This window comes from Cannabis sativa, chromosome 2 (genome assembly GCF_029168945.1).
Source record: "Cannabis sativa cultivar Pink pepper isolate KNU-18-1 chromosome 2, ASM2916894v1, whole genome shotgun sequence".
Lineage (NCBI taxonomy): Eukaryota > Viridiplantae > Streptophyta > Magnoliopsida > Rosales > Cannabaceae > Cannabis > Cannabis sativa.
In genome coordinates, this window is record NC_083602.1 from 14,271,299 (window position 1) to 14,343,387 (window position 72,089).

A 72,089-nucleotide genomic window follows, 5' to 3' on the forward strand; every position below is an offset into this window, starting at 1 on the left:
TATATGTTTCACGATATAGATAAGCTATGAAAATTTAACCATCGTTCTAATCCCAATAATCAAAGATCATCTATAGATGATTTACATCGAGTAAGGACAAATTTACCGTTTCACCACTCAATGTATTTTATCCTTAAAACACTTAGCTTCCCATAAATGATATTTCAATAAACTAATATAATCGCTGAAATAAGAGCTCTTCCATTTATCTCTATTAAGCAAGGCTCGAAGGAAATCATCATTTCACTTCTATGTCCAAATAGAAGCTATAGATTATATATTTATGTTTAGCACTCCCACTCAATTGTACTATCATGTTCCCAAGTTGTACGTGTGACCCGAACCAAATGGTAGGCTTTGACTAACAACTTTAAGAACACAAATAACACTCTTGAGATCAAACCTAACCATGTCAGGATTAAGATCTTTTGATCTAAGATCAACCAGTGATATTGACTTAGAAGGATACAACGGTAATATTATAATATCTTTACTAATATCAATATCGGTCTCAGTCCAATGTATACTCCATACATCCGATACTAGCATACTTTACCAATGTTTTGGAAAGAACATAACACTTATCTAAGGTGTAAGTAAGCTTTATCGCTGACTATCACATCAATGTAAATCCAGTGCACTGATGAATCATTGGACATTATCTTTTGAAGCATATAATCACAATTACCTTCCACTGTGTTGACATAACTGTAATTGTGAATAACTATATGTTCTAGACTCAACAGAAATTGTAAACATTAAATCATAAATATTAAAACTACATGTAAACATAAATAATTTCTAATCTTCTATTGATAACAAATCAGATTATATTGAAATGTGTTTTATTTAGGGCATAAAATCCCAACAAACTCCCACTTGCACTAACATAAAACAAGTAGTGCATTTCAATTAATCTATTGTCTTGATATCCAGATAAAGTGTAACACCCTAACTACCTTAGGCGTATTACGTGATTTTTAAACGTATTGTGCAGCTCGTTGCTAATCAACGAGGTTTATGGAAAAACGTGATTAATTAAAATTTTGCTTTTTAATTAAACTTATAAAACAGTATTACAAAAGACTCGGGATCCCGATTATAAAAATATTTACAAAAAGTTTAACTGTTCAACTGTTACATAAAATTAAAAGTCGTCTAACGACCAGTTACAAAATTCAGCCCTGCTGTCCCGAGGATCGTACGCTCCAGGCCTAACCGCCCCGACATGTACAATCTCATAAGCTCGCTCACGGTCCATCAGCTATAGCCTTGCCTTTACCTACACATGAACATAAACTGTGAGTCGACAGACTCAGTAAGAAAAGCATAATAATATCATACATAATTCTAACTGCCGTGTCCAACACGATACTGAGTCCCGCTACTGCCATGTCCAACATGGTACTGAGCCACTACTGCCATGTCCAACATGGTACTGAGTTTTGAACGTTCATAGGGACGGTACTATTGACAAGTATCCTCCTGATCGGTCAAACCGGTCATACTCCGGCTGCTGGTCATACTCCAGCCTGTACCGACGGGATAGGTCAATAGCACTGAACCACCAACCAAATGTCAGCCTGATCGGTCGAACCGGTCATACTCCGCTTGGTCATACTCCAGCCTGTACCGACGTGACAGGGTTGGATGGTTCGAAGCCTATATACATAACTAATGTAATCTAGCAGGCTTCCTACATGCACGCTAAACATGTAATCTACATATGCATACTGTTATACTAATCTTACCTGGATTCCGATTTCAGGTGTGCCGGTCAACCTGACTGGAACTGAAGCTGAGCGGCGGATTACTGGCTCCTAAACCATAAAAATCACAACGCTATAAGTGACACGCTAAATCACTTCCCGGGGACTAAAACTAGGAACTAAAAGTTTCCCTATCGATAAAAAGCATGGCAATACCCCTAAAAACATAAAAACGAGGAAAACTAGGGTTCTGAAAAATTCCCCAACCGGCAGACCGGTTGCCCAACCGGAATTCCGGTTCTGGGAATTACTGAACCCTCATCCGGAATTCCGGATGCACAACCGGAATTCCGGTTCCTCGCAGGCAGCAAACCAAATTTTTCATAACTCGACCAATTCAACCCCAAATGGTTCCAAACTTTCCAGACCTGTTCTATACCTTCCCTAGAACATTTCTAAGGCCTCAAACTAACCCAGAAACCACAGAATCAAAAATCACCATTAAAGCTCAAGCTTTGAGTTCTAAACTCAAACTTGAGCAATTCCCACAAACATGCATTCAAACCTAGTTAATTCTACTCAAATATGCATGAAATCACCTCTGAAAACTATTAGAAACTACAGCAACAACACAATAACAGAATCACTATATTTTCCTCCAAAAACCACATTTTTGCATAGAAAATTCAAAGCTTTAAACAATCTATCCAATATGCTTTCAAAATCACTTAAACAACCCTAATCTAACATGCTTAAACTCAGAACAACAACCAGATTTCAGCAGCAACAACAACAACTATTCAAGCATGCATTTCATCAATTTTCATAAAAATCTCAAGAAAACTAATTAGAAAAAGCTAGACAAGAATTACCTTGATTAGAGACACACTAACTAGCTGAAATTTACTTGAAATTGAAGAGGAAAAATCACCCTTGAAGCTGCCTCAAATGGCCGAAAAGAGAGAGAGAGAGTTGAGAGAGTTTTCTTTGAGAAAATGTAATTTTTCTAAGTTTGGGAAAAATGAAATAAAAGCTATAAAATCCCATTTTATTCAGCCAACAATTAAACACTTAAACATTTAAATTTTCAAATAAAAAGTCATTAAAAGACAAAACACTAATGGGGCAAAAAGACCATTTTGCCCCTCCACCATAAAATCATGAAAATCATACTAAAGGGGTATTTTTGGGACATTCTAAATTCCCGGCCATTCCCGACATTCCCAATGTCTAAAACCCGTCCCCAAATTACTAACATACTAAGTTGTGATTTCTACTGAGCCAAACGCCGAGTTCCAAAATACCGGACACCGGAAATGCAAAATATAAAAACTACTGATGACATAATCATGCATTTCTGAATTCCATAAATAACAGTAATAAATTATTTAAATAGCTATAAATAATTTCATAATTAAACATAAACAACTGATAATTTCCAAATTAACTAAGCGGGCTTTACATCAAGTGTAGTGTACTTGACTAAACCCAAATTACAGGAACTGTAAGTCTGTGGTACGCAACTGCTTTCTCCACCATTACTTCCTTTGTGTTCATAAAGTATTATGCATCATCATTTTTACTATATGTATTACTCCTCTAGGGATACTGAATTCTTTACTGCTTATTAAGTGTATTTGAATATACAGAAGACATATCTTTAATTCTATCCAAAAGTAATAGAGATAACACAATTAAGAACTTTCTTCAGTTTGAATAACTTTCCAGTGCTTTTTGAAAGCAACAAAGTTGTTTAACTTCACTGGTGGAACTAAATTATTATAGATTTTACATCCTTCTAGAATAATTCCTCCACCCCAGAGTAACCACCATCTCGAATAGGTTATGAGTTGGTGTAGATAAAAGGATTCTAATATACACCCCTATCATCTAACATATAGGTCACTTTCATAATTCTTTCTTGATTGTCTCCTAATATTCCTTATTTGATTACATTTTAGATGACTCTCACTCAACAGTGGGAGTCTGGTTAAACTCGTACATAGGAGTATATTTAACCTCTCACTATTGGTTCTTAGGGGCCTCTTGTTGTGACTTATTATCTTAGTCTGAAATAATAAGTTTCTTCTAGACTAAGTCATTAACATAGCAATCAAGTTTTAACATTAATGTAAAATACTTGCTTAAAATTAAGTAATCATTAAAGATACCATAAAATTTTTCATAAGGACTAGGGATTTTCCCTAAGTCATTCGAATAGACATTGCAAAATATTCTATCTTATCCTCATAATTCTAATAAGTTATTTCTACCCATATGAACGGTTAGATTTACTTTCTTAGTTTTATTTAAAGTTCCATAGTATGCTATCAATAGTGTCATCCAAATAAAGATGGGCTAGAATTTTAAAATTCTCCCACTCAGATAAGGTACCGTGATACTATGTCCAAGAATTTTATTGGTATCATTTTCTATTACTACAATAACATGTTAATTGGAACAATTACATGATCATGAATTAGTGCTATTGGTTTGCTAGTTCGTTTATTATATTATATCTATGTCTAATCAAAATATGTGTGCCATAGAGATACTGTGGTGTATTAAGTATAGTCTAAAGTTCAAAGTTAAAGTATTTGAACTACATATATCAATCACTTTTTTCACCCCTAAGTGTTATCGAGATACTGTGAAGCTATGAATATAATCTAGAGTTCAATAGATATAAAAGATCGTTGAACTGCATATATTACTTCTTAACTTTTTCCACCCCTATCAGATCAAAAAATATTTTATTAAACAAAATCTTAATAATTGCTTAAGAAATGACAATTATTCATAAACATTGAATTTAAATTCAAGTGTTTATGTGGTATTATCTCTTTGCAGAGAATAATATACCATGGATTTATATCAATAATAAAACATAAACACATACAAAACATGATAAACATATAAATATAATTAGTATTAACATACAAGTTAAAGTAAATACGAAGCTCAATTTCATAAAAGCAATTCATTATGAAAATTTCTTAAAGAGAAAATTTTATTAATAATCTCAAAAATGTCATAATGAATTGTCTGCATAAATATGAAATAGGGAATAAAATCCTAAACTAATAATTGAATTGTCTAAACTGTTTATAAACTAAAACAATTAATTCAAAAATAAAGAAGATCCGAGCTTCATCTTCACTTGTACAATCTCCACCAATCTGTCCAACTGTTCGACTCAACTCGTTAGGATAACAATCTAAGTTTAAGCAGTTGGAGCTGAAAATAAAAGAAAATAAACATGGTTAGTAGATCCAGAATTAATAACCCAAGGGGATAATAATTCTCTAAAACACATGGAATTATAACAAAGATAGAAATACCTTATTTCATTGCCAAAAACTTAAACATTGGGGTTTCCAGTGGCCCTTTTTGTTGCAATAGAAGCACTTTCCTTTTTGCTTTGCCTTTGAATCAGCAGCCTTTATATTCTTATTAGTTGTGTTAACAGCTTTAAGAGGCTTCTTACTATTCTTCCACTTCTTCTTTTTGCTGAGTTTCGAAGTAGAGGCAATGTTTGCCTCAGCCTTAGTCGTACCATTAGCAGTGTCAGAACTAGGAGCTTTGTTTCCTCCATCTGTGGACCTCCAATAAAATTTTCAAATGTCTAAAGGTTGTTGATTAACTCGTGGAAGTCAAAAGTCAACTTGTTCATGACATAGTTTGAGGTGAAGGGCAGAAAAGTTGGAGTCAAACTATTTAAGATTAAATTTACTTGAGTTTCCTGATCTATAATAGATCCATGATTCTCAGCTTCCTAGAAGTAGCTTGCCATCTGGAGTAGGTGATCACGCAAGTTCTGATGAGGTTTCATCTGTGCATTGATAAAATTCTTGGTCGCCTCAAACTGAGCTTAATCTGACGCCATCTGGAACAATTCTATCAACTGGTTCATGATATCTATAGCTGTGAGAGTATTGGCAAATCTTGTTTTTAAGGTGTCGACCATGCTAGACAGCATAAAGTACCTAGCTTTGTTGTTAACATTCTGCCAACGCTCAAACTTTTCTTTAACTGCCTTGGTCGCATTCTCACCTGGCTGCTCATGAGCCTCTTCAGTCTACACAAATAGGGCATTTTCACCTATGAGAGCAATATTAATGTTCTCTTTCCATTTGACAAAGTTAGCTCCAAAGAGCTTGTTGCCAGTCAACAATGACACCATGGGGTTGTTCATAGTCATATTGGGTACTACAAATATCAATAAATAGTAATCAAATAAGGTTTAATACAAAATCATACACATTCAGAAATTATTAAGCACAGAAATTATTAAGCACTTAGCAAGTAGGAATGACAAGTGAAAATACAAAAACAAACAATCCTAAATAATTTCTAAGGTTTCTAATAAACTGATACAGTGCTTCGTATTGGGCGAGAGTCAAAGATATCATTCGTTGAATAAAGCAGTCAACTCAACTAAAATGGACACCATTCTAGTAACATTTTATTCGATCGAAAAGAGAATCCGACGTTGCTTCGTTTTAGTCGAGAGTCAAGGTCATTCTTATTTCATGAGCTTTTATCATTGTTTCATACCTTGTAAGTCCTACTCTTAGCAGCCACTATTCGGATGGACATTACTAAGAATAAAATACTTACAATAATACTTATCTTTCGAGATTCTACAGCGTTAAATTGCTAATGAACGTCCATATATTGGGGATGAATCTCACTAAAATAAGAACTATGTAGAACCAACAATGGAGATCGAATATCCTTATAATAAAGCTCATTATTTAAGTGTATTTTCATGTAATATTTATTTTAATCTATTTATTTTAATTATATATTTATTCAATTAAAATTACTAATTTAGAAAACTCTAAATATAAATTTTAATTTAATATTTATAGAATTATACTTAGATAAATCTAAAAATAAATAAAATTATTTTCCATCTTAGTAATAATTCCAATAAACATTATGAAAATTACTTAATTTAAGTTGGTCCAAAATTAATTAAAATTAATTTTCAACTTAAATTTAATTTTCTATAAATATATAAGGCAAAATTTGAAATTTAATGTATTGAAAAATAAACACATTTTCGAATTTTATGTATAAAATAAAATAAAATTAATCCTAAAAAATTAATCTAATTTATGTTGGTCCAAAATAAATATAATTTTCCTATTTAATTAAACTTATAAGAAAAATATCAAATATTTAAGTATCTTGAATAATATCAACTTAAATATTAATTTTTTATTTAATTAAATATAACTAGAAAAATACCATAAGTATACAGAAAATAACTATCTAGATGTTTCATTGACTAATTACTTATTTTCTAATTAAAATATAATATATTTTAGTTTATTTATTTTAATAAATCATTAATGAAAAATTTACTTGATTTAAGTTGATCTAAAATTAATTTTCAACTTTTAATCTATTTTTCAAAAAGAATTTCAAAATTATCTGCATTAAACAATGCATTTCGAAATTTAGTGGGAAAATGATTGATAAAGAAAAATAAAATATATTTTGAAAATTATTCTAATTTAAGTGGTTCTGAAATTAAAATTTCTAGCTTAAATATAATATTTTATCTAATTAAATATCCTAAAAATAACTAATATTTAAGTGTCTAAAATAAAATCAACTTAAATATTTGATTTTCTATTTAATTAAATATATATTAAATATAAGAAACAAATAATTAAAAGTATCTAGAGTAGAATCAACTTAATTATTAATTCTAATTTAATATTTAAGAAAAAAAATTTAATTTAAGTAGATCTAAAATTAATTAAAATAATTAATTTTTAACTTAAATATATTTTTCTTATTAATTAAATATTTAATAAAAATATAATTAGTTACTAAAAATAACTATCTAGAATATATTTCATTAAACTAAGGGCTCGTTTAGTTGATGGTAATGGGTCAAAAATGAATAAAATGGAATACTAATGGGCCTAATTCTTTTGTTTGGTTGGAAATAACAATTTTGGAAAAAAATTCCATTGTAATTGCTTTTTCATTTTTTATTTGGTGGAATTATAATTCATTCTTTCTCAGTTGGCAAATCCACTAATTTTCTCTCTTCCACTTTAGCCATGGGCCAAGCCCAATAAACCCTAACCCTAGAAAATTGAAGATTCACATGCCTTTGTCGACCACCATTGTGATGGTCTTCCACACTGCAATTGTCAGCCATCCTTTGCTTCTTCTTTGCAGATAACACTAAGGTAAATTTCTCTCAAACTAACTGATTTGAGTTTTCATGAATGGTACATTATATACAAGTTTGATTTTGTTTGTGTATTGAGTTCGATTTTATTTTATACGCGTGTAAAATAGATTATTTGAATATTATTTTTTATATTGTAAATTCTTTTGAATTATAGGATATCTTAAATAATTATAACGTATATGACTATGAGAAAAAATTAGACTAAAAAATTATTCGGAATGCCGAAATAAGTAAAGTGTGCATCAGTACATCCCTTTTAAGAGGGTCTATTGTAAAATCACTCACTCTTTTATCAAAGAGAAAAAAAAGATTGCCTAATCTAAATAAAAGTTTAGAAAATACATAGAAAGAGATTTGAAGTTCGAATCTCTCTTTTTTAAATGTCAAAAGAAAAAAATGGATAAAAGAAACGATGAGAGTAGAGATAGAATTGATAAAAGATACTCAAACATTATAAAATAGTCGTATGCTTGGGAAAAAGTCAATTTAATAAAATAATTATATATGTAATGTTTTTTTTTTTCTTTGCTAACAATTATATATGCAATGTTTTTTTGAAAATAATTATATATGCAATGTTAGTATAGGCCTACTACCCTTTTTCCGTAGATAGTTAGGTTGCCAAAAATCATTAATTTTGTGTGGAAAAAAGAAAAAGTTGCAGCCTCTTAAATGAGGTGTGTTGTTGTTAACTTTTGTCTAAAAAAAATTTGTGTGTGTTTTTGTCATATTATTTATGTGAATAATTTGTGATGTTTATATTACAATAAGTAGTTAATAAATCTTAATTTTATTATAGAATTTTGGTAAACTAGTGTATTTCATTTTTTATAGTTTATAGAGATATGAGTTTTTTTTTTTTTTTTTTATGAAGATATGAGTTTTTAATTAATACATTGATAGATATATTAATACTTTAGGTATATATTATATACTTAGTTTTGTTTGTGTGGATGTAATTTAATAAATAAAATTATTTTTTATTAAAAAATATCTAATTTAAGTGTTATTTATAAAAAAAAATATAATAATATTCAAAATTTATTGTTAATTATAATTTTAATCTAATTACCGTAATAGTTTTCATCATTTTTGAAATAATCTGTTTTTTAATTTTTTTTAGATAATAATAATAGAAGAGTAATTTGCAGTGTAAATATCTAAGTTTAACTCTTGATGGTAAATATATACCTAAATTTAATTTTTAACGGTAATAATACTTAAGTTATAATAGAATTTTTGTAAATATTTAGCTGGTAGTTTTTATGGGGAATTCTACATAGATTTTGGTTACGATTTAGGTTGCTCTGTTGGTTGATATATGAGTTGTGTAAATTAAGCTTTGCCAAAAAATAGGTAGATTCTCCACTCGGAAAGTAAAAAAAAAAATATAGATTCTCCTCATGAAAAATAAAGTGACATGATCCAATTTGATACAAATTTAGTGTCAATATCCCCTATAATAATATTGTTTATAAAAGTATCACTTCACCTTTAACAACTAAGTTCATATCTAATGGTTACACTAATTTAGTGTGGAATCTACACTAATTTAGTGTAAAATTTTTTATTTTTTGGTACAACAACTTCAATAATTTTCACATCAAATATCATATTAAATACTCTACCAAATATATATATATATTTTACTCGAATGATCTCATATTTTATATTTTTTACATTAAAACCAAAAATAGCTAGTTAACAAAATAATTAGTAAGAATTATATCATGGCTACTAATAAAAATTTAAAATCTTAAAATAATTTAATAAAATAAATATTTATTAAATTAATTAAACCCTAAATATTTTTTAAAAAAATTCTTATTGAAGTTTTATAGCTGATCCTAATATATACAACCATTTTTAAGACCATCCAAAAATGATTATACAAAAAAGAGATTACCAATAATATCAAACATATCAAGAATACCATGATTCTCAAAATATTTAAAGTCCATATAGTCAAGATTTACAAGTGATCAATTTAACTATTAAATTATTATTTTATTTAATGTTTTTTTTGGAAGGATTTTATTTAGTGTTATTATGTTTAGTTTTATAATTTAGTGTTATGTTATTTTTATTTTATTAGTATTAGTATTTTTTATTTATTTTGTATTTGCAAACATGTTAGTATTTTAAATTAATTATTATTTTTGTGATAAATTCAAACTTGAGGTCTAAAATGTAAGATTAAATTTTAAAATAAAATTAAATAAGAGTTAGAATGCAACAAAAAAAAAATTGTACACCAAATTGGTGTAGATTCAAAATCCAACACTATTAATAATGTAGAATTTGGTGCATAATTTGGTATGTCATTAGAGTAAAATGGTGTAAAGATTTCACACCAATTTAGTAAAATGGTGTACCATTGAAGATACTCTGACACTTTCTCTAAAATGAAAATAAAGAGTTTTAAAATATTTAAAGAACCATACTAGAAATATATTACAATAGATGTTTTAAATTTTTTCTTTATTTTAAAATTTCTTTAAAATTTACTATTTATGTTTAACATTTACAAAATAATATTTATTGTTCTAAACATATTTTATTAATTATTTTAGATTTTAATAATTATTTTTATATGGAGATATGTGTATATATTAATATTATATATTTAAAATAAATAAAATATATTAAAATTTTCAAAAAAATAAGATTTTGGTGATATATTTTAATGAAGCTGATATATGATGTAATGTAAAAGTGTGCTATAAAATAGAGAAAGTAGATTTTTAATAATGTATTTTAAATAATAGAGTAGAGAAATTGTTGGGTTGGGAGCAGGGGCAGACCCAGAACTAAATAGTTGGGGGGGGGGGGGGCAATATCGAATAGCGTAATGTATAATAAATTTAAATTTCGATAACTAAAGTACATTTTAAGGATGTGTGTCAATTGTAGAAAATATTATTATTTTTAAATTTTATAAATATTTTTTACAATATTTTAAAAAATAATTAAATAATTAAATTTAAAATAAAATACGAGTGGTATTTTAAAATTTGACGAGGTTCAATTTAATATTACCAAAATTAATAAGGATATGTAATTTCTTAAGGAAAAAAAACTCATATTGATTTTAAGAATAATATAATTAGTTAATTTTACTATTATTAAATAAATAATTTACTAAATGTATTTTTAAATTAAAATAAGTTAAATTAATTATAGTAAAATAATAATAATAATACAATTATTATTTTATTATATATAATTGTAGGACCTACATTAATGTCCATAATAAAAATATATATATTATCAAAAATTATGCATTTATATCATTTTATATATTTTAATATGATTATATATACAGTAGAACCTCTATCCAAGAATACACTTGGGACCAAGTAAATTATATTCTAATTAAGAGGTTATAACTAAATAGAGTTACACTGGAAAAAAAAAATTAAAAAACTAAAAAATATCAATGTTACAATAATAACAATAAATAATTATTAATACTATATCATAATAGAAATACTTTAGAGTAAATATAATATTCATACATGTATTATAATTTAAAATAAAATTATTAATTTTACATAAATAAATTTATAAAATACATGTATATATTTTATTAAGATATAATTATTCTTATATAGATGTATACTTTGGTAATACGGGACTTAGAAAATATATAACTAATTACAATTTAGAGGTTATTCTTATTTATAACTGGCCCAAATTGGGACTTGATTTTTTTATAACAAATTAGAGGTTATTCTTGAATAGAGTATTCTTAAATAGAGGTTCTACTGTATTTATGCTTAGGGCCCTCAGTACTCTTATATGGCTAAATAGTGTTGAAGCAATCACTAATAGTATTTTAAAAAAAAGTTTTTTTTTTTTTTTTTTTTGCGGCTAAGCCCTCTCAACTATTATTCCACTGACACTTATCCTTCTTGGCTAAATAAGTGTACACTCTTATACATATGGCATGTTTATATTGATATACCTAATATTATTATTATTTAAAAAATATAAAAATCATAATTTTATTTAATTTTAAAATAAAATTTGAAATAATATAAGGTGTACTAATATAAACGTGATATATGTACAAGAGTATACACATAAATAGTCTATGGTGACAGTTAACTGTAAAAAAAAAATATATAATACTTTAAATTTGTTAAAGGTCCAATTGTTTAAAAAAATTTACGGCTAAAATTTAAGCTTAAAAAATTAAACACAAATAAAACGATAATTAAGAGAATTTAACTGCTAAAAACTCTTAAGAAAACAATTACTAAATTTCAAAATAAAACCTAATCACTGATTTTTTCTTAATTTACATTGAGGATAAGATAAGGGACCTTCCCCTAGAATGCCTTTTATCCCTCATATTTCTTATGTTTTACTTTTATTATTTAAATAAAGTTTCTGGACAATAAAAAAAAAAAAAATTGCTTAGAGCATCGAATAAAAATGTAAATAAGTGATGAAATATAACCCATTTAGTAAAAAAAAAGAAAAAACTCAAATATTATTTTATGAATATAGTTAGCTATAACGTTAAATTTTGAACTATTTCTATTTTTTATTATTATTTTTTTGAAAAAAGTAATCAAACTTTATTTAACTTTCAAACTCAGCCACCAAACATGGTAGCAAATCAGTTGGGACATCCCCATACTGAAAGTACGATCAGGGTAAGAAACAGCAGCTCTAGCTATCGTGTGAGCTACTAAATTTGCTGACCGTTTTACAAAAGAAATAGTAACACCCCTTAAATTCACAAGCAAGTTTTGACACTCTTTAATTACATCACCAAATAAAGAGATCATATGAGTTGGATTACGAATAGCTTGTACCACCACCAAACAGTCTGTCTCAAGAACCACCTGTTACCATCGTTTGTTCTTAATCCAGCTAAGAGCCTCACGAACTCCAATTGCCTCCGCTAGCTCCGGCCGTACAGTACCATGACAAAGCCGAGAGACTCCCTCAACCATAAAACCATGTTCATTTCGAGCCACGATTCCATAGCCATATGCATGACTACCCTCAAAGATTGAAGCATCCACATTAACCTTGATTTCATTTGCATTAGGTGCGCACCATCGGTCTAACCCATCCCCGACCACTAAGCCTGTCCGTGATGTCTCCAAATATGGAGCTTGAGCCGAATTCCCTTGTTCAAGATAGCAAGTGGAGAAAGCAACAATAAAAGAGGCATTCGAGGTTTTATTCTTCCATACTTTGTCATTCCTTGCACTCCAAATGGCCCAACAAATTATGCAGAAGAGTTTTCGGGTTTCAGCATTGATAGTATTTATACAATAAAACTCATGCTAAAGTTATTATATATACTAAGTATTAGTATTATGCAAACCTAATTATTAATTTAAATAATAATAATAATAATAAATTAAATCTAATACAATACAATTATACTTTTAAAATATATATAATTTAATCTAATTTAAAACTTATTTATAAAATTATGTCTATGAAATAATAAAATAAGTAAATAAATTTAGATATTTTGAACAATATAACTAATAAATTTGTTATAAAGTATGATCAATTAATTAAATTAACGTCTAATTATTTAATTTTGTTGATACTTTTAAATAATTATTTATGTTATATTTTAATAAATAAATTAAATTTAGATACTTAAAACTATTTTTTTAAAAAAATAATAATTAACTAATTAATTTAACGGTGTTAGTTTTAACTGTTAACTTTAACGAAAAAAAATTGTTAAACCAACAATTTTTGTTAGATAGCCATGTTAATATACACATAATTACATAAAACACAAATTTTTATAAAAATTTTATATTTTTACGTTCAAAGTTTTTTTTTTACATTTTTACGGTATTTTATAAAAATACAAGAAAATAACAAGAAAATTACATGAAAGTAACAAGAAAATAATAACAAAATAACATAAAAAAATAATAAACAAATAAAAAATCAACAACAAAATAACAAGAGAACAATATAAAAATACACTAAAAAATAGCATTTTACTATTTTATGTAAGTAAAATCTAAAAAGATATAAAAATATTTAAAACTCCGTACAAACTGTATTTTTGTATTTTTTTGTATTTATTTTTTTTTTTTTTGTGTTTTTTTGTTTAAATTATCCCTTTAACATAAGAGATATATTAGAGATATTTTAGTATCAACAATAAGTATTTAAGTTTTGTAATTGTATATTAAAGTATTAAAAATTAAAATAAATATATTACAAAATTATTTTTTATGTCAAATATAATATAAATGTTATATTTTTTATTTTGTTAAATAAAGATATAAAAGAACAAATTTTTTTTTTTTGGCAATATAAAAGAAGAATTGTTGGTATGTTCAAAAAAAAAAAAGAAGAAGAATTGTTGGTTGCTAAAAAAAATGAGATAAAAAAAAATAATTGTTTGTATTTTTATTTTATTTTTTAAAAAAGAAAAAAAAAAAAACCATTTTCCCGTAAAATGTTGTTGTTGTTGTTTTTATTATTTATATTATAGTTTTAAATTCTCTTGGAATATAACAACCTGCGCTGTTTTCTTGAGAGAGTCATCCTTCAACCAAACCACATCAATGAATGAATGAATGAATGAATGAAGAATAGCTTCGAGATTGATTCTGTCTGCCCACTGAATCCCAAGTACCGCTAAATCCCAAGTCTTCAAATGCACCATTTTTTCACAGTTTGATAGTTAGTGAGTTCATACTTACCTCTCCACAACTAAAATGGCTTCCTCTCATATTCTCTGCCACAACAACGTTTTTAATCTTTCTCCCAATCCTTTTAGGAACAGGGGTCTCTCTTCCTTAAACTCAAATGGGTTTTGTTTTTTTGGTTCGAAATCTAGAATTTCGAGGCCTTCATCTCTCAAAATTGTGGTTTCTGAAAGAAGACAAGTTGAGGTTTGTTTTGGAATCTCCCATTCCTTCTCACCCTTTTGACTTCAAAATTTTCAGTCTTTATCTTGTAAAGATTATTCTTTTTGATCATTTATTACCTTTTGTGTATAAATTTGTATCCTTTTTTTAATTATTAGTTTGGTGGTTGTAGATAGTTTATGATGCTGATGAAAGGATAAACAAATTGGCTGATGTAGTGGACAAGGAAGCGCCTCTTTCTAGGCTCACTCTTTTCTCACCTTGCAAGGTTTGTCATTGTTTTTAGTAAATGGGTTTCTTGATTTATGCTAATATCAGCAGTTTTTTGATGTCTCATCATGAATGCAGATTAATGTTTTCTTGAGAATAACTAGCAAAAGGGAAGATGGGTATCATGATTTGGCATCCCTCTTTCACGTAAGTTTTACTTAAATTTGTTTAAGTTGTTGGAAAATATATGAAACATATGTGATTATTTGGTTGAAATTTTAGGTGATAAGTCTTGGAGATGTGCTTAAGTTCTCTTTGTCTCCTTCAACAAAGAAAGATTCTTTGTCAACGAATGCCTCTGGGGTACCACTTGATGATAGAAATTTGGTAAGGGATGAATGTTCCTTTGCTGCTTTTTATTTGTTGCATGATGATGTTTTTAATCACTCATAAGAGGACTTTTTTTCTTTTGTACAGATTATCAAGGCCCTTAATCTTTACCGAAAGAAAACTGGTACAAACAAATACTTTTGGGTAAGAGACCCCTAAAACAGTTTTATGTCTTGTGTTTTGTTTTTAAAGAAAGCTGCCATTGATTGATGATACCTTGTGTCATTTAACATGTTGGCAGATTCATCTTGACAAGAAAGTGCCCACTGGAGCAGGGCTAGGTGGTGGGAGCAGCAATGCTGCAACAGCCCTATGGGCAGCAAATCAGTTCAATGGTTGTCTTGTTACTGAAAAGGAATTGCAAGAATGGTCAAGTGAGATTGGTTCAGATGTTCCTTTCTTTTTCTCCCAAGGGGCAGCCTATTGTACAGGTCGAGGTGAGGTAGGTCTTTATCTTACTGTATGTTGTTCAAACAAAGATATTATAATTCTTTTACAACTCAATATTCATTTGAAAATCTATTAATCCTTTTTCTGCACCTGTGCTTTCATAAGTTAGTTTCTGTGATTGCCAAAGATGAATCTGCTAAAGTTTCCATAATTTGAATCCCTGTTGGGTACCAATTGCCATAGTTTCATGCTCAAATATTGTAGTGTAAAGCAAGCAGCCAGTTTCAAAAAAAATCCATAATTTGGCTACTGTCTTTTTTATTAAATGGAAAGCCCTATTGTACTTTTCTCTCGGCTCTTTTTTCTCATATTTGAGAAGTTGCATCGGCTTTCAGAACCAGTCAAAATGAGGGAACACAGTATACAGCCTAGGAATTTGTGTGTAGATGCATATAGCTGTGCAGTGTGTGCAATATAATTCTGTATGTCATGGGTTCTTGTGTTTAATGTTACTACTGCATAACTACATAGGGTTTTCAGTAGTGACAGTCTATGAGTTTGAATCTGACATTATGTTTTTTATTTGTTTACCTATGTATGCTTGTCTAATCTAAATAAAGGAGTTCGCATAGAGGTCTAGTAATTGTGATGAATTCTGCTATAAAATGTTCTTTGGTTGTCCAGGTTGTTCAGGATATTCTACCACCTGTACCATTAAACATTCCCATGGTTCTCATAAAGCCCCCAGAAGCATGTTCAACAGCCGAAGTTTATAAGGTAATGCTCTTTTAACATGGTGAATATTTCATCGTTTTCTTTTGATACATTTTAATGGCAACTTTTTTGTGTATTGCAGCGTTTTCGGTTGGATAAAACCAGTAATAGCGATCCTTTACAATTGCTCCACAAGATCTCAAGTGATGGAATAAGTCAAGATGTCTGCATCAATGACTTAGGTAAGTAAATATTCCCTTTTCATTTGTGATACTACACTGCAATAAACCTATTAAAGGATACGCTGCTATGAATATTTGGATGGTCATGAATATTTGAATATTTTATGTGCCTGATTGTCGAAGCTTCATGTTTTAAATATCTCAACACACATTGGAGGTCAAGAAAATATTTTAGTTTTACTGCTTAGATTCTTTTTTACTCTAACTTGAGTTTGTACTGAGTCTCAACAAGTTTCCAACTTCGATGTGCATTCTTAGAAGTATTCCTTGTTTCTTTACATGTCTAATGATGTTTTTATTTGCAGAACCTCCTGCCTTTGAAGTTCTTCCATCTCTTAAGAGATTGAAACAGCGTATAATTGCAGCTAGTCGTGGACAATATGATGCTGTTTTTATGTCTGGGAGGTATAAATACTGGATTTCTAGCTCTCATGGCTTTATGTTGCTCATATGTTCATATGCTCAATGTGGAAATTTTGAGCTATGGATTTTAAACTGTATATGAGTTCAGGGATGTTTAAACTGCATTTCACTATATGAATTTTATTAGAAAGTAAAGTCAATAGGAACATCTGGCTCGTTGGGTATCGAAAACCGGGTAAGTAAGAAACTGACTTCTCCTGACCTGACCATTTGGCCATACTGTTATAGAGTGTCTGTCTCCTGTTATGATTTTTCTTACTGGATGATCATTTTCCTACTAAGCTTATAATTAAATCGTGCAGTTAGCATCTGGAAATTTCAAATATTTCTGATAAAATTGAGCAATAAGGTTTAGATTTCTTAAGAGAAGATTTAGTTAGTAACCCTGTAACTATAGAAACAAACAAAAAAAATCATCTGATGATATTGATTGCAAGTCCTTTTGTATATAAGGGTTCATAAATAATCTTCATCAAGATGCTTGCATCAATGAATTTTATGAATGAGGGACTTGTTATGTAGTTTCATTGTATCATCTGTCACAAGAATTTTACATTTTCTCATCGTGCATGCTGCAGTGGAAGCACCATTGTCGGGGTCGGTTCCCCAGATCCACCTCAGTTTATATATGATGATGAGGACTACAAGGATGTGTTTTTGTCAGGTTAGTCTTCTAAGCTTTTTACCTAGTTTTTTTTTTTCTAGTTGTGGAAATCTACCAAATGAATGTGGATATTTTGTCATGGCTATCTGTAGTAATTTTAGTGATCTAACCTCTCATAAGGAAGGTCGTGGTTGAAAGTGCTATACTATATTATTTTGTCTTACACACTGCAAAGTGAAAAATTAAAGAGCTCCTGAGTACTAATTTCGAGTACTTATCCAAATTATGAAATATCAAAGTTGGAAATACCAAGTTAAGAGATTCTTGTTTTAGGATTTTTTATAACCCCAATTGAAAATGAATTAAGGTTATATTGATGGTAGTCATGTGTTATTTGCAAGACCAGACTGGTTATAATCTTCTATGATTTTCAAAGACCATTCAGTCTCATGGTTATTTTTCCCATAGTGAAGCCACTGAGAATTAGAGGAGAACAATTAGAGATACGCAAGTCAACCTTTAAGTTAATTTCTCTAGCTACTGATTTTTATTTCCCTCAAAAAAAAAAAATTAAAAAAAATAAATAACTAAAAAATGAAGATGTATAAAGTTGTTTTGTTATACGCAGAGGCCAACTTTCTGACTCGAGAAGCAAATGAATGGTACAAAGAACCTGCTTCAGCTAGCGCTTGTAGCCCTTCAGATGATTTCTCTCGTAATTTTTCCTCCTCTGTCGAGTAATAAGAATGAATCATAATAATAATAATGTGTGTAGTAAAATGACCATATTGTATGATTCGTTAGGTTTCTGCTATGTAATAATGGAATGAATAAAAAATAAAATAAATAGAATGATTTATATTATTAACTTTTTCTAAGAAAGTCAACATAATCTGATTTACTTCTCCATATTATTTTATTAGACAAGATTCAAGAACATGAACCCAATTTGGAGAACCAATGTATGAATGTACTATTTCGAAAGAGATTGTAGGTCTGATCATTTTCAGCAAATGGCAATTTCATTTCGATTACTTTTTATCCTCATTTATTAGACAGAAAGCAGTGTGATTTTGAAATAGATGAATTATCATTTTTTGTATTGTTAATATTAAATTTATTAATCTTTGATTTTCGACGGCTTTTTTTTTTTTTTTCCTTTTCTTAATGATGAAAATGAACGTGAAAGAGAGATGAAGCAAAGGATTTTAGATGCTTTTTTCACTGAAGGTATGTATGGACCAACAATCAACATTGCAGCATCATAAGAACAAAACACCAAATCCACGCACATTTCTGGGGTCTTTTTTTTTTTTTTTTTTCTTTTTTTCCCTCTCATTTTCTTATTTATTCATTGAATTACTTGCTTAAAGAGAAGGAGAAGAAACAAACTGTCTGGGTAAGCTAAAAAGATCTTCCCCTTCAAATGGCGATGTCCAGTCTCGAGAACCTGTGGCTGATGTTTCAGAACTTGCAACTCCACCATCCTGCCGTCCTGCCATGGAAACACCATTCACATTAGAGGAAGCCGGTCTCATCGCAGGCTGAGAAGCTGCCAACCCAGAAGCATTCGGCTCATAGATGTTGCCATTGCTCATGTATGAGGCAATTGATAACCCATTCGGCCTAGTTGAGGGCATATTTCGATCCAGTGTCCAATCTATGTTGGTGTAGTCTAACTGCAGCATTGAGCTACTAGTACTCCAGTCTACTGGAGAAGATGCTCCCGAAGAGCCAGCTGAACCCCACCCAGAAAAAAGTCCAAGGGAAGAAGCCGCAGCTAGAGTTGGGGAAGTACCTGATCTGCTACTCCACAAACCATTCCCTCTGCTAGTTCCAGGAGAATCCCCTGGACCACTGCCTGTAACAAGTTGTTGTAGTTGTTGTTGCTGGTGTTGAAATTGTTGCTGTTGTTGCTGTTGCTGTTGTTGTTGTTGTTGATACTGATATTGGTACATCTGACTTGAGCTAAGTATGTTCTGGCTGAGACTTCCAGTGCTAGTAGGAATTTGTGGCAAAAATCCACTGGGCCTCGTAACTTCTACATTACTAGTAGGATACCAACTAGCAGCTGTACCAGGAAGTGAAGAACTCATACTAGCTTGAACTTGCTTCATATTAAGGGACTGAGGACGCTGCATCATAATTACAGGTTCCCTGACTGCCCCTGTATGTAGGTTTTTTACATCATTTCCAACAGTTGCATAACGGGTTTCAGCTTTTGCTGGTAAAGAAGACACCTGCAAGGGTGATGCTAATGTATATGATACAGAAGGATTTGATGCTGCATTTGGCCACCTTTTATCAGCTGGTAATGCTGGCTGTTGAGATTTTGCCCAATCCAACTTAGGATTGACTCTTTTTAGAGGTTGCAAATGTTTACCCACTGGCTCTGACACTGTAACTGTTTGCTTGGTGTAGTTAAAATCTTTTTCATCTTTTCTTTGTTGTAATGTTTGTGGAGGAATAGATTTTGCTTGAAGTCTTAAATTCTGACTAAGTGCATGTGAAAGCTTGCCATTAATGATGGTTGGAGGATCACCAGTTTCTTCAGGCTTAGGTGGTGCAGAAGGTGGGTCTTGCTTTGATACTCTTAAGCTCTCTGCAGCCTTCTCAAGATCACCTTCACAAGCAACAATAGCTCTTTCAACCTCCTGTTTGGAGCACTTGTACCTCGTCTCCATATCTGCAATCCGAGCAAGCTCATCTGATATGTCAATTTTCAAATTACTCCCACCAAGGTTTTGACCCCTGAACTTGTCAGCTTCTTCGCCACCTTCAAAAAGCCAGTTAACTGATTCTTCTACTCTACCTTCATTCAGCATTAAAGCCATTGTTGCGCGTTCTTGTGAAAATCCCATTGCCACAAGTTGTTGAGCCAGTGCTTCAAGCTTTCTTGACATAAGATAGCCACTGCATCGCTCATGCAATTCCAGAGCTCTCCTCTCCTTTTGACGCTGATGCTTTTTCTCATTCTTCTGACGTATTTTTTCTCGTTTGTCATTGTCGGCTCCTGGTATTATATCCTGCCGACCAGAAAGATTAGATGCCTTATCTTTGTGATCTTCTGATTCACCAGACCAGCTGCCATTGTTGGAGACAGAATCATACTCAAATCCAGCTACAACAGAGCTGCCTGAATGATCATCTGACTCATCTATGTTTCGGAAACGACCATTTGTCTGGAGAGATGTCACAGGAGATGTTGGTAACACCTCAAGGGTGTGAAATGTTCCCAAAATCGGATTGTATGCACTTGCTGGGATACTACTACCAGAACTAGTAGGTACCGAAGGCTTTGTGGAAGCCTTCTGAGATTCCTTGCTGGCCTTTTTGTCTTTTGCTTTAGATCTTGATGCCGGAGACATCTTGAAAAACAATATGTTCCTGCAGTTAAAAACACGGTTTTTTATTAAATTAGATCACTATCAAATAGAAATTAGACCAGGGGATGTACTTTATTAAATCAACAACATACCACCTAATGCAAAGTTGAATATCATTATCATGAAAGAACAAAACTACGTGTACTAGCATGAAAATGGCTTATTAAAAAAAGCAAGGGTTAAACAAGTAACTTCTGGGTAGGCATAATAAAATAAAGGACCTATTCTTCCAAATAATAAGGAAGAATGAAACAAAAACCAAATAGGATTATAACATAAATTATTTGAAGTAATAGATTATGCAATATTGCAGAAGAAAGCCTCCCCTATATCAAGGAAAAAGAAAATGGCTGCCCCTTGTACAAATATAAATGCAGACAAAAATCCATAGGCACACGGAATGCGTTGAGATCATTCAAATATATTTAGGCCAGAGTATGTTCTCATCCTTGAACCCATATAAAAGCACTTAAAATCCTTGTTTGCGTTCTACTAACCAAAATAATGCCAATGTATCCGTTAAGTATTGTAACAGTTATATGATGATACCGACTTAGACCTAGATATGAACCTCAACAACACAATAAGAACTAACATCCTGGTTTGTGTTTTAACAAGGTACGCAAGTGTGAGCAAGTAAAACAAGGCAAAGAGTGCAATCAGTAAGAATACTAAATAAAAATTTAAAGAATGAATAGAAGGGCATTAAAAGGGATACACCAAAAAAAAAACTGGATCCAAACAGTAACAACAATCCTGGAGCAATAGGACATTGACCAGTCTCCTACTACCCCTGCTCCTCCAACTACAAAGAAAAGGTCACAGAATACCATTTCTGCGATCTAAATGGCAAATAAAATACATAACAAATAGCAAAACTCATACGTAGCAATAAAACCCAGCTCAAAAATCCATGTATTCTTCTGGCTATGATGACATTGACCTAGACTAGCTATAAAATTTGTAAATAAGAATCTTTCCAACAATATTTTTCAGTCTCAACAAAGTACAGCACAGGTTCACAGGAAAATTCAGCTTGCTAACAACCTTTGATTTTGTACATGTATCAGCTCTTCCATTTCAAAGTTGATTCAGCATATAAGATACTGGCATTTGCTCCACAAAGCAAAATAAAACGAAAAAATAACAAAAGATAATAAATTTGAAACCAGCGTTCAAAGACCTTCAAGTAACTTTTCCATAAATAGTGGAAAACTTGAAGATAAAAATGAAAATCAACACCCAATCAAAACCTTGAGGCCAAAAACACAACCCATATGCTATCAGTCTAAGGTTTTCATGTCCTTAAATGAAGAGCGAGACAAGCACCCATTGCATACACAACCAACTGCTTATTCGAAACAGAGATCAAGCTCTTCCCATAAATACAACTATAGAACTACAGAACGTTTCCTTTTCACAGAATCACGATTTCGCAGCTTTCTTCTATCAAATAGACTAATACTGCCAAAGTTCATTTCCAGTGAAATAATCTGTCACATTCTCACAGTCCATTCCAATACTGCCACGAACAAGCTAACCACTAGTCATGCATCACATCCAATTTCGAAAACCTCAAATCCCCACATTCACAGCGAATCCTTCAACAATCATCTAACAAAACCCACATCGTCGAAAAGCGAAGAACTATGACAGAAGAGCTGCGGATCACAGGTCGAACACTCAGCTCGAAGATCCAAGAATCCCATTTTCACAGCCACGAAAGACCAATTCCCCAAATGATTCAATTCAAATACACCGAACCTATCCCCCAACCCACCCATTTAAAAAAAAAAAACGCAAACCGGCCGAAGCAATTCGAGTTCGAATTTGAACCCTCAATTGACGGAAGAACAAGTAAGATTGACAATTTCACCATATGACAAAGCCACCATGCAAATGTAAGATATAGAGCAATTCATCCAAACATAAAACGATTTTGGCGATCAGAAAAAGAGAGGAAGAGAGAAACCAACCTGTAAATGCAGAGGTAGAGCAGTGATTAGAGGAAGAATCGCAGTGAAATGTGAATCGTTGGAAGAAAGGAGAGAGAAAGATGTATGTTCGAGGCTGAAACGGAATCGGAACGATAGAATTAGGGTTTTGAGAAAGAGAAGAGGAGAGAGAAAGACACATAAAAACCAAAAATTGTATTAACGGAAGGTTAGTAGATTGCCTCGTAGACTTGTTTCTCTTTTCTTACACTATTATTTTCTTAATTTTATATTATTATATGAATTTTGTCCAAATTTTTTTAACCGTTACACTTTTTCTTTTTTCACCTCCTTACTACACTATTACCGAAGTTTTAGTCTTATTGTCATAATAATTTAAAAGGCTACTTATTTTACACCCAAAATAATATAATTTCACCCTATTTTATTTTTAAAATATTTATTTATTTATTTACTTTTTTTATAAAAGCAACTTATCTTATTACACAATTATGTCTTATTTCGATAGTTTTTCAGAAAAGACCATCTTATAATTATAAAAACCAAACATGACACATCAGAGATGTTCAAGAAAAACAAAAGAAAATTAATAAAAAAAAAAAAAAATAAGACAATTGAGAGAAACATAAAGGTTACATATGAATTTATTTACATATTAATAACATCACTTATCTATTTTATATAAAATGTAGCTATGTAACGGAATTTTTAATTTAACAGTATTTTTAAATTTTCTACATTAACTTTAATAAAATATTCTAATTACTTAATAGAATATTTTTTATTAATTTTATAATATTATTATATATATTTAAAAGAGATTTTTACACCTCATGTCAAAATTGACACCTTTTTTACATTTTTATCCTTACACGTTTTTTAAACTTTTTTAACTTTTACATTTTTCAATTTTACTTTTCAAAAAGTTTAATAATTACAATTTTACCTTTTCCCTTCTTCCTTACACACGTACACGCACGCCACCTCATAAATCCTTTCTTTTTCTTTTTTTTTTTTGAATTTTTCATTTACCTGATTCTTCCACTCTTCAAACCGAGCTTCCCACGATCACCATTATCAAGCCCTAACCAATTTCTTCTTCCCACGATCACCTTCTCCAAGCCCTCACCCACGTTTTCCTCAACCTACATTGTCATCCTCCTCTATATTTTCTCTATATAAATGGCAACCACTAGAAGTGGTTCGAAATCACCATCTCCGGCGAAGAAAGTTTCTAAAAAATCGAAGAAGGCTCCAACTGTTACTTCCAAAGTCGAACCTAAGATGGGGTTAAAAAAAATTGCTAAAAATTTAGTGGCTGATGTTCCAGAGACATCGGGCACTAAGAAAAGAGCCCCTCCTGTTAAAGTAGATGCTCCTAAGACTAAGAGAGCAAAAATTTCCAAGTCTGCACGCGATGTAAGTTTCTCTTTGTTGTTTTTAAATTTTTCTTTAGTTTTTTTCTGGTTGTTTTATTTCTGGTGTTACATTTGATGATTTAAAGTTTTCCCCATTTTTTGTTCTAGGTTTCCTCAGATTCTGATTTTGAGGATGAAGTGCATGGTGAGGACCAAAAGCCCAAAGTTGAATCAAAGGTAATTTAAATTTGCTTGGTTTCATTTTATTGTGTTAATTTTTACATGAGCTTTTTAGGTCACTGGTTTAGGTGTTTATTAGGATGTTTTTATGTTTTTTTGGTGTTCTTTATGTATTTCTGTCATGTATTGTGGTTGATGTTGTTTTGTTGTTTTTATTCAGTTGTTGTTTGGTTGTTGAAAAAAAACCCAGTTCAATTCGTATTTTGTCACAGTTTTGAATTGCTTTTCCCCATTGGTTGGTTATATGTTTATTGTGAATTTGTTTTCGGTTGTTTTACACACTATTGGTATTGAGAAGCATTTTACTAATTTCAATTGCAACAAGATCTTTCAGTGTTGTTTATTCTTTAGTTTTGTATATGTTTATTGTCAGTTTTTTCTCGGTTGTTTGTCACACTACTATTATCGACTACCATTTTCGAAATTTCATAACAACGAGTTTGTACAGTGTTGTTAATATTTTAGTTGTTTTTTTTTTTAAGTTGTGACAGTGTTGTTACTGTATTTTTTTGAAAGTTGTTTATCTCTTACATTTATCATACTGTAAGGGTTTCATAAACGTTGTTTTTAGGTTTTTTATTGGCTGTAATTTGGTTACTACATTTTTATATATTCATTGTTATTGTATCTAAGATTTGTTGCTTTTGTTTTTCTTTTTTGTTGCAGGTCCATGCTAGGACCTCAGTGAAGGTTGAAGGATTTGACCTACCAAAGAAAAATCCCCCTAAGGTGTCTTTTTTTTTAAAAAAAAATATTATTTTTATTATTTGTTTTCTATTTTTTTTTTAGTTTTTTTTGTTTTTGTCCTGATTTATTTTGTTTATATTGATACAGGAATGGGATTATATTTATGACCAGAAGAATCTATTCATTGCTAAAGCCTTTTCCACTGCTACTTTCCAGGTGATAGAGAACATTAAGTCTTGTCTTTCAGATGTACAGCTTGAAATGTTTTCAAAAACCTGTTTTGGTCATTTCCTTAACCTTCCCGATTTTAAAGTTCAACCCCAAGTGTTTCATGGGTTGTTGCTCCGGGAGGTTCAGCAACCTAATGATGCTGAGTTGTGGGTAATGATACGCGGTGTTAGGCTTAGGTTTAGCATTGAGGAATTTGCATTGATTACTGGATTAGACTGTGAAGGTGACTGTAGTGTCTTAGATTTTAAGCAAGAGGTTAATAGTCTTTGTGAAAGATATTGGCCAACTTCGTCCTCTATCACTAAGGAATCTGTTAGGGAATGTTTTACCACCAAGAGGTGGGGTGATTCTGATGAGGATGCTGTGAAGTTGGCAGTTTTGTATTTCGTGGAGTGGTTCTTGCTTAGTGGCACTAAGCATAAAAATGTACCCAAGTCTATTTTAGATGTTGTAGATAGTGGGAGGTACAATGAATTTGCTTGGGGCCGGAGTTCTTTTGAATTGACTATTTCCTCATTGAAGGGTAAGCTTGATAGTTGGGTTGAGGGGGTTAGGAAGGCAAGGAGTTCGGGAAAGAGGCCGAGTGTTTTTTACACTTTGATTGGTTGTCCTCATGTTCTTCAAGTTTGGTTCTACGAGTGTTGTAAGTACATGAAAGGTATGTACTGCCAAAAGGAAAGCTCTCGTATTCCAAGGATCACTCAGTGGACATGCAATAGTCAACCTACTTTCAAAGTTTTGAAGACTACTATCTTTGATGTTTCCAAAGATAAGGTATATCTGTTTGTTGTAATTTGGTTTTTCAGTAGTTGTTTTTGTGTTGTTTTTCATTATTATTAATCTTCATAATTGAAATTTTAATTTTGGTGTTTTTTGATCACCGCAACTTTCAAATATGAGGCCCACGGCTGGTGAGTTCAAAGCTTTGAAACTGAGCAGTTTCAAGTTCGACACCGACTACAACTCTTACAAGAGTCTTCCTGTTCCCGAAGAGCCAACTGTTGCTCAGAGTGACATTTCTGTCAAGCTTGATGCCTTTTCTGAGAAATTTCATGGGTTGGAGGTCAAGATCGATTCGTTGCATACTTCCCAACAGAAGATTTCATCTGATTTGGTTGAGTTGAAAGAGTTTGTGTCTGCACAGTTTGTTTCTTTTGGTGCTCAGATGGCTTCAATGCAGACACAGTTTTCTACTGTTTTTGCCGATTCCTATGCCAAGGTATTTTAGTTTTTCAATAGTTGTTTTTCGGTTTTTTCTAAGTTGTTTTATACTAATTTAATTTGTAATTTCAATATAGGAAAAAGGCAGTGACTCTTCCAATGATGATGATGGAGGTGGTGATGAAGCAGATTTTGATTTAAATGAATCTGAAGAAACTGATGAAAATGAAGAAGAGAATGTTATGGGTGATGAGGAAGGGGAGGGTAGTGAAGGTGAAGAGAAGGATGGTCAAGCCGATGAAGATTCTGACTCAAAAGAAAAAAATGATAATGGCAGTGATGATGATGCCACTGATAGTGAGGAGAAGGTAGATAAGTAGACAATGTAACTAGGTTTTAGTTACTTTGTGTGGTTTATTTTGTTGTAAGTCCGTTTTAGGTAGTGCTCTTGTAATTCTATGTTATTGTTATGTCTCTTGTTATGTTTTATTTTTCGAAATTTGCAACTATTTTCAGACTATTTATTTGTATTTATTATGTTATTTATATGGCTGTGTTTGTAGATTATGTTGTTCGCAATTTATTGTTGGTCTTCTTATTTTACTTGTTGTTTTTATTTTGTTATGTAGTTTTTTTTTAGTTGTTGAAGTCTTTCACAAAAAATAACTTCACTTTTTTCCATTTTCTTTTTCCTTTATTTTCTGTATCAAGAATTTCGTTGATTTCAATGACGGCCCTACTCAAATAGATGTTGAGGCTACTGTTCAGTCCGGGGTAAAAGCAGTTGAGCTTATGGTAATGTTGCTTTTGTGTTGTTTTTTGGTTGTGTAAAGGTTGTTATTTTTTAACCATGATCTAATTCCTTTTTAATACCATATATAAACAGATGTCTTCAGATGGAATTGGTGGTGATCCTTGTAAACAGATTTCAGTTTCTGAAAATGTTGAGGTTACGGATCGTCGTCTTGTTTGTTTTGAGGTATATTTTTTTTTTTGGTTGTTTTTTAGTTTCTTCATACTTTTTGTGTTTAACACTGTCTATTTTCTTTCATTTTTGTGGAAAAAATATATTAGATGGGTGCAACAGGTCTCAATGTTGATTCTAACATTGAACTTGAAGATGACCCAATTCCCGTTGAAGAAACTCCTCTTGTTGACAAGAGGAAATCTAAGAAACCCATAGCGCTGACGTCTCCGTTTATGGAGTATGACTCTTCCATTTCTAGTTCTAAAGATGGTTCTGGTTATGGATTTGTTAAGTATGTGGCTGGGTTGTGTCCTCTCGATGATAAGATTGGTGAAGATGTAGAACATAAAGACGAGATTGATTTTGACTTGTGGCTTGGTGAAGGACGCCGATCGAAGAAAGATCCGTAAGTGTTTATTTTCAGCATTTTTGTTGTGTTTTTGTATTTTTTGTTTTTTACTTTACTATTTATGTTTCATTTTTTTTTTAAAATGTTAGGCATGATAAGGAGAAGGTTTACTTGAAGGGTAAGGATAAGATTGTTCCCCCTTTTCGTTTTGGCGTGGAAGATGTTGCAACCAAGATGTGGTTCCACAAGCTTGCATATCCTGGCCAATGTTTGACTAATTCTGTAAGTTAATTTATTTTTTCTTTTGATTTTTTTCAAAAATTTCAGTCTATAGTTTTCTTCATGTTGTTTGTTGGTTGTTTTTTAGTTGTTGAAATATAATTCATTTTCTGATTTTCGAACATTTCTCATTTTTTATTGTTCAGCATCTGGACATCATTTTTTACTATCTACGTAAAAAAGGAAAGTATGCAAAGGAGCCAAAGGTTAAGTTCACAACCACCGATTGCTTATTCTTCAAAACCATTCATGCTTTGTATGAAAAATTTATTGCACAGAAAAAAAATCTTTCTTTGATAACTGCCCAGCATGCCATTGCTGATTATATAAGAGGTAGAAAAATGTTATGTGGTTCCCCTTGGCATTTGTGCGATCATGTTTTCTTTATCATCCATATGGAGACTGAATCACATTGGATTCTTGGTCGATTGAATATTGAGGAAAGGCGTGTGTACATGTACAACTCCTTGTCGACTGCTATGAAAGATAGTGCTGCTATCAAAGCTTGTCAGCCATTTGCGGTGTTGTTGCCCCACTTTTTTGCTTTGTTTGATGAGTTCAAAAAGGAAAACAAACCGGTTTGTTTAGACCCTTTCGAAGTTGTTAAGGTTGATGGTTTGCCTCAACAAACCTCGAAGTAAGTTGTTTTTATTTTTTATTTTCAAATGTTTTTAAAATTTGTAATGTTATTTTCCTTTTTTAAGTTTTTTCTCGTTGTTGTTTTTTGGTTGTTTTGCAGTGACTGTGGTTGTTTCGTTGCATCGTTCGCTGAATACTTTATTGATATGAAACCGATTCCTCCCATATTTGATGTTGAGAAACACCGTGATAGGCTTGCTGTGTTGTTCTATAAGTATGCTCGCATGAAAGAAGTGGAATTTATTGATAGTGAAGATGAGGCTCCTCCAAAGGGTCCAAAGAAGAATTTGTCTTAGTTATCTATTGGTTGTTGTTGGAAATACTACTTTTTTTTATGTAGCTTTTGTTTTTTCTATTACCAGATTATGTTCATAATCATAGACAAGTTGTTGTTTCTATCATGTTTTTTTCTTAATTGGAATTGGTTTTTAATTTGTTCATATTTTTGGATTTTTAATCTTTATATTTACTCTTAGTCATGACAGCATACTATTAACAACCTTATTACAACCATCTGACAAACAACTAAATTGCATTTGTAATCACTTTATGTAGTTTATTTTTCCTTCTTATTAATTTCAACCTTCTTCCACTCATTTAATTATTTAACTATAATATTTGATGTTCTTTTGTATATTAATGATAATAATACCAATTCCCTATTATCAATATCTCTCCACATAAAAAATCACAATAAAAAAATGTATGTAACAACCAATCGTAATATGCAGTATGTGTTTTCTAAATGTTTTAATATAGTTGTTTTTTGGTTGATGTGTAGTTGTTTCCACTTCTATGCTGTAATTCTTCTGCAGGTCTTTTTGTTATGTCCCTTTTGTCCACACTTGCCACACTTGTTTTGTTTCTTTGTTTCCCAAGCTGCTGCCATTCTTCTTTTCCTCGGCCTTCCAGACTTGATTCTCTCCTTTGGAGGCAACACTATGATTTCTTCAAAAAAATCTGGAAGTTCCCATTCTCTTACGTTTCCAACTGGGTATACTGTTTCTTCATATGTTTGCAGCCATGCTTTTGATGTGTAGTATTGTGCACAGTAGTTGTATGTGTTTATGTTCAAGTCCTTCATGACGGCGACTGCATGGTTACATGGCATTTCATCTTTTTGAAATCTATTGCATGTGCACGTCTTCTCCTTCAAGTTTACTATTCTTGTTCTGTCTTCATCTATCACCTCAAACAGGTTCTGGTTTGCTGGTTTCACCTGCATGTTTTAAACCAACTTTAAAACAACCAAAAAACTATTCAAAAACAACTGTTTTTATTTTACTTTATGCGAACGATAATCTGAACTTACTGTTAGTCGCAATGACTGTACATAGTTCCCTATGAGTTTTTTCTCAGATGATGGTGTCAGCCTTGTTGTGCATTTTTGTGCCTCCTTTCTATTATTGTATGTCCACTCTTGCATTTGTGCCCCTCAAGCACTCCATTAATGTTGTCACTGGTGTTTCCCTTGCTGCTAAATTTGCTGAGTTCAGTGCCTCAGCTATGTTTGATGTCATGGTAGAGTACCTACAATTTGGACAGTTTCTGTCATAGTTCTACTTTTGGAAAAAAACTCAAACGCAACGCAAAAACAACGCAAATACAACGCTATAAATAGGTGAACATATCATTAATTTTATCCTTCTTATTAGTTTTCACCTGTTGTTTTCTGAATGATACCTTGACCATTTTTCATGGCCAATTTTCTCCAGGTACGGTCTTATGCGCTTATCCAAGTTGTCTAGCTCCCTCATATGGAATTCAAACTCCATTTCTGTGTAAGCTTTTGCAGCTGCAAAGAATGGCACTCTGAAATGCTTTGCATTTTTCTTGAATTTTGTTTTGAGGTTCGACAAGAGGTGGAAGATGCAGTAGCCATGTGTTATTTCAGGGAACACTTTCCTAGTTGCTTTGATGATGCTTTCATGTCTGTCTGATATTAGGCATTGACATTCTCGAACCCCGAATGCTTCTCTTATTTTTTTTAAGAACCACTCCCACGATTTATCGTTCTCAGAATCAACTATGCAGTATGCTAGTGGAAAAATTTTAGATTCTGCATCTTGTGTGTTGGCAGTGAGCAACGTGCCTCCATACGCGGCCTTTAGGAATGTACCGTCTACCACGATGATTGGTTTGCAGTTTGGCCAACCTTTTATAGCAGCATTCAATGCAACAAATGCATATTTGAAACTGTCATCATCATCTTTCTCTATGTCTATTAATGTTCCTGAATTTTAATCAAACAGGATTTTTCAAACAACATGTACTCAACGAAATAACAACTCAAAAACAACTGTTTTTTCACAAATATTTTCAAAGTAAAATTTTTAAATTTTTTTTTACCTGGATTTGTTTTCTGTAGCATGTACAGGTATCTTGGCAAGAGATTGTACGACTCTTTAGCATTTCCATGTAGCTGGGTTTGTGCTCGCTCTTTACTACGCCATGCTTTCATGTAATTCATCTTTATTCCGTATTTGTCTTTCATTTCTGTCTTTATGTCTGCAGGGCTGCACTTTGTTTTCAGGTTCAAGAATTTTGGTTTTACAAAGTCTGCTATCAACTTTGATGTAGCTTGTCGTTGATCTCCAAATCTTATTGTAACTGCACATGTGTGTTCTTCTTCGTAGCTCCTTATTATGAATGTTTCTGTGTTTCCATTTTTTGTAGCCTTTAAACTCCATTTGCAGTTTGTGTCCAAACACACTATGTTGTATTCTTTTGTGCAAGATTTCACTACTTTGTATTGAAATGTCTTCTTGATTGCAAAGTAGCATAGTGTACTTATCAATGTTTCTTTGTCCTTGTAAATTTGCCCATTCTCTATTGTTTCATGTCGTTTGTCATTGATGATCATCATTTCTGTGTTGTCCACTTCCTCTTCTTCTTCCTGGTTGTTTTCTAGTTGCTGTACCATTTCTGCAGCCACAAGCTTTGCATAGTCGGTGAAGTCGAAATCTTCATCTACTGCTGTAGTTTTTTCTCTGTTGTTGTCTGGTTGTTGTATGGTTGATTCTGATGACACTGTTACTGTTTCTAGGAAAAATGCATCAACTTCACCAGATCCCATCGTCTGCGCAGATAGTTGTTGCTTGGAAGTTGTTGCCGTGTTGTTTCCAGGTTGCTGCAAGTCTTCCTGTGCTGCGTTGTTCTCATACGATTCCATGATCATATTGTTCCACACCATTGTTTGGTTAGGTGGTGCCGTGTTACTGGTTTTGTTCACACACAATGGGTACCTTGTGAAATCAACCTCCTTCGTTAATAGCTTTATGTAGAACAACAGACTTTTGTCATCCTTGATTTGTAGTGGTTGGCCTCCTTCCTTCAGTTGATATTTCAGTTGTAGTTGTGTTGATTCATGGTTGCATTGGAGTTCTTCCATCATTATTCTCATTAGTTCCTCAAAAGTGCACTTGGTCGAAATTAATTCTCCACTTGATTCATAATCAACATAGTTTCTGTTGTCATCCCAATGCCCATTGCTCTGCACCAATATTTGTAATGGTTCCGTTTCCTGAAATAATGTAAATTATTTACTTGGTTCAGTTTTTGTAGTTGCAAACAACTATTTTAATCTGTCAAAACAACCAATAAACAACTCTTTCCAACAATAACTTATGCATCTAACACTTTCATCTGACCGACTATTTATATAGGTTAAATCAACTATCAAACAACTATTTCAAAACTGATCACTAATTAATAACAGTAGATTCATATTTTCCAGTTTGTAGATCCCAAACAACTATTATTCCACTGTAAAACAACTTGTAAACAACAGTTTCAGAATAAAACACTGTAGCAACTATTTATATGCCTTAATGTTTATTTTCATGCAAACCGTTGTTGTTTTTTTCTCAGATTCATCAATATTTCATTATTATTTCAATTTAATCCGGTTTTCATCAATTAATATCAAATTTCTATTCATCTACACTAAAATTTTTTTTCACGTTCATTAAAAAAATTTGCTTACCTTCAATTCTCCTTCTGATTCAATCATGGGTGAGTTTCTTTGATTTCCAGCTCTCCTTCTACTCGGTTCTTCTCCTCTGATCGCGATTTCTTTGTTCAATGATTGTTGTTTTTGAGTTTTTTTTGTACATCAATGGAGGGTTCCTGGTTTTTTTTTTTTCCTTTTCGTTTTTGATTTTGGATTTTCGGGATTCAGCTGGTTTCCTAGGAGTTCTACATTTTGAATTGAATTTGATTTTGCTGGTTTTTGGAAGAAAAATTGTTGAGATTGGGTTGTTGGGGTTGGACGGCTGGGTCACGAAGAAGGATCGGCTGGTCACGAAGAAGATGGAGTTTCCCTTTCCGTTTTCTCAGCCGGCATTTTTGTAATTAACAACTTTTTAATTTCCATTTTTATTTATTTCCTTTTTTGGGGTCATAAATGTAAATTTCATCTATTTTTAGTCTATAATAGAAAAAATCTCTATTTAAAAATAACAAGTTACGAAAATATTTTATATAAAAAATTTGATTTTATTATATATATTTAATTATAAAAATTACATTTATATATAAAATATATATTTAAATCTTAATTTCACAACAAAAATTTTTATTTTAAAAATGATTAATAATACTGTTAAAAAAATGATTAATGATATATATATGTTTTTAATAATTTATACACTTTATTATAACCACACTTTCCTAACTACAAATTATAAGAATATATCTATTACTCTCATTATTGTTTTAAAATATATATTTGGACATAATATATAAGATGTATTTTGAAAGTAATTAATTCTCTAATCAAACTCAAATTTTTTCAAAATATTTTCTAATACAATTCTTATATATATATAGAGAGATCGATATAAAATACGCATAACAATAAAATTCACTCTTTTATTGTACATATAAAATATGTACATATATATAATTACATCTAAAGAGCACACTAATGTAGCCGCAATAGCTAATTAAAAATTTTTAAATATTAAAATTTCAAATCCTATTTTAAAAATTAAAAATAAAAATACATTACTTAATCAAAAAAAAAAAATTGAACATACATGTATTATACTTAACATCACTTAATTAAACCTAATTAAAAAAAAAACTAATTATACATGCATTATACGTAATATCAACCTAATATATATAAATTCATGTACACACTCTTCTACACATAAAATATGAAAATGATGGTAAAATTTTCATTTCTATTTTGTTCCATTGATAAAAATTTCTCTCTTTTAGGTTTGAAAATACCTAATTTTAACTACCTAAAGTTAATTGTATTTATTAAAAATAACTAATTCTAAAAAGTAAAATAATTTTAAATTTTCTATTTTAGTCATTTCAAAAAAGAATACAAATGTATTTAAAAATTTAAGGTGTACTTAATAATGGGAGAGTTCTTTTGCATCTTGTTTACCTAAATTTTAACGACAGTGACATGCTAAGAATAAAGACATGTGGCACGAAGATATCGGGCTGGATTGATGAAGAATATGTAAAATTATGACTGTTGGAGTGACCGTTAATCATAACAAGGTCATGACCATTGGAAGAGAAATCTGACGGTCACATTTTCCCCTAGTTTAAGCAAGGTGACCACTGACCAATGGTCATGACTGTTGGAAGAGAACTCTGACGGTCACCTTTCCCCTAGCTTAAGCAAGGTGACTACTGACCGTTGGTCATAACTGTTGGAAGAGAAGTCTGACGGTCATCTTTTCCCCTAGCTCAAGCAAGGTGACTACCCGTAAGGGGAAGGTGGACTAGGAAATAAACGATCACCATACACTAAGGAAGTCAAACCAGTCTAGGAGGTATATACTATTACGCCTACCTCAAATATAACGATCTACTCAAAAGGTGATGGGGTTGGTCTAGGGGTGTACACCTAAACCCCTACATCCTCATGGTCCAAGAAATTTGTTCTCCTACATAAGACATGGCAGATATGGCACATCTTCATGATGCCAAGGCTACCACACAACGTCGAAGATCAAGTGAAAGGGGTCTCGGGGGTAACACCCCGAGTGGCGACTGTCACCCCCTTCACGAATATGGGTCTCAGGGGTGTCACCCCGAAGTATTAGTTACTACCCCCAGAGGAGGTTAACGGTCATACCACACTCTTGGGGAAGGGGGACCCTCATCGTCTGTGACTAATTAAAATATTCAAATCTTGCAAGAAGCTCAACAGTAGTTATAAACGCACAAAAATATCGAGATATTACTATAAGAATCAGACTTCAACCACCTACGCATCAGTTGGCTAAAAATCTAGTTAACATTTTGGTACTTTCATTGAGAGCTGAACTCAAGATCTTGAAGTTTTTCACTGAAAAAATGGTTCTTACCAAAAAATCTAAAGAACAACCCGATGAAGATGTGGATAATGCCCAGCAAGTTCCATCAACAAGAAATATGACAGTCAGAGTCCCGTGGTCCGAAGGGAAAAGACCGGGAGCTGTACAATCCCACATCGCCTGGGGAAGGTCATGTGTGTTGATTTTGAGATTGTGTAGGTATGGGACTACATAGTTGTAGAGGGCTTAAATGGATTGATTGGTACTACTTATATCATTAAGGTGCATCTTATTTTTCGATAGTCCATCATGAAAGAACTCCACGGTTAAACGTGCTTGACCTGGAGTAATTTCAGGATGGGTGACCCCCTGAGAAGTTTTCTCAGGAAGCGTGCGAGTGAGGACAAAGCATACTGGAAACACTCGTGTTGGTCTGTGTTTAACGCCCAAATGTGACTTCCACTAGCGGTGGTTGTAGTATAGATCGGGCGGTCGATTCCACAAGGAGGTGATTATGGACAAAAGCGTTAGTAGAAAAATAAACACAAAAGGTTAATAAAAAGTAACAAATAAGTAACCAAAAGAGTTTGAGGATTTTTGTTTTGGTAATAAATATTAAAGGAAAGCAAATAAAGGTGTAATCAATAATAAAAGAGAGAAAGGCTTCAAGAATCATCCATATGCTTGTTTAGCTATTTTGTACCTTTGATTCACTAAGTTGACACAAATGATGTAACATTAAAGTTCATTATATTTTGAGTATACAAGTTCTTAAAAATAAAAGAAATAATTTAATCTTATGTAGAACCTAGAAATGACATTATACATCAAGCAATAATGCAATAAAAGATTAAATATAAAACTAAACATCAATATTATTTTTACTAAATAGTAACACATAGAAAGAGCATGACTAATCCTATATATATTTTTAGTAAAAATAATGACAAAGAGATAGAGATGGAGATGGAGGTGATAGTGATAGTGAAGGAAATGAACATTAATATTACTTTTATTAATTTTTAGACGTATAGGAAGAGCATGACTAAACCTATATATCATTTAACAAAAAGTAAGTAAAAATGAACATAAAAGATAGAAATGAGCAATACTACCATTACTATAATCACTAAATAAAAATATATAGAAAGAGCATGACTAAGTCTATATATATATTTAGTATATAATAGCATATATAGTAGTATAGATAGATGAAGAACAAGAAAATAAAAGCGAAATAAAGACTTGCATTACTCAAATAAATATTACATGTGAATCAAAGCTACAAAATAACCTCACTTTGCATATGGAATCATCCCTAACCTTCCAAGGAAGATTAGGCCATTATGCTAATCATTCTCATAAAATTTCTAAAGAGAAAAGATGAGAAGAAAAGTTGAGAGAATTTTGCTATAGTTTTTCTACACTACAAATTACACTCCAAAAATTACTAAAATGAGCTCCTATTTATAGAGCCATAAAAGGACTAAAAATAAATAAATAAAAATTTGGGATTATAAAATAAATATTAAGATTAAATTTGACATTTCAAATCAAAAATAAAATTAATATTATTTTTGTTATCATTGTGATTTTGTCTTCTACTCTTTGGATGAAGGTTGAGTGTGGAAGAGGAAAATAGGGTTGATGATGACTTAGACTTATCATCATTGCATCACATGCTTTGGAAGAGACAAAATTGATGATGAGCTTCATCGGCTAGGCTTGACCTTTTTAGGTTGGGTTGCTTTGGACTTCAACAAAAATGCCATTTTTTTCTTCATTTCTTTTCAACTTTGCTCCTTCCTCTTTCTTTCAACAAAAATACACTTTAATTCCTACAAGAAAGACATAAACTGAATCAAAATCAAATATTTTCATTTATAAAATATATTACAATAATTTCATGAAAATATTTATTAAAACTCAATTTATTTTATCATTTAAAATAAATAAAAGTGTATTTTTAACCACTAATCAGTCTATAGGATCAGTTGTTATTCTATGAAGCACCCAAAGTGACGTACTCGTGTATAATAGCCATCATTCGTGGGTGTAAGGGCCCGATGGAGGCTTGAAGTGGGGATGTTACAAATGGTATCAGAGCCTTGACCCAGCCAGAAGTATGGTTGACGAGGACATCGGACCCCCAAAGGGGGGTGATTGTGACAATGAGAGTCTCGTGATCCGAAGGGGAAAGACCGAGAGTTGTACAATCCCACATCACTTGGGGGAAGGTCATGTGTGATGATTCTGAGATTGTGTAGGTATATGACTACATAGTTAAATAGAGCTTAAATGGATTGATTGGTACTACCTATATCAATAGGGTGCATCTTGTTTTTTGATAGCCCATCACGAAAGAACTCCACGGTTAAGCATGCTTGACCTGGGGTAATTTTAAGATGGGTAACCTCCTGGGAAGTATTCCCAAGATGCATGCGAGTGAGGACAAAGCATACTAGAAACACTCGTGTTGGTTTGTAGGGTCAGTCGTTATTCCATGAAGCAGCCAAAGTGACGCACTCGTGTATAAGAGCCATCATTCCGCAGGCGTAAGGGCCTAATGGAGGCTTGAAGCAGGGACATTACAAATGGTATCAGAGTCTTGACTCATTCGGAAGTGTGGTCGACGAGGACATTGGACCCCAAAAGGGGGGTGATTGTGACAGTCAGAGTCCCGTGATTCGAAAGGGAAAGACCGGGAGCTGTACAATCCCACATCGCCTAGGGAAGGTCATGTGTAATGATCTGAGACTGTGTAGGTATGTGACTACATATTTGAAGAGGGCTTAAATGGATTGATTGGTACTACATATATCAACAAGGTGCATTTTGTTTTTTGGTAGCCCATCACGAAAGAACTCCACGGTTAAGCGTGCTTGACTTGGGGTAATTTCAGGATGGGTGACCTCCTGAGAAATTTTCCCAGGAAGCATGCGAGAGTGAGGACAAAGCATACTAGAAACACTCGTGTTGGTCTGTAGGGTCAGTCGTTATTCCCTGAAGTAGTCAAAGTGACGTACTCGTGTATAAGAGCCATCATGTTGTGGGTGTAAGGGCCCAATAGAGGCTTGAAGCGGGGACGTTACAAGCAATCTCACTAGAAACAATGGAGAATGACCCCACATCCTGGAAACAGTGGTGCAATCACTACTCAAGCCACTACCTAGACAAATTTTGGTCATGGGACACCCGGCCAAACTGTTGCTGATGGGCAGGCAATGGTTGGGCAAATCACCAACACCACCAATGAAGGCACGAGCCAACCCAAACTGTAATACCATGGCCCCTGACCCATAGGGACGCCACATGTGTGGTTTTACAAAGTAATTTATAATTAATCTATCAGTTTAAGAAAAGTGTGGCTTAATTAAAAAAAACTTTTGGATTAAACTAAAAAACATAACTTTTATATAAAATACTGCTGAATACGGGGATCCCCTGTTTATAAACTTTTACAGATAGTTCCAAAATTGGTATTACAAAATAGGGTTACATTTCAAAACATAATCAAAAGGGTAGCATTTGTCCACTGGAAGCTGAGACACCACGGTTGATATGTACATCGCTGGGAGACCTCTAAATCATGGATGATCCACTTTTCCCTTCCCTTTACCTGCACCATGAAGTACCCGTGAGTCACAAAGACTCAATAAGAAAGCAATTAAAATACAAACAATATATAACACGAGATAACATAACAGTGCATAGCATACAATTTCATCATTCACAATAAACGCTTATATAACACATAATCAAGCATTACATGAAAACTATTTGTCTAATAAGACAAACTGTTCTTGATGCCTCATAAAGCATTCTTACCACTCGTCATCCACGAGCTACATATGTCACTATCGTTGCCTAATACAGCAATCGATAAGTAAGAAAACTATTTGTAGTTTTAAGCGAGTAATTACTCATTCACAATAAACGGTAATGACCGTATCTTTACCCATTCTCAATAACGGTAATGACCGTATCGTTACCTCGATCATAATCGAGTCACAAACGATGATAATCGTTCCTCACTTAACATGCTTAGCAGTGCAATTAGCTTTCTTACTTCAGTCTAGTAATCAGGTGTGCATGCCGACCTGAGTGGAACAAAGATCGATGATCTCCTATGTCATGACAACAAAATCTGGTAACCATCAAAATCGAACTATGAATTAAACCTTAACTGCTCAACCGGACAAACCCTAATCCCCACTAGCTCAAAAATAGCTTAGACATCTCTAAAATACACTAAACTAGATTCTTAAAAACACCCCGAGCCAAAAACCAAACTCAAAGGAAACTAGAATTTTCCCCTGCTGACCAACCAGTTGACCGGTTCACTAGTGACCTGTAGGACAGGTCCACCGGTTCTGGTAGGTAAGAAAATTTCTGGTTTTCTTCACCAAAAGCGATCCAAAACTCCACCACACCTGTTCAAACTTTCCAGAATAGTCCAATAACATAAAAACAATATAATTAAACAATAAAAACTCAACAATTCATCAAAATTGTCCATTCACCATTAAAGAGTAAAAGTTGAGTTCTTAAACCCACTTCTTTAAATTCAAACTTCACAGCTCACAATAACATCATAAACGCACTTAGACAACCTTAAATTCATAAACACCCTAATTTTTGAATTTTTTTTTTTTATGAAGGAGGAAGATGGGTCAAGCGGTTGTTGCAAAATAATAATTATATGTAATTTTTAAAGATTAATTAAGTATTCAAAAATTTATTTTAGAAGGGGTGGAAGTCTAAATTTTGTAAAAAAATAAAAAATAAAATTTTATTGTAAATATTATAGTTAAATGATTTAAATGTTAAAAATATTATAATAGGGACTTACATATAAATATAAAATTATTTATAAATATTAATTGTTAAAAAGGGTCTTGTTAAATATTTAAATTAAAATTAATTATTTTAGGAAAATTATTAATTATGATTAATTTAATTCTAAAAAAGAATTTTTTTACTTATTGGTAACTTGCTATTACAAGTAAAAAAAATATAACTATCATGGTTACAGTAAAAATGTAATCATTGAATAGTCATCCATATATATAATATTTATAAATTTAGGATTATGTGTATTTTAAAAATAGAAAAAAGTTTAGAGTTAGATATTTAAGTTTTTTTTTTAAAGAAATATACATAAAAAGAAAATAAAAAAAATTATTATTTATATTTATAAATTTAATAAAAAAAATTAAAGTAAAAGAAACAACTAGAGAATAGATAATAAGTAATGTGAATCAATAGTAAGGTAATTATTTTTTTACATTTGTTTACTTGTATTATTAAAATTAAGAAATGGAGAACTTGATTAAATAAGGGATAAAAGAAAGGAAATACTTTCCCCACAAATTTTGTAAAGAATGTCAAGTGTTCAAAATAATTTGATTATAGGAAATATTATGAAGGAGAATATGATTATAGGAAAATGTATAAACTGTGTTTGGCTGTGTAGGGTAATATGTAATCATATTCTTGTTAATTAAATTACACTGTTTGGTTAAGTACAAAAATCTTATATATTATTTTAAAAAATTAAAATAAAAATATTTTTTATTATATCTATTTAAGTTAATTATATATAACAATAAAATAATTATTCATTAAAAAATATATTTATTAATTAGTAAATATTAAATTTTATTGTATTTTTTATTAATTAAAATGAATATTTCTATATATTTTATCACTATATTATTTATTTTTGTTCGCTATGTGATTTATGTATACCATCCACATAAAATTTATGTCAAAATAAATATATATATATGTTATTGCTAATAATATAAAAATAACTCAGTTAAAAAAAATCAATCTCACAAACAAAATATATACCGTAATATTTTGTTTATAATAAATGATAATACTATTGGTATTTAAATTTATTTATTAATTAAAAAATACTATTCAAATTAATATAATAAAAGGTAATAATTCAATCCTACCTTTTTTAAAGTATCAATATTACCTTCCTCAAGGATAGTTATATTACTAATCACTTAATGTTAGCATGGGAATGGTAATGTGAAATATTACCTTGTTTGTTTTGGAGTTTAGCCTTGAAATGTTATTCATCCCTTAGTAATATAATTACACTTGAGGAAGGTAATGTTGATACCTTAAAAAAAGGGTAAGGATTGAATTATTACCTTCCATTATATTTATTTAAATAGCATTTTTGAATTAATAAATAAATTTAAATACCAATAAAATCATCATTTATTATAAATAAAATATTACGATATATATTTAGTCTGTGAGATCGTTTTTTTTTAATTGAGTTATTTTTATATTATTAGCAATAATATATATATATATATTCATTCTACATAAATTTTATGCGGATGACATACATAAATGATATAACGAACAAAAATAAGTAACATAGTGATAAAATATATAGAAATGTTCATTTTAATTAATAAAAAATACAATAAAATTTAATATTTAGTAATTAATAAATATATTTTTTTAATAAATAATTATTTTATTTTTATATATAATTAACATTAAATAGATATAATAAAAAAATATTTTAATTTTAATTTTTTCAAATAATATATAAGATTCCTGTACTCAACCAAACAGTGCAATTTAATTAACAGGAATATGATTACATATTACCCTACACAGCCAAACATAGTTTACATATTTCTCTATAATCATATTCTCCTTCATAATATTCCATATAATCAAATTATTTTTAACACCTCATACCAAACGACCCCTAAGGGAATAACATTCTAATACTAGATCATCAAAACAAACAAGGTAATGTTTCACATTACAATTCTCTTGCTAGCATTAACCCATTCTAAAATAATAATTTATTTATTTTTATTTTATTTTTTAATATTAAATATATAATAACAATTTTTCCTTTAAAATATATCTTACAAAATGACTACTATATTTTAACTTAAAAAGATAATTTAGTTAATTTAAGCATTCCGATTACGTTTCTTAATAAAGTAAACAAAATAAATCACTGTTATTCCGTTTTCAAAATATTTTAGTAAATGTTATAAAATAATATAATATAGAATATATGAGAAGAAAGATAAAGAGAGAAAGAGAAAGTGAATGAGAATTTTTGAGTTGTTTATTCCAATGGAGTGAACCCCTATTTATATAAATACAAGAGTGAAATATTAAGAAACTAAGAAAAAGAGGAATGTTGATTACAATTAATGGTAATAAATAAAAGATTTGGACATCCACATAATTATTAATATTTATAACACTTCCCCTTGGATGTCCATAATAACTGTCTTATTAAAAATCTTGCTGAAAACTTGATCAAAGGAAAAAGAGTATAGTGTAAACTAACTCCCCTTCTTTTAGGCATTTGTAGAGATCTTCTAATCGACGAATTTCGATCTTATCTGCCGTCTTCTCAAATGTTGATGTTGGTAATAACTTTGTGAATAAGTTTGCAAGATTGACACTTGATTGAATATGTTGAACACCAATATGCATTTTCTTGAAGCGTATAAAGAAGAATTTCGTGAAATCTGTTATAACTCTATCTCCTTCAATGTACCTCTTTTTAGTTGAGCGATGCAAGCAGTATTATCCATAGAGAATTGCTTGGGTTGATACTTCTTTATTGAGTGCAATCCATATGTTTCCCGAATATGCTATGTCAATGATCTCACTCACACACATTCTCTACTTGCTTCATAAAATGCAAGTATGTTAACATGATTTATAGTTGCCTCGTTAAAAACCTTGCCAGAAAAACCCAGTGGGACAAAATCTGAGCTAGGGAAAAAGAGTACAATATATATTTCATATTCATAATTATTTGCAAGTTGCCTCGTTAAAAACCTTGCCAGGAAAACCCAGTGGGACAAAACCTGAACTAAGAGAAAAAGAGTGCAACATAAATATGTCTCCCCCTCATGCACATATGATCCATAATTCTTTTGGTGATAATAAATCTCATAAGATTATTGTTATCACTTTTAAAATATCACCATATATAATCTTTGATCATATATTTTCTATAACTCTTTCAGAGTATTTATGGACTTCTAAATTATAGATGAGGGGTTCGTGGAACATTAGTCTTTATCCAACTAATTATATCATTCATGTGTGTACACAACTTTGTTCATACGAAAATTTAAAATTTCAAGTAGATATGAACATAACACATTAATGATAATATAATTTTTTATTTGTGACAATGATGGTACTCCAAGACCATATATTTATTCCATCTTGTTGTATGATCTTAGGTGGCGTTTGGTTGGAGGTAATGAAATGGAATGGAATGGAAAGGAAACAATTTTTATTCCATTCCTTTGTTTGGTTGCATTTTAAAGTATTGGAATAGCATTCCAATGGAATGCTCTTTCCACCATTTTGGTGGAATGGCTATTCCATTTTAAAAAAGAAAGGAATGACCATTCCAATGTAACAAAAAAAAATTTAATGATTTTTTTATCAATTTTTTTTTATGCATTTTAAATTTTATTCCATTCCATTCCTATTCCTATTCCCATTCCCATTCCCATTCCTATATTTTCATTCCTCCCAACCAATCGCCTCCTAAATTTCCATATCAAATGATCATACATCTATAATTCTTGATACATATGAAGTACTTCAGGACATCAATACTAATGAACAAACTTTATACATTAATATTTCTCGAAATACAAAAGAAATAAAATTTTGTTCTTCAATTAATCAAAAACTCTTCAAGAGTCTATCACAACGTATAATTTACGTATTTATACTGCATAGACAACCATACATATTTTTCAAACAATAATTTACTTACATGTCTTTATTTCATACAAAAATCTTTGTCATATAGTGCGCGCGACTTAGAATTTATATCACTTAAGACATGTATTAAATTCTTCTAGAATTTTTAGATAAGGCTTATTTCAAATTCTCGCTATTTTAGGAGCTCCAAATGAATAACTTTTGTTGCAACATTTATGTGACGCTTATAAATCCTCATAAAATATATTCCAGGCTATAATCAAATCATGATTATATTTTCTCAATATTTAAGCCTTACTTCAATCAATCTCATGTCTATGCAAACTTTGTACAATAATTCATTATGTACAAATACATATATGCAAATTTCTCATTAGAAATATTTATTTGCACACCCTACAGGTCTTACTTCACTTTATGTGAGTAAATTTGTCTGGACTGCGTCATAATATTTTGGCCAAAAACAAAATGTATGTCCATAATTCTCGACAAATCTAATACCACGATCCTTGCTATCTCATGTTAGTTTATTGCATATGCACACATTCAATATTTATTGTCGACAAAAATTTCAATAAATGATAATTTCCTCCCATATTGACATAATTTATAGAGATCTCTTTAAATTACATATTTTTTCAAATATGTTTATCATTTATAGGTATCTATATAGAATCACTTTAGGGATTCAATTATGATCAAATGTGTTATGTCTAACTTCTTTTGGGAGTCTCTTCAAGTACCGTTTTCATCACGATTATCATTTTAATCATCAATACTATATAACATTAAGGTATCTTTATGAGTACCTCTATATTTAACAACTTCAGGATAAATCAAATGAACATTTATTAATAATTTCTATATTGTTCATTTACGCTTCAGGCGTTTTCAACTCATTCTAACTCAACTTTGAATAATATTGATTTGCAGTTAGTATATATCATTTTGAACTATATTGTTCTTATATACTTTGTGCAAGGATTATTTTTCAAAAATTATCATCGATCCCAACTGCTTCTCTCCCCCTGATCGAGAGAATTTTTTAAAATTGTGATATCTAATAATATTAATATACCTATAGGAATTTCAATATATCACAATGAATCAATATTTATTTAAACTCATATATAAAATATGACATTGAACTTCAGGTTCAATAAACTTCAGTTTCAAGTTCAATCCTTATGAACTTAATTCATTTCTAAGAATGAGTCATACGTGTATAATTAGAAATACATAAATTTACACATTTTGTAAATGCATGATCATATAATCTTATCACATCGATAAGAAACTATGCAATAAAAATCTAACAATGGCTCAAGATTGTTAAAGAAATATAATTTAAATATTTTTTATGTGCAAATATATGCACATTCTTCTTTTGAGCCTTATAAATTAACAATGAGAAGAATCTTCTAGTTCTTCAATAAAATTTAGTCAAATCCTTTGACAATTTATTGTATATGGTTGATCATGTCAAAATAATTCAATTTATGAACTTCAGGTTCACTATAATTTGTATTTCAATGAAACTTTCATAAGGTAATGTAAAATCACTACAACATAATCATTACAAGTTTAACTTTTATATACACGAATAATATAATTATAGTATTCTCCAAAACATATACACTCTTCAGGAGTCACTATTATGTTTATCAAACTTTATATTTCTTCAGGAATCACTATCAGCAATTCAATGATGTGTATAATTTAAAAGATATATGACAACTTCATCATGTTATTGTAATGGTCAAATAGATATAACCATAATATATCATTCATTTTTCCTGGTATCTTTTTAACAAGTCTTCTAATTTATTAATAGACTATTCATCAGTCTAATTATCATGACTTGATATATTATATATTTAAATGTACAACAAGTACATATAATAAGTTATTTATTATCACTTTCATAACTAGATAAAAGTTATATATCTAGGTACATACAAAGATATTTTACTACTCAAAGTAGCAATTGTATGTAAGACTTCTTCAGGAAGCTTTTCAAATAATAATTTTGTGATTCTTTATCACTTTGATTATATTGGATCACTAACAAATATTAGTAAATTATATATCCACTTTTGGGAATATGCAAACTGAATTATATAGTAACTATATATTTACATATCCTGTACCAACAATAGTTTGAAACTATTGATTTCAAGAAATAATAAAATATGTATATATTAATTTGCTTCTGGCATTACCAATATATGTGAAATCTGTATTCTTTGAAATAAAATTTCATGTCTATTCATTCTCTTTAGGTAATGATATTTAAATATTCTAAATGTACAATAAGTTTGTACAATTCACATTCTATTAAATAATCAAGTATACTTTTATCTTGATTATAAGTGTGTCCGTACTAGAGGTACGCGATCACTATTATTTAATTCCACACATGATATATAGATTTCATGCACTTTGATTGTGTGTGGTATCTCATCTTTTGGTTGTTTCTACTTTTTTCTGGAAATATTTAAGTAGTAAATAATGTCATTGATTATTTAAAATCATTACATTCACTTCGAGGAATGACGTTGAACAAGTAGAACATTATTATAAATTTCTTAAAAATTTATTACTTGTTCATCCATAAAAATATAAGAAATTATTCAACAATTTCTTTTACGATATTTCAAAGAATATATGAATGCAATTTTTGCATAGTCTTCAAGATGTATGCAAAATTTAATCTTTAATATATGTCAGATTCAATAATTTCCAACATTGCAAGTAATAACAATGTATAATAACATGACTAATACGAGGAATCTTTAAAAGTAATTGACTTCAATTCGTATCATTCTCTGCAGGGAATGATGAACAATAAATACATGCATCATGTATTTAAATAACATTAGTCATGCTCATTGTTATTCTTATACTTTGATGTTTCAATGCAATTTTCTTAACATTCTTTTTGGGTATTCAAAACCCACTATAAAATTGTATCAATAATAATCATTTTTAATAATTTTTTAGTTGTATTCACACAAATACAATCATTTTTTTCTTCGATAAATATAAACATTTACTTCAGGAAATGTTTGTCAAAATCTATATCGATATTAGATTACTTTTCATTGTCCTCAAAGAATACAAGAACATATATATAAATCTGTATTCATATCTTTCATTATATATCCATCAACTATATAATTAATATTACGTTTGTATAATCTTCAGGATATATGCAAAATTTTATTGAGGACGCATAATCTTTAGGATATATGCAATATTTTATCGAGGATGCATAATCTTCAGGATATATGCAATATTTTATCGATAATGCATAATCTTCAGGATATATACAATATTTTATCGATGATACATAATCTTCTGGATATATGTATAATTTATACAGATTTTCTCTATCATATCATTGACACATATATTGTAAATATTATAAATGATAAGAACATAATATATATATATATATGAAATCAATAATAAAGATATAAAAGCATATACATACATATATAATATATAGATAAAAATAAAATAAAAAAAAAAGATTCTTGAAATTGTTTCAGTCAGATGAGTATATATATATATTTAGTGTATCGTGACTTTGAAAAAATTCAAGAACTTTAACAAAATACTTACATTGGGTCTTAGGCACAGACTCATGCTTGAAGCTTGGGTAGAGACTCGTGTTGATAACGTGTTATAAAATAATATAATATAAAATAGATGAGAAGAAAGAAGAAGATGATGAAGAGAGAAAGAGAAAGTGAATGAGAATTTTTGAGTTGTTTATTCCAATGGGGTGAACCCCTATTTATATAAATACAAGAGTGAAATATTAAGAAACTGTAACGCTCGTATTTTATATTTACTAAACTCGAAAGATAACTTTAATATATTATAGCTTTATAACCATATGGGTCGGGATCCCGAGTATCAAAATACAATTTAAAAGTATTTTACTAATATGTACATATAATATATATTTTTTTTAAAACTCGCTAACATGCAACCTCAAAATACAGACTCCAAAATAGTAAATGACCGAAACCCTCCAGGCTGCACTGTCGCGATATGTACAATCACTGCCGAGCTCTATCTCACTGTTCCTCCAGCTTTGCCTTTCCTTTACCTACACAAGGTAGCAAACTGATGAGTCAACAGAATCAGTAAGATATGCAAGAAATATATATAAATAATGCGATGTCGGCTTTATGATTAAGCCGCCCTGAGCTCAATAATTAAGCTCACCAAATGGTTAAGAACGTTCTTAAGGGTAGTACGACTACTGTACCAAATGCACTAAAGTATCAATTCTGTACTCGTGTTGGTAGAGCCCTAACTGTACTCCCGAGAATTACTAAGTGTTGTACCACGAACACGACGTACCCTTGGTACTCGTGTTGGTAACACCGTAACCACAATTATAAACAACACTATACTAACACTCTATAAATTACATTTAAACTAGTGCTAGTAGTACAAATATCTAAAACAAGCATATATTCATATATATATATATTCTTATGTTATCTTACCTCGTTCCGTGCTCAAGTGTGCCAGTCAGCCTGAGTGGAAAATGCAGCTCGACGCTTTACAGGGCCCTAAATCATAATATTGAGAACTCGATGAGAGACACGCTAAAACACTTATCGAGAATGTAAAATCCAAACTAAGATTAACCCTATCGATAAATAGGATGCCAATACCCTAAATTACACAAAAACGGGAAAAACTAAGGCTCGGGAAAAAAACCCCAACCGGCAGGCCGGTTCCCAACTGGAAGTCCGGTTCCTGGGACCAACCGGTCGGCCAGGTTGCCACGAACTCCCAGAACCGGAATTCCGGTTCTGAACTGGGAACCAAAAATCCGACCCCCACACCTCAATTTAAACCCAAACTTTACAATAACTTCCAGAACACCTATAAACATTATACTAAACCAATCCCAAGCAACAGAACTCAACAATCCACTCAAATGCTAAAAACACCATTAAAGACCTAACTAAGGTTTCTTAAGCTTTAACTTGAACAATTCACAACCCAAGGCTCAATCCCAGCTTACAAAGGTAAGAATAAACATTACACAACTTCAAAATTAAACAACATACTAATCCAATACACACAGCCATCAAAAATCACAAAACTCATACCAAAACCAAATCTAAACTACAAGAATTCAAAAAGAAAGAAAGTAGGAAGATTACCTTGATCAAAACTCTCAAATACCACAAAAATTCCTTGATTCAAACTCAAATTCTCAACCCCCAGTTGCTGCCCAAGAGAATCGAGAGAGAGAGAGAGAGAGAGAGAGAGAGAGAGAGAGAGAGAGAGAGAGAGAGAGAGAGAGAGAGAGAGAGAGAGAGAGAGAGAGAGTTGAAGGGAGGGAGAATTATTTTCTTCCAATTTCCTTCTTTTCCTTCAAGCTTAAGTAACACCCTTTTTCTTTATTATTTTGATTTAAATTAATAACCTATTCTCAGCTAAGTATTTACCAAATAAGACAAAAAAAAAGTCTTGCCAAAAGACCTTCTTGCCCTTCCATCTAAAATAAAACTCAAAACCTCCCAAGGGTAAAATGGTCAAAAATCAAACCCCGAAAATTCTAACGCCTCTAACATCTAACTATAACTCCCCACTAATATTCTAAACATACAAAATATGACTCTCTAAAGGCCCAACGTCGCTTTCCACAGCTTCCGAACACAATCACAGAAATTGGGTAATTTACATAAAATAGCATAATAAAATATATAATAATAAATATATTTCCAAAATATACATTTCATAATTATAAATTAATCTCATACATAAACCTTAAATATTTAATAATCCAAAATATTAATCATATGCGGTCTTTACAGAAACTAAGAAAAAGAGGAATGTTGATTACAATTAATGATAATAAATAAAAGATTTAGACATCCACATAATTATTAATATTTATAACAGTAAACAATATGTTACAAATATTGATTCCGATTATTTTTCATTTATTTTATTTATATTTTTCCATTAATTTATTCCGATGAGTCATGATTTTAAAACATGTCACCACCGCCTTATAACTCTTATATATATATATATATAAATATATATATATATAAATATATATATATTGATTCCTGAAAAACTAAATAAGACCCTCCACTTTTTAGAGTGAAGTTGATAATCATCCATGACATAATATATGAACCCCCAATCAAACGTGTACTTCTAATTAGGAGTGTTCATATTAGGAGTATTCACTAAGTATTGATCGAATATCCGCACTATATAATATATATTAATTTTCTATTAATATTAAAAAAAAAAACACAAACTTCTAATTTATTAATTTATTTTTAGTAATATATTAAGTTGGTGTATTTTATTTGTTTTATTATATAAAACACCAAAAAAATTATTCTTATTCACATAGACACATACACATAAATTTAAATATATATACTAACTTATTTATTTTAATAATGAATACATATATATTTTAGTGTAAATTTAAAGATGAATACATATATATTGACATATATGTATATTAGTTTTATTTATATATAAATAGAGATAGAAATATATTATTATTGGAGATTAAGAAACAATAGTCTTTTTTAATTTTTTTTTTATAAAATATTAAATAATTTATCATAAAAAAAAAAAACAACCAATCCAAAATAACCGATCCAATCAGCACTATTGTAGATTGAATTAAATTTAAACTATTATGCGGATCGAATTGGATCTAAAATATGAAATCCGCACTTAGTACGGATTAGATGTTGTTTGACCAAAAAAATGCGGATTGCATTGATTGAATACCAATACTTCCCATTTAAGTTACAAAAGAAAAAAAATAATGATCTCTCTTTCTGAGAGAGAATACGGATCCCTCTAAAGCTATAAAAAGGTAAATTAAAAACTAATATAATTTTGTCATGCATAAACAAGAATTATCCTGGCTTTTTTTTTTTACTTATAAATTAAATTTCAACATTTTCATACCACCACTCTTCCCTTTGCTGTTTCCATTTCCAGTCTTTCTTCCTTTGTTGAACATCTGAGTGGAAGGTTCAGTCGCTCTGGATGGATTATGACTCAGCAAATGCTTCACATCAAGTACACCTTTTCTAAAAACACCTTGACTTGACTTCAGAACTCTGTCCTCTGGCCGACGACGCTTCACATCGGATCTTTTCCCACCACTGCCAGAGTTCCTACTAGAACTCCCACCAAATCGACCGAGAATCAACCTCTATAAAAACTACAGCAGTTAGCACCAGAGCTATATTTTTGCAATAATCAGTAAATTTCCAAGGGAGGGAGAGAGAGAGAATCAATCACCTCTTGAAGCATTTTCTGTTCTCTTTCCTTCTGTTTTTTCATCTTCGGTTTTGCTACACTAAGAGGTAATCTCTGTTGTTTTGAAGGCTGTCCCAAGAGAAAGACAAAATTTGAGCGTTTTTTCAAGAAAAACAAACTTACTGGACATTAGACATAAAAACACTCAAAGCATTGCTCAGAGCAAAGTTGAGTGCTCTCTGAATAAAACAGGGAAATCTTTACCATACCTTTCCCCCAAGGGAAACCACCTTCATATTCTCAAATTCCTTCTTCTCCTTCCATGTCATATGCGAGTAACCTTACATGGAAAAATGGAGGTTAGGAAAACTTTATATATTGCACAAATCAGAAGACAGGAACAATGACAAATCGAGTATAAGTAATTTAAGAAAATTTCATGGGAATTCTATCAATCCATCTAATTACTTTTCAGACACCAGAATCAGAAGAAAAATACTTGATTAGTTTTAGATATGATATTTAGTCAGCCTCCCAAATCAGAAACTTCTACACCCAATGAATCCTATGGTTAATGAATATGTATAAGCAAAACAGTTATATGACCCTATGAATCACTGGTGTATATAAAAGCCACAAGATTGCCAGGACATTCCATTTTGATGAAACATTAAAATGTGATTTTTTTTTTTTGATGAAACAAACACTTCTCCACTTGAAAATTATCATATTAAGGATTTCAAACCACGTACAAAATAGTGTTAGAAGTTTCTAATCTATCTTCAAGAGATATTCCTTCATCCTCTACTCTTGTACAAGATAATCACACTCCCTCTGTTGAACCAATACAAATGGATACATCTGACAATACAATGCGAAATAAGAAAGCACCATCCACCTAGTAAGCCCCAGCAGGCACCTTGAAACAAATATACACTAGACAAAATAATCAACTTATTAATAGAAATCTTTATGGAAGAACATACCAAGGTACCAAAATCCAATTCTCTCTAAAAACGTTAAAACAATCCAGCCGCAAATTATTGCTATTGCATAATATACTAAAAGAAAATGAACAGACAGGATAGCCTACTTATAACAACTCACATAAACCAAAGAGGGGATAAGCCCACTCACATATAGCAAGGTAGATGAAACAAGAACAGACAGGATCCACTCAGAAAAAATGCCTCTAGATATAACAATGACAGAACACGATGACTAAATATAACAATTACATCTTTAAGGTTTAACTTCTGAGAGAATGTTATCATAATTAAAGGATGCTGCTAACTAATGACTTTGAGGTTAATCACGCTAGTCATAGAAGGCAAAATGAAGCAAAAAAAAAAAAATCTTCACTACTGTGAACTACAGCAGAAGATAGTTCCTGTGTGACTGGTCTCAGCATCTTATAGTTATGTAAAGCTCTGAGACTGTACATCAGGTTCAGAACATCATATTATAAAGCAGGCTACTTGTTATAAAGGTAATATTTTCTTTCTTTGTGAAGTAACCACAACTAAAGATTTTTATCAAATAATAAGAGCAAAATAAACAAATCATTTTGTTATATAAAATTAAAGTTGGAAGTAATCAACGTTTCTGGGCACTGATATACAAAATTATGACACTTGGTCAAGTTGGTCCAAATACATACTAAGCAACAAAAGTTTTTGTCTCTTGAAAAAAATCAATCACTTTTCTTTTGATTTCCTCAGCAATAAAGATGACATGAATATGATCCTAAAGGGGTAGAAATCACAACTTTATTCATAGAGGTAAAATTACAATCAAATTAGAAGAAAATCTTTTAAAAAAAGACTAGGAGGCTCAAATAGAGCAACCTAATCCCACTGGATCATCATGGCCCCTATGTTAAGTCAGAATATGACATCTAATAGAAAACAGAGATCAACTCACTTTGTGTTGCATCTCAATAAGCACATTCTTGATAAATTAGCGCAGCATATCCCCTCTAACTTAAAATACTTCTAATAATCCCATTACCTAACCCTTAGTTCTTTCAAATAAGTTTTCCACTAAAACATAATTAATAAAGTTATTATTGCTCCAATTCAATAAAACACAGTGTGTGAAGATTTCTTAGTTCTCAGTTGGCTATGCCTGGTCAACAAAATTTAGTTATGATTAGAAACTGAATAAACAAATGCAAAAGGAACATTATGAGCAATTCAAGACTAAGAGAGTAAAATTGGTGTCTTTAGTAACCACTAATCATATGAATCTCATGAAATTTTTTCTAAAGGAAAGAGGTGAAATTAAGAAATACCCAAAAGCTCAATATCTTTCATAATATTCTTCAGGTCTATTCTTTCGTCTTTTCCCTCATCACGCTTGGACATCTTTGCTTTGCCTTTGAAAGGAGCCATCAGGCCTGCGTTACTGAAAAATCAATGGAGAAAATTTGGGAGATTAGGGTTTCTACCTTTCACTACAGGATTTGATAATCATGAATGATAAGAAATAAGGATAATAATCTATCTATATATATAAAGAGGCAGTGACGTGCCACTCTAAAATCTCTCCAAAATTATTTTTTTCTTTTTTCCTTGATTTTCTTATTTTTAATATTTTATTAGAGCATAAATCTATAAATATGCATTTATGAGAACGATTGAAATAAAAAAAAAATAGATTAATGGAATCTAAACGTCTGCAAAGGAAAAAAGTAAATATCTATTCTCATTCAACTGAAGTTTTTCTTGTTTAACAAACAAAATAATAATCAGCAGTAACTACATTGAGATACGAAAGAAAAAAAAGGAAACAAAACCAAAAATTTTATCAACCACGAAAGAAAATCTTTCAAAGTGGCAGTTCAATTAGACGAAAATCATTACTGGAATAAGATATGTGGAGTAAACAGAAGCTTGCAAAAGGCACACTCCATTAAAATTTAGCTTCACTGTTGGCTTTAGACTCTCCACCCAAAACTGTTCTATCCAAGAAACCCAAGCAACTAAACATTACTTGCACCTTAAGCTACATTTGAATACTGTATAAATAATGCCTGATATAATTCTGAGACAAACAAAACTAAAACCCCCAACTTAAAAATAAGTTAATTAAACTTCTAATCCATGTCTTTACGAGATAAAACCCCTAATCCCAATATGTGTTTATAACCTAAATTTCTTACAATCATACATACATACACACATATTTATAGGAAAAAACCTACGACAGGGAAGAAAAGAAATTAAGCATACATATGAAGCTAAAACTAAAATAAATAATAAAAATTAAAATCGAAAAATAAAATAAAGAACTTTCACCTGTATCGCAGTGGTGGAGATCAGGAAACGCGCAAAAAGCAAAAAAAAAAAAAAGAGGGTTTTTAATTTTATATTGAAGCTATTCAAAAATTTGAATTTACAGGGAGAAAGAACGAAAAAAAAAGTAGAGAGAAAGAGATGTAGGAAGTGAAAAAGCAGTACGCTTGTCCTGATTTAGGTGGATCTATTGGATAAAAGATCGAAAATTGTAGAGAGAGAAAGGTATGGTTGGAATAGAGAAAGAGAAAGAGAAGGATCGATAATTAGGGTTTTACAGAGGAAGTGATGAGAGCAGTCGCCGACCCTGCTCCGCTCCTATACCGCTATATGTGGCGTGCTGCCCCATGGCACACCCACAATAGGGCCATTTTGTAACATGAGGACGCCTTGGTGCTTGATCGTCTTGCACCAAGCACCTCATGGGGTTGGCAACTCGCTTTTATATTCTATTTAAATATATCTATAATACAAAAAACTAAAGAAAACACTTAATTTTGACACTAATTCATTCCAATTTAATGTATGATGTCAAATGTTAGCAAGTTCATTCCAACCCACAATTTAATATCTGAAAAACACAAAAACATATATTTACAATCAAATATGTATTCTGATTTTTCAACTCATCAAATTAACTATTATGATTACATCTTTTGCCCAAGTTAATTAGACAGATTACGGGACAAAAATGACCTAATTAAGTCACTGGTTTTTGGGGAAAATAAGAGAAAGTTAAAAGACCTGAGTTGCTGCCGTTTGCGAGGGAGAAGATGTGTCGTCGTTGGGGAGAGAGGAGCTGTGTCGCTTCCGTCGTTGGTGAAGATGCCGTCGGCGACTTAGGGAGGAGATGGCCGTCGACGTCAGCGAGTAGGGGAGAAGCCGTCTCCGTCGTCGTCAAATCGCTGGGCAGCGAATCACCGGCGTCGTCCACTCTCTGAGCAGTGGGCAGCGGCTTTAAAGAGGGATGAGGTGAGCGAGAGAATTCGATAGAGTGAGAGAGGGGATCTGATGAGATTTTTAGGGTTTTGTTTTTAAAAAAAAAAAAATGTTAAAATATGTTGTATTATTATATCTTGTATTAAATTAAAGGGAACCTATAGACTATTTTTTAATATATTTTTTTTTAATTTATGGTTTAAATTTTTTTTAAAGTATAAAAAAAAAAAAAAGCTTATTATAAAATAATATAAAGTAGATGAGAGGAAAGAAGAAGAAGATGAAGAGAGAAAGAGAAAGTGAATGAGAATTTTTTGAGTTGTTTATTCCAATGGGGTGAACCCCTATTTATACAAATACAAGAGTGAGATATTAAGAAACTAAGAAAAAGGGAAACTAAGAAAAAGAAGAATATTGATTACAATTAATGGTAATAAATAAAAGATTTGGACATCCACATAATTATTAATATTTATAACACTCCCCCTTGGATGTCCATAATAACTGCCTTATTAAAAATCTTGCTGAAAACTTGACCAAAGAAAAAAGAGTATAGTGTAAACTAACTCCCCTCATTTAGGCATTTGTGGAGATCTTCTAATCGACGAATTTCGATCTTATCTGCCGTCTTCTCAAATGTTGATGTTGGTAATAACTTTGTGAATAAGTTTACAAGATTGACACTTAATTAAATATGTTGAACACCAATATGTATTTTCTTGAAGCGTATAAAGAAGAATTTCGTGAAATGTGTTCTAACTCTATCTCCTTCAATGTACCATCCTTTTAGTTGAGCGGTGCAAGCAGTATTATTCATAGAGAATTGCTTGGGTTGATACTTCTTTATTGAGTGCAATCTATATGTTTCCCGAATATGCTATGTCAATGATCTCACTCCCACACATTCTCTACTTGCTTCATAAACTGCAAGTATGTTAACATGATTTATAGCTGTCTCGTTAAAAACCTTCCCAGAAAAACCCAGTGGGACAAAATCTGAGCTAGAGAAAAAGAGTACAATGTATATTTCATATTCATAATTATTTGTAAGTTGCCTCGTTAAAAACCTTGCCAGGAAAACCGATTGGGACAAAACCTGAACTAAGGGAAAAAGAGTGCAACATGAATATGTCTCCCCCTCATGCACATATGATCCATAATTCTTTTGGTGATAATAAATCTCATAAGATTATTGTTATCACTTTTAAAATATCACAATATACAATCTTTGATCATATATTTTCTATAACTCTTCCAGAGTATGTATGGACTTTTAAATTATAGACGAGGGGTTCGTGGAACATTAATCTTTATCCAACTAATTGTATCATTCATGTGTATATACAATCTTGTTCATACTAAAATTTAACATTTCAAGTAGATATGAACATAACACATTAATGATAATATAAATTTTCGTTTGTGACAATGATGGTACTCCAAGACCATATATCTGTTCCATCTTGTTGTATGATCTTAATTTTCATATCAAATGATCATATATCTATAATTCTTAATACATATGAAGTACTTCAGGACTTCAATACTAATGAACAAACTTTATACATTAATATTTCTTGAAATACAAAAGAAATAAAAGTTTGTTCTTCAATTAATCAAAAACTCTTCAAGAGTCTATCACAACGTATAATTTATTAATTTATATTGCATAGACAACCATACGTATTTTTCAAACAATAATTTACTTACATGTCTTTATTTCATACAAAGATCTTTGTCATATAGTGCGCGCGACTTAGAATTTATATCACTTAAGACATGTATTAAATTCTTCTAGAATTTTTAGATAAGGCTTATTTCAAATATTTCAAATTCTCACTATATTAGGAGCTCCAAATAAATAATCTTTTGTTGCAACATTTATGTGACGCTTATAAATCCTCATAAAATATATTCCAGGCTATAATCAAATCATGATTATATTTTCTCAATATTTAAGCCTTACTTCAATCAATCTCATGTCTATGCAAACTTTGTACAACAATTCATTATGTACAAATACATATATGCAAATTTCTCATTAGAAATATTTATTTGCACACCCTACAGGTCTTACTTCACTTTATGCGAGTAAACTTGCCTGGACTGCATCATAATATTTTGGCCAAAAATCAAAAGGTATGTCGATAATTCTCGACAAATCTAATACCATGATCCTTGCTATCTCATGTTAGTTTATTGCATATGCAAACATTCAACATCTATTGTCGACAAAAATTTCATTATATGATAATTTCCTCCCATATTGACATAACTTATAGAGATCTCTTTAAATTACATATTTTTCAAATATGTTTATCATTTATAGGTACCTATATAGAATCACTTCAGGGATTCAATTATGATCAAATGTGTTATGTCTAACTTCTCTTGGGAGTCTCTTCGAGTACCGTTTTCATCACGGTTATCATTTTAATACTTTATAACATTAAGGTATCTCCATGAGTACCTCTAGATTTAACAACTTCAGGGCAAATCAAATGAACATTTACTAATAATTTCTATATTGTTCATTTACGCTTCAGGCGTTTTCAACTCATTCTATCTCAACTTTGAGTAATATTGATTTGCAGTTGGTATATATCATTTTGAACTATATCGTTCTTATATACTTTGTGCAAGGATCATTTTTCAAAAATTATCATCGATCCCAACTGCTTCTCTCCCCCTGATCGAGAGAATTTTAAGAAATTGTGATATCTAATAATATTAATACACCTGTAGGGATTTCAATATATCACAATGAATCAATATCTATTTAAACTCATATATATTATATGACATTGAACTTCAGGTTCAATAACTTCAGTTTCCAGTTCAATACTTATGAACTTAATTCATTTCTAAGAATGAGTCATACGTGTATAATTAGAAATACATAAATTTACACATTTTGTAAATGCATGATCATATAATCTTATCACATCGATAAGAAACTATGCAATAAAAATCTAACAATGGCTCAAGATTGTTAAAGAAATATAATTTAAATATTTTCTATGTGCAAATATATGCACATTCTTCTTTTGAGCCTTATAAATTAACAATGAGAAGAATCTTTTGGTTCTTCAACAAAATTTAGTCAAATCCTTTGACAATTTATTGCATATGATTCATCATGTCAAAATAATTCAATTAATGAACTTCAGGTTCACTATAATTTGTATTTCAATGAAACTTTCAAAAGGTAATGTAAATTCATTACAACATAATCATTACAAGTTTCATTTTTATATACACGAATAATATAATTATATTATTCTCCAAAACATATACACTCTTCAGGAGTCATTATTATGTTTATCAAACTTTATATTTCTTCAGGAATCACTATCATCAATTCAATGATGTGTATAATTTAAAAAATACATGACAACTTCATCATGTTATTGTAATTGTCAAATAGATATAACCGTAATATATCATTTATTTTTCCTGGTATCTTTTTAACAAGTCGTCTAATTTATTTAGACTATTCATCAGTCTAATTATCATGACTTGATATATTATATATTTAAATGTACAACCAGTACATATAATAAGTCATCTCTTATTACTTTCATAACTAGATAAAAGTTATACATCTAGGTACATACAAAGATATTTTGCTACTCAAAGTAGCAATTGTATGTAAGAGTACTTCTTCAGGAAGTTTTTCAAATAATCATTTTGTGATTCTTTATCACTTTGATTATATTGGATCACTAACAAATATTAGTAAATTATATATCCACTTTCGGGAATATGCAAACTGAATTATATAGTAACTATATATATACATATCTTGTACTAAAACTATTGATTTCAAGAAATAATAAAATATGTATATTTAATTTACTTCTGGCATTTCCAATATATGTGAAATCTATATTCTTTGAAATAGAATTTCATGTCTATTCATTCTCTTCAGGGAATGATATTTAAATATTCTAAATGTACAATAAATTTGTACAATTCACATTCTATTCAATAATCAAATATACTTTTATCTTGATTATAAGTGTGTCCGTACTACAGGTACGCGACTACTATTATTCAATTCCACACATGATATATAGATTTTATACACTTTAATTGTGTGTGGTATCTCATCTTTTGGTTGTTTCCACTTTCTTCTGGAAATATTTGAGTAAATAATGCCATCGATTGTTTAAAATCATTACATTCACTTCGGGGAATGACGTTGAACAAGTAGAACATTATTATAAATTTCTTAAAAATTTATTACTTGTTCATATATAAAAAGAAATTACTCAACAATTTCTTTAACAATATTTCAAAGAATATATGAATACAATTGTTGCATAATCTCCAAGATGTATGCAAAATTTGATCTTTAATATATGTCACATGCAATAATTTCCAACATTGCAAGTAATAACAATGTATAGTAACATGATTAATACAAACAATCTTTAAAAGTAGTTGAATTCAATTCGTATCATTCTCTGCAGGGAATGATGAACAATAAATACTTTGATGTATTTAAATAACATTAGTCATGCTCACTGTTATTCTTATACTTTGATGTTTCAATGCAATTTTCTTAATATTCTTTTTAGGTATTCAAAACCCACTATAAAATTGCATCAATAATAATCATTTTTAATGATTCTTTAGTTGTATTCACATAAATACAATCATTTTTTTTTTTGACAAATATAAAACATTTACTTCAGGAAATGTTTGTCAAAATGTATATCGATATTAGATTACTTTTCATTGTCCTCAAAGAATACAAGAACATATATATAAATATGTATTCATCTCTTTCATTATATATCCATCAACTATATAATGAATATTACGTTTGCATAATCTTCAAGATATATGCAAGATTTTATTGAGGACGCATAATCATCAGGATATATGCAATATTTTATCGAGGATGCATAATCTTCAGGATATATGCAATATTTTATCGATGATGCATAATCTTCAGGATATATGCAATATTTTATCGATGATGCATAATCTTCAGGATATATGCAATATTTTATCGATGATGCATAATCTTCAGGATATATGCAATATTTTATCGATGATGCATAATCTTTAGGATATATGCAATATTTTATCGATGATACATAATCTTCTGGATATATGTATAATTTATATAGATTTTCTCTATCATATCATAGGCACACATATATTGTAAATATTATGAATGATAAGAACATTATATATATATATGAAATCAATAATAAATATATAAAAATATATACATACATATATAATATATAGATATATAGATAAAAAGAAAAAAAAACCAAATGATTCTTGAAATTGTTTCAGTCAGAGGAGTATATATATAAATATATATTTAGTGTATTTTGACTTTGAAACAATTCAAGAACTTTAACAAGATACTTACATTGGGACTTGGGCAGAGACTCATGCTTAAAGCTTGGGCAGAGACTCGTGCTGATAACGTATTATAAAATAATATAAAGTAGATGAGAGGAAAGAAGAAGAAGATGAAGAGAGAAAGAGAAAGTGAATGAGAATTTTTTGAGTTGTTTATTCTAATGGGGTGAACCCCTATTTATACAAATACAAGAGTGAGATATTAAGAAACTAAAAAAAAAGGGAAACTAAGAAAAAGAGGAATATTGATTACAATTAATGGTAATAAATAAAAGATTTGGACATCCATATAATTATTAATATTTATAACAAAGCTAAATTAAATTTATTCTTAAATATTTAAGTATTTTGAAAGAACATCTTACAAAAAAACTTAAAATCTAAATAAGTTAATAATTTTTTATTTTCAAAATATAATGTCTGTATTTATATTTTACGGGCAATAAATATAATTCTCATTTAAATTTAGTTTATTATTTAATTTTTTTTTTCATACGTTAAAAATCTAATTATTCCTTTAAAATAGAAAAATTATATTATTATATCATGTTTATTTTTAACATAATATCTTACATAGCTACATTTACATTTATTAGTACTAGTAAATAGTCCGCGCTTCGCGTGCGGTAATTAAATTATTATATAAATATTAATTAAACAATAAAATCGGTATCAAATAATTTTGAATTTATTTTTATGCATTTTTTTTAAAAAGAAAAATATATGTTTATTAAAAAAATAATAAATTTATATCGAAAACTCTAAATAATTTAAAAAAAAAATATCATAAAATTTCTAATGTAAATATAAAATCACGCAATTTTTTTAAATGTACATTATAGTGAAGAAAATTAAAAACTAAATAATCCTTACACAAAATAGATATCTAAATTAATAGAAAGAAGGCAATAAATCTATAGAAAACTCATCATATAATATCAAAACAACTATCATCACCGTATATCTCGTTACCACTGTATTTAAAGTTGATGTCATCACCGTATCTTACTTGTAATCATTATTAATATTATTTCTAATAGATTTGTTCTATACATAAAATAAATCAAACAATGATCGATATATAGTACTTACTTAAATTATGTGAGGAGAGAGTGGGTGATAAACATAATTAAGTTTAAATTTTTTTTATTTATTTGGTATATTAGTTAATAATTTCTTTTATGTGAAAAAAAATTGCATGTACATTAACTTTTTTAATACATATATATATGGAACACTTCTTAATGGGTAATACCCATTGATGAGAACTAAAAAAATTAATAAGGTAATAATCTAATAACCTTTTTATGGCAAGTTTCTAAAAAAATTATATTTATTTTTTATAAAATTGGAAATAATAATTACAACTAATAATTAGAAAAAAAATTATAAATTATTTTTAAAAATTAATTAAAATTACTACTTTATTATTTTATGAAATTATGAGTTTATTAATAATTTATTATTGTAAAACTAAAAATCATTTACATGTATATTAATGTGTTTTTTTTATTAGAAGAATAGGAGCTTGATTTTGGAATCCAATTGTCTTAATATTATTCATATTCTTAAAAATAAAACGCTACAATACTTCTTAGTTCTTACTTAGGCTATCATTGTTAGAAAAATATTATTACCATCCAATGATTTTTTTGATATTACCATGAATCATTCTCCTAGAATAACTAATGAGGTGTTGTTCATTATTTATATTTTTAGGATTGGAAGATGATAATCTTGTCTATGGGTCAAATATAATTTTTTGTGTTGAAATTCTTGTGTTGGCAATTGTCATTATTCAATAATGTTTATGACACTTTTTTCTTCATTCATTTTTTTTTTGTTAAAATTTTCTTCATTGGTTTTGTTCTTATAGATTTGGTAAGCTCAATTATTTTTTTTTAAAAAATAAAAACATATAAATAATTATTAATTATTATAAAATTAAAGATTTTAGGTTTAAAAAAAAAATCTTATACATTTTATGTGTATTACAGTTTAAAGCTTAAAATTATTATTTTTTTTATTTTCAGTAATGCAATTTAGAATTCTAGTATGAAGAAATTTTATAAAAAGATAAATATACATTTTTTTTCTTTTTAATCTTTAAAATGATTTTTATTAAAAAAAATAGTTTGTTAATTTTTTTAGTGTGTTTTATTTTTTAAATAACAATTCCATTTATAAATTTTGTATTTCTATTAATAGTTTTATCTATTTTAGGAATATAGAGAATAATAAAATAGAAAATATTAATTTTTTAATATTTAATTAATGATTATAAATATCAACCATTAGATATTTGATCTAATGGTCAAGAATAAAATACCCATACATGGGTAATACCCATTAAGAGCATACCCTTATATATAAATATAAATAGATAGATTCTTAATCTTTCTCTCACTCATTAAAATTTCTCCATAATTATTTGGAGACGTAATTTTTTTTTATGTCGACAACTTTGCTGTTATTGATGACTTCGAATTATTCATGATTTGTTCATTAGCATAAATTATTTGATGTAGATTTTTTTTTTTTTTAATTATATGCTCTTGAGATTCATGAAAAGTGATTAAAAGGCTATTGTAATTTTTTCTTTCTCATTCTCACGTGATACTCTCCATTCTTTATTATATTTCCTTTCTATATAATTATTTTAGTATTTTTTTTTCTCAAAAAGATACACATAACACACGTATATTTTTAGTTTTTATTATGGGTGATTTTAATATACAAGCATGACAATCTATCTATATATCTATATATATATATATATAATGCTCTTGCTAAGCAGAGTGACATGGCAAGTTCTCCTTCTAATATTCTAAATTATCTAATTTGTGGATTTTTTGAATTTTTATTTGAAAAAAATATGATAATTATTTAATATTATTTAATTAATTTGTTTCAGTTATAACTTTTTATAATTAATATATTTAATATTTGCACATCTATTTCTCTTCCTCATTATGTATATAAATATCTTTTAGGTTTTATTTAATGTTATTATTATTTTAACATTATTTCTATAACTATCATAACATTTAAATTTGTTTCAGTTTTAAAATTTACTATCATTCAATACATTGTATATTTTATTTATATTACTAACAATCTTTTCCGGTTCTTCAATATATATATTTAGATTGTCAAGATATATAACACATACTATAACTACAGAAAAAAAAAACTCAAACAGAGTAAGTGCTCTAACTCAATCTATTCTTTTTCTCTCTTTCTTTTCTCAACTCATCATCATATCTTTGATTTTTTTTTTCTGATTTTATAATAAAAGGTTTATAATCTTATTTTATGGCTCTTATATATTTTTTATTTTTGCTACATCTTTTAAGAAAGACAATTCTTTTATCTGTATTGAAGATTAAATAACTCAAAATAGAGTCTCAGTAAATGACTGCAAGGTGACATGCATCTACAATCACAAGTTAATCTTTTCTCTATTGAAATCTCTCCTCAAATGTACCCTTTGATCTAAACATCAACTCTTATTTCTCATTATAAATGTAGTTTCGGTTTGTTCGTAGTTTTGTTTTTTATATATGTACACGTAAATATATGTATATATATAAAAATTGTATTATTATTATTTCACATATTTTAAAAATATATTATTATAATTGTGATACTAAGTGAGGTGACATATGACACAAGATGGTGTGAGTTTTCTTTTTATTTCTTTGCTTTCTCATTTTTTCTGCATATTTTTTTAGATTTTTTTTAAAATATAATTAATAATAATTTATTATTTAAAATATTAAAAAATTACATTTATTATTGTAATATTAAAAATTACATCTTTTTTTTTACACATAAATAATGTATCCTGTTTTTTTTATAATTTTACGATCGAGAGTATATACATATTATTTACTTTAATGATGATTAATTATATATATGTGACTTTTCAATTTTTATACTAATATAAATATTAACATTTGAATTAAATGGTTAATAAATCTATAGAAATTTAAAAAGCCACCACCTATGATCTTACGGCCCTAAGAGTTTAATGAGATGGCTATTTTTCTTTCATAAACTAATTATACATAAATATAGCAATAAAATTTTATGAAATCTATGTATTCTTTGTTTCTATTTTTTATTTTTTCTTGACAGTGTAACTCTTCTTTTTCTTTTTTTATTTTGCGACCTCTTTCTTAATTTTGAAATTGAAGTGAGACTGATTAAATAAATAGTGAAAGGTAAGGATTGACCAATCAATTGGGTATTCGTGATCTCTTATATTATATATATTATATTAGTATTTGTGTGTATATGTATAAATATTAATTTGTGGTTGAGAGATATTTATAAAGATATTTAAAGAATATCATTCCAGTTCTGCAATGAATAATTTTTATATATTTTTTTTTTTGGAAGTATAGTACTTAAATTACACAAAATTTAAATTGAGATAGAGAAAAAATTCTGTCAAAGAAACAAAGGAAAAGAAAAGTTTTTGTTTGAGAAGGGAATTGTAATTGATTTGAGCAGCAATAAAAATAATTTTCAAGGTGCTTGGTTCACACTATTATTAAACCAGTAGAGAAAGATAAATCCTCTCTTAATATATAAAAGAAAGTATCAAACAATTAAGATGACAATTTATATATGTTTTCTTAATTATTCTTTGTTTTATTAATATTTTGTCATTATTTAATTTTTAATTACTTTTATTTAATATCAATATGTGCATTAATTTTCAGTTATAAATTAATGTACGTTTAATTGTAATTATATGCTATAAGTGTACATTATTTAATCTATTTAAATTTAAGTTCTTATACATTTATATTCTATAATTAATAAAATGTAACGTAAATTATTAAATTTTTAGTTTTGCTAATTAAGTGTTGAGATTTTATTACCTTTAACTAAGAAAACTATCAAATATAAAAAGTTTGTATGTTTTAATAATCTAGAGGAATTTATTAAATTTAATTGGTCCATCAACACACCAAATGTATCTTCTCACATATCTCTACAATTAATATGGAAAATATGAAAATTAAATAAATTATCACTTCTTTTTTAAAATGCTTAAAAATTATGAGAGTTTTTTTTTTAAAAAAAAAAAAATGCTTAAAAAAATTATTTTATCTATATAACCGTGGTCGTTACAGTAAAACTATGACGATTATATTTTCTTATAACCTGCTATAATAGGTCACTAACATGTAAAATTTTTATTTTTAGACTTAAATTAATTATATACTTAAAATAAATTAATCTTCTAATAAAACTTTTTTAGAAATTAATATTTATAATTTTTTATTTTAAAAAAATAAATAAAATCATGTTAGTATCAGGTTACATATAATTTATTAATTATTTTTAGTAAAATTTCAAATTAATCACAATCGTTTAATAATATTTTGTTTTCAAATAATTAAAAAAAATACTGATAATAATGAGTTATTATGTAAAATTTTATCCCTTTTATGTAATTTTTGGTTAAATGACTTTTTTTTAAAAAATATATATTTTATATAGTTCTTTTTACTATATAATTTATTTTATAAATTTTATGATTGAGAAAAATAACTTTGAAAATAAATACAAATTATAATCCTTATATTAAAATAAATAAAAAAAGAATATGATATGTAAATTATTGTAAATATGTCAAATTAACTTTCTTATATAGGATAGAAAGTGAGAATAGTTTGGGAATGTTTATCATCATTAATAGTTGAGAAACATAATTTTTTAGGTTATAGTTCAGAAGAAAAGGTAGCTGTTTATTTTTATAATAAGTTATAGCACTTTAAATTTTAAATAAGAATAATGAGGATTATAACTTCAAGTATAATATATGTTTCTTTTAAAATAAAAATTGAAAAATATTTTTTAAAAAACATATAAAATTAACTAACAAAATATAAAATTTAATTCTCAAATGCTATAAAAACCGCGCAAAGCGCGGTATTATTTTCTAGTCTATATATATAATTCTTTTGTTAAGGTAGGTGACGTGGCAGCACCAATAACCTTCATTATGTATTATTTTAAATTCTTATTATATAAAATTTGGATCATGTGGTCAATTCATTCTATCTGACGTTTTCTTTGGTGATCCCAAGCTCATTACAATACTGAGCATACTCTTGGTAAGAGTCTTTTTTACCATTAAACTCTTTATAATTTTTTTTGTATTTTTTTTTTTACTTTGTGACTAATAATTTTACTTTTTTATTAAAAAAAAATAAATAAATAACTTTCACATTTGTCAATCATTTTTTAATTTTTAATTTTGCATAATAACTAATAAACAAATATATATATATATATGGGTATGCTCTTAATGGGTATTACCCATGTATGAGTATTTTATTCTTGACCATTAGATCAAATATCTAATGGTTGATATTTATAATCATTAATTAAATATTAAAAAATTAATATTTTCTATTTTATTATTCTCTATATTCCTAAAATAGATAAAACTATTAATAGAAATAAAAAATTTATAAATGGAATTGTTATTTAAAAAATAAAACACACTAAAAAAATTAACAAACTATTTTTTTTAATAAAAATCATTTTAAAGATTAAAAAGAAAAAAAAATGTATATTTATCTTTTTATAAAATTTCTTCATACTAGAATTCTAAATTGCATTACTGAAAATAAAAAAATAATAATTTTAAGCTTTAAACTGTAATACACATAAAATGTATAAGATTTTTTTTTAAACCTAAAATCTTTAATTTTATAATAATTAATAATTATTTATATGTTTTTATTTTTTTAAAAAAATACTTGAGCTTACCAAATCTATAAGAACAAAACCAAAGAAGAAAATTTTAACAAAAAAAAAAATGAAGGAAGAAAAAATTATCATAAACATTATTGAATAATGACAATTGCCAACACAAGAATTTCAGCACAAAAAATTATATTTGGCCCATAGACAAGATTATCATCTTCCAATCCTAAAAATATAAATAATGAACAACACCTCATTAGTTATTCTAGGAGAATGATTCATGGTAATATCAAAAAAATCATTGGATGGTAATAATATTTTTCTAACAATGATAGCCTAAGTAAGAACTAAGAAGTATGGTAGCGTTTTATTTTTAAGAATATGAATAATATTAAGACAATTAGATTCCAAAATCAAGCTCCTATTCTTCTAATAAAAAAAACACATTAATATACATGTAAATGATTTTTAGTTTTACAATAATAAATTATTAATAAACTCATAATTTCATAAAATAATAAAGTAGTAATTTTAATTAATTTTTAAAAATAATTTATAATTTTTTTTTCTAATTATTAGTTGTAATTATTATTTCCAATTTTATAAAAAATAAATATAATTTTTTTTTAAAAAAATATTTTTTAGAAACTTGCCATAAAAAGGTTATTAGATTATTACCTTATTAATTTTTTTAGTTCTCATCAATGGGTATTACCCATTACGAAGTGTTCCTTATATATAAATAAATAAATAAAAAATAGAGTGAATATTGACAATACCAATTAGAAATTAAGGTCTTAATGCTATATAGTGAACATTAAAAATGCTATCGTTGACAATGAAATTCGATCAGTAAATAGGATAAATGGAACATTACCATAGCATGCTCTCTTCACTTTATAATGCTAATCTTTTGATCAAATTATAAATAAAAATCAACTAAAGCATAGGAAAACACCATCATCACTATCATCATAAATAATAAATCAGATCCAATTTAGTATACAAAAAATATCACTGAAATATAAAAGGAGGTACGGTATCAAATCGCAACTTTCAAAAAAAAAAAAAAAACAATATACGTAGGTTTAAATTTACATAAAATATCATTGAAATATAAAAGAAAGGTACCTGCGGGTGTGAAATCGTAACTTTCAAAAAAATATATATAGGTTTAAATTTACATGTATTTTAAAAATTAGAAAAAGTCTAAAATTAGATATTTAACTTTTTTTTTAATTTATATAGAGAAAATAGAAAATTTATTATTTATATTTATAAATTTAATAAAAAAAAATAAAAAATTGAGAAAATTAAGGAGAGAATAAATAGAATTAAATAGAGCAATAAGTCACCCATAATTCTGTTATATAGGCACCCTTTATATAAAATAGATATAATTTTTAGTTTCCTCCTCTTCTTATTTTGGTAGAATTTTATCTCTTATTCTCATTTTTAACAAAAAAAAAATTACTGTAATACAAAAAAAAAAAAAATAATAGCGAGATTATTCTTTAATTAACTTATGTACATATTATTACAATTATTTTTGTGATTTCAATTGGTTACTTTAAAAAATTTGTACTTCTATTATTATTATTATTTTGGAATTCTTTGGTAATAGGATTTGATATGTAAGATTATGTAATTTTTTTTTTTTTTTGAGAAAAGGCCTGTTATTATAAATTAAAGACAATCATTTACAACAACAGAAAAAATAGTAAAAGGGATCTCTTCTAACCATATACAATTGTTATCCAACTGTAAAGCTTGCTTAACTAAACCATGTGCAACTTGATTAAGCATCCCGTCTATGTAAGATTATTTAATTAATACAATATATTTTGTTTCAAATATTTAAACATATAATCTATAACCTAAATAAAAATCACAATATTTTGGGCTTATTCTTATTAAGTGGTTGAAGGAGGCTAAATATCAAATTAAGTGGTTAAAAGAATATGAGTTCAACTTTAAAATTAGATTTTTTTTTCTTTTTACTTGTTAAACATTGTGGTTTGTTTATTTTATTTTTTAACCAACTTGGTTTAGTTTATTTCTTTAACAATATAATTTGTTTTACTTTAAAAATATTTGAGTTATATATTTACATGTTTATTTTATAACAAAATAAATAATGATTTAGATATAGAAGAGATGAACGAAGAATGTATACAACAAGAAATAAAAATTGATGAACTACTCGTTATCATTGTAAGAACATCTGTATATTATCATAATCATTTTTTATTAAGGAGCCATTTAAAAATGAAAATTTTCAAAAATATATGTAAAATGTAAAATAATTACAAAAATACCTTAATAAATCTCATTTAGAATAATACATTGTCACATTATTAAAATTAAAATATACCTTAATTCTAAAATAAAATACCTGAAATGTAAATAATCCCGAAATTCTGTTTTTTTTATTTTCCTGCGTTTGAAAAGTAACTTTTGAATTACTTAAAGCATCTCCAATAGTAGTATTCTTTAAAGGTGTTAAATATTTTCACATCATTCAAAGATATAATATTTTATTTTATCTTTCTTCCATATCATTTTTAGTTACAGAACACATTTATTTTCCAAAAACAAAATTTTTAAAAATAAAAAATTTACTTTCATTTTGTGATAAAAAAATTAAAAAACAAAAGTGTTACAGCACCATAACTTTAATATAAAAAAAAAAAATTAAACAAAACTTATATAAATATCTTTTTAGATTACAGTATACATGCACTAAAACTTTACTACACATGTATAAAAACTTATTTTTTTAAAAATGATAGTTCGATAGAGGAAAGGGAAGGGGAGAGCATCTTCAGAGTAAAGCAAATAGAAGTTTATAACAATTGGTTGGCAATAGTAAATGGGTATCATTATTAATTTTAAGATTAAAATTTATTAGAAGTGAAGGCAGGACAAAAAACAATGAGGGTGTACTGAATTTGATTGGACCGGAGCATAGACAAAATAACGATTCAACAAAGTCTGAATGTTTTATTTTAAATTTCAAATTAGCACTATACAAAAATCACAACATTTTTGTCCATTTCTTTGTTTCAGAGTTGACCACCTTCCAAATCATATGCTCTTTTCACTTCCACCCCAATTTTACCAATTTTATTATGATTTTAAATTCATATTAACTGTATAGCTTTAAAAAAAAAGCATTATTGATAAGAAACTGAAAAATCGTTCATCTTGGTGGTAATCTTTAGTATCATTTTTTTTTCTTTTAAGAAAAAAAAAATAATAATAAAGTGAGAGTAGTATTAACAAACTTTAAAAAAGTATTTGTTAAGAATTGAGTGACATTGTCACTTTCGAGTTTGGACTCATGAAGGGTTCTATGATATTCATAATTTGTATACTCTTGTTTATGTAACATGTATTATTATAACTTGATGTTAGACTTATGTTACAATTAGGATGGATTTATGTTGGACTAATTTTACAATTTAGGTTGAATTTATGTTGGACTTGTGTTACAATTAGGTTGGATTTATATTGGGTTGTAATATTGTTCAGAATTGAGTGACATTGTCACTTTCGAGTTTGGACTGATGAAGGATTCTATGATATTCATAATTTGTATACTCTTGTTTATGTAACACGTATTATAACTTGATGTTAGACTTATGTTACAATTTAGGATGGATTTATGTTGGACTTATGTTACAATTTAGGTTGGATTTATGTTGGACTTATGTTACAATTAGGTTGGATTTATATTGGGTTGTAATATTTTGAACTAATATATTAGCCGTTTAGGTGAAAAATTAGGTTTTACTCTTGGATTGGATTGGATGGATCCAATCAATCCAATTAATATTGGATTAAGAATATTGGATGGATCCAATCCGGTCTAAAAAATATTGGATCAAAAGTATTGGATGGATCCGATCCAATACAGGGATTCATTCATTGGATGGAACCGATCCAATCTATTGTTTTATTGGATCGGTTCGGTTGAGCCTGCAATATTGGATTGGATCGGTTGGAGAAATCCAACATCCAATGTATAATTGAATTGGACCTGGATGAGTCTAAAAATATTAGATGTGATCCAGTGAACGAACTCTAAATTAAGTTGTACTTTGGCAACCATTTATCATGAAATGGACCAATGGTCAAGTTTCTTACCTTTTATGTCTGATTGGAAATCTTGTATTTTAAGATGATTTTGGAGCAATTACCAAATATTGTCGTTATTCTAAAAGAGTATCTCTTTGATGTTGAATTTAACAATGCCTGCTTGGACATGTAGTTTAGAAGATCACAATGGGTCGAAAAGTTGGTACTCTTCGAATTAATCCCAAGAAATTTGGCTCTCTACACAAACCTTGCATGAAGGAGATGATGACCTTTCTCAAC

At 29.2% G+C, this 72,089-nt stretch overlaps 7 protein-coding genes and 1 long non-coding RNA gene across 8 annotated transcripts; 4 read left to right on the top strand and 4 right to left on the bottom strand.

Moving 5' to 3' along the window:
• Window positions 1-14,418: 14,418 nt before the first annotated feature.
• LOC115721136 (4-diphosphocytidyl-2-C-methyl-D-erythritol kinase, chloroplastic) lies at window positions 14,419-18,636 on the top strand. The gene is made up of 11 exons (XM_030650388.2): window positions 14,419-14,825; window positions 14,974-15,069; window positions 15,150-15,218; window positions 15,294-15,398; window positions 15,489-15,545; window positions 15,643-15,843; window positions 16,476-16,568; window positions 16,648-16,747; window positions 17,053-17,152; window positions 17,749-17,834; window positions 18,403-18,636. The coding sequence occupies exons 1-11, from the start codon at window positions 14,649-14,651 to the stop codon at window positions 18,513-18,515; spliced, it is 1,197 nt and encodes a 398-aa protein (XP_030506248.2). The 5' UTR covers window positions 14,419-14,648; the 3' UTR covers window positions 18,516-18,636.
• On the top strand, window positions 17,159-17,518 carry LOC133034759 (uncharacterized). Its single transcript, XR_009686124.1, has 2 exons — window positions 17,159-17,345; window positions 17,473-17,518. It is a non-coding gene; the product is annotated as an uncharacterized LOC133034759 (long non-coding RNA).
• LOC133034758 (uncharacterized) lies at window positions 18,400-23,447 on the bottom strand. Its single transcript, XM_061110126.1, has 2 exons — window positions 23,137-23,447; window positions 18,400-21,161 (listed from the first exon to the last, which is right to left on the bottom strand). Exon 2 carries the CDS (start codon window positions 21,140-21,142, stop codon window positions 19,142-19,144), a length of 2,001 nt encoding a protein of 666 aa, XP_060966109.1. The 5' UTR covers window positions 21,143-21,161; window positions 23,137-23,447; the 3' UTR covers window positions 18,400-19,141.
• A 681-nt stretch (window positions 23,448-24,128) lies between these two features.
• LOC133034760 (uncharacterized) lies at window positions 24,129-26,503 on the top strand. Its single transcript, XM_061110128.1, has 4 exons — window positions 24,129-24,534; window positions 24,642-24,710; window positions 25,380-25,442; window positions 25,548-26,503. The coding sequence occupies exons 1-4, from the start codon at window positions 24,298-24,300 to the stop codon at window positions 26,469-26,471; spliced, it is 1,293 nt and encodes a 430-aa protein (XP_060966111.1). The 5' UTR covers window positions 24,129-24,297; the 3' UTR covers window positions 26,472-26,503.
• A 16-nt stretch (window positions 26,504-26,519) lies between these two features.
• LOC115721215 (uncharacterized) lies at window positions 26,520-29,466 on the top strand. The gene is made up of 8 exons (XM_061110129.1): window positions 26,520-26,850; window positions 26,930-27,160; window positions 27,504-27,587; window positions 27,679-27,771; window positions 27,867-28,165; window positions 28,258-28,390; window positions 28,534-29,024; window positions 29,127-29,466. The coding sequence occupies exons 1-8, from the start codon at window positions 26,527-26,529 to the stop codon at window positions 29,320-29,322; spliced, it is 1,851 nt and encodes a 616-aa protein (XP_060966112.1). The 5' UTR covers window positions 26,520-26,526; the 3' UTR covers window positions 29,323-29,466.
• On the bottom strand, window positions 29,442-33,503 carry LOC115720014 (uncharacterized). The gene is made up of 4 exons (XM_061109163.1): window positions 33,012-33,503; window positions 31,376-32,549; window positions 30,689-31,259; window positions 29,442-30,556 (listed from the first exon to the last, which is right to left on the bottom strand). The coding sequence occupies exons 1-4, from the start codon at window positions 33,036-33,038 to the stop codon at window positions 30,430-30,432; spliced, it is 1,899 nt and encodes a 632-aa protein (XP_060965146.1). The 5' UTR covers window positions 33,039-33,503; the 3' UTR covers window positions 29,442-30,429.
• Window positions 29,820-30,251, bottom strand: LOC133034137 (uncharacterized). Its single transcript, XM_061109162.1, has one exon. It carries the CDS (start codon window positions 30,249-30,251, stop codon window positions 29,820-29,822), a length of 432 nt encoding a protein of 143 aa, XP_060965145.1.
• Window positions 33,504-50,730: 17,227 nt separating the features above from the next.
• On the bottom strand, window positions 50,731-55,703 carry LOC115720655 (uncharacterized). Its single transcript, XM_030649817.2, has 5 exons — window positions 55,395-55,703; window positions 53,648-53,760; window positions 51,624-51,694; window positions 51,397-51,483; window positions 50,731-51,307 (listed from the first exon to the last, which is right to left on the bottom strand). The coding sequence occupies exons 2-5, from the start codon at window positions 53,745-53,747 to the stop codon at window positions 51,029-51,031; spliced, it is 537 nt and encodes a 178-aa protein (XP_030505677.2). The 5' UTR covers window positions 53,748-53,760; window positions 55,395-55,703; the 3' UTR covers window positions 50,731-51,028.
• Between the last annotated feature and the right edge of the window lie 16,386 nt (window positions 55,704-72,089).

Excerpts from the sequence above, each read along its gene's own strand:
- LOC115720014 (XM_061109163.1), bottom strand. The coding sequence starts at position 33,038 with ATGATTGAATCAGAAGGAGAATTGAAG. Across the intron at positions 32,550-33,011 it reads AATCAGAAGGAGAATTGAAG|GAAACGGAACCATTACAAAT; the intron begins GTAAGCAAATTT and ends ACATTATTTCAG. Across the intron at positions 31,260-31,375 it reads GCTACAGAAAACAAATCCAG|GAACATTAATAGACATAGAG; the intron begins GTAAAAAAAAAT and ends ATTAAAATTCAG.
- LOC133034758 (XM_061110126.1), bottom strand. The coding sequence starts at position 21,142 with ATGTCTCCGGCATCAAGATCTAAAGCAAAAGACAAAAAGGCCAGCAAG.
- LOC115720655 (XM_030649817.2), bottom strand. The coding sequence starts at position 53,747 with ATGGCTCCTTTCAAAGGCAAAGCAAAGATGTCCAAGCGTGATGAGGGA. Across the intron at positions 51,695-53,647 it reads GAAAGATATTGAGCTTTTGG|GTTACTCGCATATGACATGG; the intron begins GTATTTCTTAAT and ends TTTCCATGTAAG. Across the intron at positions 51,308-51,396 it reads AACAGAAAATGCTTCAAGAG|AGGTTGATTCTCGGTCGATT; the intron begins GTGATTGATTCT and ends TAGTTTTTATAG.
- LOC115721136 (XM_030650388.2), top strand. The coding sequence starts at position 14,649 with ATGGCTTCCTCTCATATTCTCTGCCACAACAACGTTTTTAATCTTTCT. Across the intron at positions 15,546-15,642 it reads GTACAAACAAATACTTTTGG|ATTCATCTTGACAAGAAAGT; the intron begins GTAAGAGACCCC and ends ACATGTTGGCAG. Across the intron at positions 16,569-16,647 it reads CAACAGCCGAAGTTTATAAG|CGTTTTCGGTTGGATAAAAC; the intron begins GTAATGCTCTTT and ends TGTGTATTGCAG.
- LOC133034760 (XM_061110128.1), top strand. The coding sequence starts at position 24,298 with ATGGCAACCACTAGAAGTGGTTCGAAATCACCATCTCCGGCGAAGAAA. Across the intron at positions 24,535-24,641 it reads TTTCCAAGTCTGCACGCGAT|GTTTCCTCAGATTCTGATTT; the intron begins GTAAGTTTCTCT and ends TTTTTGTTCTAG. Across the intron at positions 25,443-25,547 it reads CAAAGAAAAATCCCCCTAAG|GAATGGGATTATATTTATGA; the intron begins GTGTCTTTTTTT and ends ATATTGATACAG.
- LOC115721215 (XM_061110129.1), top strand. The coding sequence starts at position 26,527 with ATGAGGCCCACGGCTGGTGAGTTCAAAGCTTTGAAACTGAGCAGTTTC. Across the intron at positions 28,166-28,257 it reads CGCCGATCGAAGAAAGATCC|GCATGATAAGGAGAAGGTTT; the intron begins GTAAGTGTTTAT and ends TTAAAATGTTAG. Across the intron at positions 29,025-29,126 it reads TTGCCTCAACAAACCTCGAA|TGACTGTGGTTGTTTCGTTG; the intron begins GTAAGTTGTTTT and ends GTTGTTTTGCAG.
- LOC133034137 (XM_061109162.1), bottom strand. The coding sequence starts at position 30,251 with ATGCAGGTGAAACCAGCAAACCAGAACCTGTTTGAGGTGATAGATGAA.